The 72089-nt window shown below is 38.7% G+C and overlaps 1 protein-coding gene across 2 annotated transcripts; it reads right to left on the bottom strand.

Moving 5' to 3' along the window:
* Positions 1 to 21645: 21645 nt before the first annotated feature.
* On the bottom strand, positions 21646 to 42766 carry GTPBP10 (GTP binding protein 10). Of its 2 annotated transcripts, XR_013975507.1 has the most exons (11): positions 42679 to 42766; positions 40655 to 40848; positions 39625 to 39716; positions 38788 to 38932; positions 32031 to 32104; positions 30291 to 30343; positions 27917 to 28024; positions 27135 to 27212; positions 26207 to 26330; positions 23099 to 23458; positions 21646 to 21749 (listed from the first exon to the last, which is right to left on the bottom strand). XR_013975507.1 is itself a non-coding variant. In XM_080936188.1 (10 exons), exons 1-10 carry the CDS (start codon positions 42706 to 42708, stop codon positions 23256 to 23258), a joined length of 1101 nt encoding a protein of 366 aa, XP_080792314.1. In that variant the 5' UTR covers positions 42709 to 42766; the 3' UTR covers positions 22802 to 23255. The 2 variants fall into 2 exon arrangements, 1 of the variants encoding a protein (XP_080792314.1); XM_080936188.1 differs by lacking the exon at positions 21646 to 21749 and having other exon boundaries at positions 22802 to 23458.
* Positions 42767 to 72089: the final 29323 nt, after the last annotated feature.

The following is a 72089-nucleotide window of genomic DNA, read 5'->3' as shown; positions in this document are numbered from 1 at the left end:
CGACTCTCTTGGTCTTCCTGTGGAGCTCCCTCCTATCCCATTCAGATCCTGCAATCCTTCCTCCTATTCTTCCATGAGAGTCCCCAAGCTCCAACCAGTTTGGCTGTGGCTGTCTGCATCTGTCTGAGTCAGCTGCTGGGTGGAGCCTCTCAGAGGTCAGCCATGCTAGACTCCTGTCTGCAAGCATAACAAAGTATCATTAATAGTGTCAGGGATTGGTGCTTGTCTATGGAATGGGTCTCAAGTTGGGCTGGTTATTGGTTGGCTATTCCCCCAGCCTCTGCTCCACCTTTGTCCCTGCATTTCTTATAGACGGGATAAATTTTGGGTTTAAAGTTTTGTGGGTGGGTTGATGTCTCTATCACTCCACCAGGGTTCCTGCCTGGCTGTGGGAGGTAAGCTCTTCAGATTCCAAATCCCTAATGCTGTGAGCCACAGCTAAGGTCACTCCCATTGAATGTTAGGTGCCTCTCTTATCTCAGGTCTCTATGTTGACAAGTTTTTCATTACTTTCTATTTTTTATACACATTTTGATTATATCCCCCCTCCCCCAATCCCTTTTAGATTCTTCCCACTTTCCTACCTACCTAACTTCATGTTATTTATCAAAACAAAACAAACAAACAAAACTCAACAAAACAAAAAATCCTGAACTGAATCCAGACAAAAAAGCACACAGAAAGATGTGGAGCTTTGTTTTGCAGCAGTCAACTGCTCCTGTGGTTGATGTCATTTTGGATGATACTGACCTCTTCCCCAGTAAGTGTCAATTGCAAAGAGCTTCTAGGTTGGAGAATAACTTTTGAATCTAAGCAACTACACAATTTTTTGTATATTCTGTTCATTTAAATGCTCTGTAATGTCTCAACTGCAATCTCAAAAAGGATACACAGCTCTCATAGTTAACAGGAACATAAAAGATCTCACCCATTCTTGTTTGACTCTGCCCTGGTGTTACCTTGGGCAAGAAGACCGTGTGTCTTCCAGTCTCCATCTGGAGAACAGTGTGTTTGCACCAGAAAGCTATGAGAATTAATTTAATCTAAACCTTATAAGAAGGAAAACATGGCAAAGTACAATGGTATGTCACACACAACAAGTACTTCGCTATTAATATTTTCCATTTAGTGTTGCTATAGTAACAACTGGACTGTTGCTCAGAAGTGGGGGGTCTATTATCTGTCCACTGCTCTCCTTTTCTCACAATGGCCATATTGCTTCAGATGGCCAATAAGTCTATCCAAGGCCAGAAACAGCCCCTAAGCAAAACTGGAGACAGTGGGTCCCTAGTATGCAGGTCTTGTCCCTCCAGTCCTGTTTCTGACCCCAGCATCACTGCCTCCTTAGTGTGGACAAGGTGTCTCATGGCCCCTCTCCTCCCATGGTGCTACCATGAGCAGCTGTACTCTCAAATATAAGCCAGAATAAGCATTTCCTTCTAAAGTCTTGCTGAGTACTTTGACACAGTGATGAAAAATGCAATGCAGCCCCTTCCTTCCTCTGTTCTTCTTCCACCCTAAGAATCTGTTGACTAGATGGGGACACTCAGACAATACAGCATAGATCTGATTAGCAATTTTAAATTCACCCAAAACCTTACCTCACCCCCTTGCCATGTAACATGACATGTTTAGGTTCAGAAAAGTCTGTGCTTGGCTTTAGAAAATCTCACTCTGCCAATCATATTCCAAGAACCTCTTCCAGGCTGAATCCAAAGATCTAGTTTTTGAGTATTAATTTTCTCCACTTTTTAAAAAAATTTAACCACGTTTCCAAAGTCCCTCTTTTCCTTGGATTTGAAAGTGCTGCCATTTCTATTTCTGAGCTCTCTAGTTAGTTCCATGTGAACCTTTCCTTCCCTTTTCTTCTCCCCAATCTCCAGTGTAATTAGCCGCAGGCTAGGTCCTCCGCTCTCCCCAAAGCCAACATGCTTTCTTAGAGCAGAGCCACCAGTGTTCTCAGATCCACATCTTTGGCCCAGACTTGTTGTTACTTTAGTATATAATTACCAGCCCGTGTACTTTTCTGCTCCCCCTTCAATTCATCCTTTGCTAACACAAATTAACTGCACTCCTGTGGCACTCAACAAGGCCTTTTCATTAGCCATTTTTATAGATGTAGTCTTCTTGTTTGTTTTTAAAGATTTGTTTATTTATTATATATGAGTACACTGTAGCTGTCTTCAGATGCACCAGAAGAGGGCATCAGATCTCATTACACATGGTTGTGAGCCACCATGTGGTTTCTGGGATTTGAACCCAGTACCTCTGGAAGAGCAATCAGTGTTCTTAACCACTGAGCCATTTCTCCAGCCTGGGTGTATTCTTTATACTCTATTTAAATTAGGAACCACATATCGATTCTTCCTGTAATGGACAAAGAAAACAGGGGAGGACTGTTCTAAGTTAAACAGATAATCCTTTACCACCATTAAACACCCAGGTGTGAGGGCTCATGCCTACTGCTGTTTAGCAGAGGCTGGAGGATCATTTCAGTCCGTCTCTCTCTCTCTCTCTCTCTCTCTCTCTCTCTCTCTCTCTCTCTCTCTCTCTCTCTCTCTCTCACACACACACACACACACACACACACACACACACAAGCATGGGGAAAGAGAAAACCTTGCTCTTGATGCATTTTCAAAACCTGTCAGGAATCCATAGCAGTCTGTAGCAGAAGCACAACAGGCCACTTCTTTCTTTTTATGAGTTATGCCATTGGGGAATTGAACCTATGGCTTCACACATACAGAGCAATCTGCCCCTAAGTGATATCCCCAGCCTTCCTGTTTCTTTAGCACGATTGCATCCATTTATTTTTCGGTCAGGATTATATGTAACCCAAGGTGACCTTGATTTATCCTTCCTGCCACTGGGGTTACAGAGCTATACAACCAAACCTGCAGTTAAGTTTCTAATCTTTAATAGTTTCGATCTGCGAGGCGGGGAAGAACAGGAGACGATGCAGAGGGGTTTGTGAGGCCATGAAAGTGATGCCTGCGTCTGGGTAACCATGACAACCACCTCCTGCCCTGGGTTCAGTTTTTAAAGAGAAACTGTGTCTTAAACTTTTGTAGGGCTCCATTACAGATCTGGAAATGTCACATGTCTGGTTCTTTGAAACAGATTAGCTTTCATGGTCTCATGTTTTATAGGAAAATCCATCTGTATATACCGTACAGTTCCTACTATTGTTCTTGATGCCAAATGGTACCACTTCTGGGAAAGATTGTTTTTGAAACTGAGGTTCAATTACTATATAGTATTCTTGTTTTCCCTGTCATGATGCAGCTGACTAGGGGCTTTTGCTATTTTATTTAATCATGTTTCAAACCTAGGCAGAAGCTTTTACTCAACATTTAACCTTGACTTAAAAAAGTCTTTATATCCTGTAATTTCTAGAAAACCATATACAAATAAAAATGAAGGTATATTTTAGCTGTACAATTATGTCCTTTTGCTTAATACAATAAAATTATACTGGTCTTCTTAAGGCTTTTTATATAGAAATAATACCAAAATAATGTTTGATAACCAATAAAAAAATGAAGCATTGGTTAGAAGCTACTAGCAATTTCAGAAAAACACACTGAAATCTGATGTCATGAACAAAGGAAGCTTTTGTCCTTTGCTTTCAACTTTGAACACACTCAGAGTTTAGAAAACAAATAGGAAAAAATTACTTTGTCATATATTGCTCTAAAATTAATTATAATATAAACCACATATCCTGTTCTTCAAATTCCAAGTATTTCAAAGGTCATGTTTCAGACAGTAGCTATGCCTCACATAGCTTGGTATCTGGGCATCCCAAAGACTTAATTTCTACTGCAGACATTTTAATGCAACATACAAAGAGGATAACTTCCTCTACAGTCTTCCAAGCACCTGATAACTATTAATTAATAAACTTGCATGGTGAAAAACATTTAAAAATTATAATTTTCCCCAAATGAGTGGGTGGGTACAGTCAGAAATAGAAGTTAAAATCACCCTGTCCTGATCATAGCCAACAGAGGCAATGACCCTGCTTGCTTCTCTTAAGTATCCACGGGAAATTTGCAATATTCAAAATTATCTTTCTTTCACCCCCTTTCCTTTTAGATTGCCTGCTTTTTATTCACCTTCAACTAGTTAACAACACACATGCAAAGGTAAAAACGAAATCCTGGTGGATATGTTCCCATTGCTTGCCAAGCTCTAATCAGAAAACAAGACACCTCTTTAAGGGAAGAAACCACCACAACAACACTGCTTTTCCTTTCATTGACTTTACAGTAAAAATTATATTGTCTTAACTACCAACATTCCATATCAACTACCATCTCACAGGCTTAATCCAAAGTAATTAAATTTTGTAAAGCAGATTATTGTTTTTTCCCAAATTTCTTTAAAAAATGGCTATTTGAGACTCGTAATACTTTCTTTTCTTACTAATAGTTTTTTTTTTTTTTTTTTATTAGATACTCTGTATTTACATTTGAGATGTTATCCCTTGGCTCCGCCCTGCTCCCATTCCTCCTCCTCCATTTGCCTTCCCAAGGGTGCACTCCCTCCTTTTCACCCTCTCCACCCCATTGCCTTGGCATTCCTCTACATTGGGAAAATGTGCCCTTCCTGGAACAAAAGCCTCTTCTCACATTGATGCCAGACACTGCTATTGTTAGCTACACATGCAACTGGATCAATATGTCTCTCAAAGTGTGCACCAAGGTTGATGTTTTACTCCATGGGAGTTTTGAAGGGTTTGTTTGGTTGATAATGTTGTTCTTCCCATGAGGTCTCTGCTGTGATTCAAGGCATGTGCCACCATGCCCAGCTCTCACAATGTTTTTATAAAGCCTATATGCTCCACCAACATTTAAAAAAATGACCAGGAAAAAATGCACTGAAGTATTTAGATAATACATAACTCTAAGTATACTGACAGTAACATTTTATATGATGTGACAAATATCACTGTCCACATACTCTGCAAAATGTCCAAATTTGTTCCATTTGCTTATTCTATAGGAAAAGTCAGATTGAAATAAAATTTGTGGTACTCAAGAAATAAAAATACACATTAAATTTATTATGCTCTTTAAACAAAAAGTTGACGTATTTTAAAATTAAGGCATGTGCATTTGAATTTTTTTAATTTTTCATTTTTTCAAATTACAGTAAGGATGTTTATGCTATTGCTTTGAAACATTTTCATCACTATAATTAATCATCTGTGATGTTGGGAATCAAACCCAGGGCACTGTACAAGTTATGCAAGTGTTACCACTAACCAGCATTCCCATCTGCTGAAACATTTTTAAATGTATCTTCATTGTAGGAACTGGTATTAGCTCCGGACACTCCAAGGCCAATTCTTAGCACAAAGGAGATTTATTTCCCCCAGTGGGACAAAGGGCAGGAAATGGAGACAAAGACAGGAGACAGAGGACAAGGGAGGAGGGGAAGGGAACAAGGGAGAGGGGAAGGGGTATTTGTCTGCCCCACCTCTGGGTGGGGGGCAGCACACATGGTCAAAATCCGACTCCCTCTGGATAGAGAGGAGTCAGACATGGCATCTAGTTTAATGGTGGTTTATAAAAGCAAAATGGGAAACCCTGTGTTAGCATGAAGCATTCAACTTTAATTGGACATGTTAATTAGGTGAGCCAACAGGAGCTTTTGATTGCTGGATGCTGGACTTTAATACTTTGATAGCTGGACCTTGGTAGTCAGCCTCAGGAAGTGGCAAAATAAGGTAATAGACCTTGGTGGCTAGCTTGTGTTTGTTCACAGCAGTAAAACCCTAACTAAGACACTAAGGGTGCATTTCTCAACCCACATACTCCTGGCAAACAATGCCCAACTGTATACAACAAGAAAAACAAATACAGTTAATTCTGGAATATTTTTACTTAAGGCAAAGTCTGTTAGAATAATCTTTTATTTCCTAATAGTAAATCTGATATGACAAGCTCCGAAAAGACTTCTGGAATTTAATGAAACTTTGCTGTACACAGTAGATTGGTAGATTGGCTATGTGCTGTAAAAGGAATTACTCATTCTAGCTAGCCAGTATAAAAGATACATAATCCAGGTATTTTGTTTATAAAATGTAAGCCTCGAGTGGGCAGATTTTTGAGATATTCTAATTTACATACAGCCATATATCCCCCATTACTTGCTGATTCTCCTAGCCACATGCTTATAGCCCATGACCTCTTCTTTCTCTCTCCTTCTATTTTCTTCTTGCCTCCTATCTCTACCTGTGACCCATAGCCAGGAAACTGAAAACCCCTCTACTTCTATCTACTGCCCAACCACAGGCTTTAGACTTTTATTGACCAATAAACTTGGGAGAAAGATTTACCAAACAAAAGCTGGCATATGTGAGAATTGGTTCCTCTTGTGTTGTGGTTGATATACAGAAAGGGCAGGCACAAGAGAAGACAAGGACAGTGATTGGACAATGAAAAAGATAGGTGGGGCCAGACTTTTAGAAAGGAGGAGAGAAGCCAAGAGTGGGGAGATGACCCATCTCCATGTGGCTCTAAATAGCCACAAGTAGTTATGAATATCTTTAAGGGATGGATTATTGTAGTATTGTAGGATGATTTGTCTTATCTAGGTGGCCAGATTGTATCATATCAATTGGCTCTGAGTTTATTGTGTGGACATTTTGTGGAATGAGAATTGACTGATATAAATCTGACTGATGAATTACAAGCCTCTAGAGTTTTGATTTTTTTAGTCTAGTGGGAACTGTGACAATAACCACAGGGGGCAGTTGCTGGGAATGTGAACAGAGTTCACATCTGAGAGTCACAGGAGGGTGACCAGGACCTGCACCTGGCAATGGAGGAGAGAGACCACTGGGGACAGAGAATAGTTGGGAGTATCATGGCGTGGTGAGTTCGAGAGAGTCACAGAAGGACGGCTGCTGCTGAGATAAAAATACCCCACAGATGCCATTTGGCTCTATGATGCGGCTATAGGGAAGGTTGGTGGTTATCTTTATTGATATTTACCAAAACACTCTTGGGGCAACCAGGTCTTAGGGTACAGAATTTAGCATTTGAATACACAGCAGCATTAGACCAATAAGCAACATTTCCCCCTTTTTGTTTAAATACGAAGGCTCTTTGTCTTACAATGACAAACCACATATCTTAAGAACGATTATGATATCTAATTATATAATCAGTAATTACGTTTACAATGCCCAGGCCACTTATATTTGGCAACTTAGGAGAAAGTATTCTATTATTTATCCTAATTGGTGAGTTTAGAGTTCTGTACCTAAATAATTTTCTCATTACAACCTTAAGCATTTAAATTCTTCAACTTTCATAACTTGGCATTACCAGCCTTAAAGCACCCATTTGCAATCCCCTCCAACCTCCTTAAAACACCTTCTAGATTCTCTAACCTTTATTTGCCAACCTAAAATACCCTCTTACAATTTAAAAATTTCACATCCTCCAACCTTCATAACTTGTATTTACTATCTGGAAAATATCTCCGTAGACCCTAAAACACTTTCTTAGATCTTTTATAACTGTGAAATTATGACTGTCTAGTTTTAAACCCCATCAGAGACTTGAGAAGGAATAAATATTACTTGAGAAGGTAGGAAGCACAGGCAAGCAGCGTCCAAGGCCACACAAGTGACAAAGAATCGGCTGGCTGAACCTGTCACCAGAATTGTCTCCATAACATTGGAACATTCATCTTCAGCCTTCTGGCCAAGTGTATCAGGCTCTTTTGTGAAGCAGGGCTTATGAAGGATTTGTTTACCCTGTCTGGGCAAAACTTGACAGAAGTCTTCTTCTGTTTGTCCTTTCTAGACAGCATTTTGTTTTTACTTGAAGATAGGAAGCTTTCTGCCAGTGGCAACTTGCCACACTGAGGTGAGCTCTATATGGATGTTCTTGATGTTCGTCATCTTCATCAAAGGTGCTGCCAGGTGCTGACACGTTTAACACCAAAAGGGGCTTAAATAAAAACTGTTAATACTTTGTATTAATTTGGCTCCCAAAAACTACAGTTCCAGGTGCTGAGGGTCCCTGCCTCTAGCTGGCTTTGCTTAGTAATAATAAAAAAAAAAATTGCCATACAGACAATACCTGGGCAGGGAGACAGAGGTGGGACTTTTAGATTGTGTGGGCAAGAAACCAAGGGGGAAGAAGAACAGACAGAATCACCATGATGGGAGAGCAGAAAGATCAGACTTAAGATCCTGCCAACATATAAGAATCGGGGTAAGTGGCCACAGGGGCCACTCCCCTGCCTGGGTCTGTGGCTGCAAGAATGAAATATAGATTTAGAAAGTGTTGATTAAGGAATGCTGGAGGGGAGTGTGCTACCTGAGGAGAGGCTCAGGAATGGCTCAGATATTGTGCTAGCAAGGCATATTAAAAATATTGTTCTGGGATGGAGAGATGGCTTAGCTGTTAAAGTCTAGACTCAAAACCAAAAAAATAAAAATATCATTCTCTCCCCCTCTCTTTTTCTCCCTCCCCCTCCTCCTCTCCTCTCTCTCCCTCTTCTCTCTCTGGGTGTGTGTGTGTGTGTGTGTGTGTGTGTGTGTGTGTGTGTGTTTCATTCATGAATCCAGAGCTCTTGGGTGGGTGTAGAATGCACATGACACCTGCCAGAGCTCAGTGTAGATTAACAGTTCACTGCTGCAGATGGCACACAATGTGGTAGGCAAGAACTCATTTTTAAAATTAATTGGAGACTCCTGAATGGAAGACACACAGACACACAGACACACAGACACAGACACACACACACACAGACACACACACACACACACACACACACACACACACACACACACACACACACAGTGAGATAAGATTAGAAGGAGGGAAGAATTGAGTTCTCTGTGAGCCAAGCTGTGTCACATGCTTCTTTCGAAATCCACAAAACTAGAACAAAGGAAGACAGTTGCCGGTGGGGATTTAACCTAGGCCCTTCTAATAGGCTTATTATAGCTGCCTTAGAAAGCTGGGAGCACCTGCTGTGCAAAGAGCCAGGTTACTCAGAGGAAGGCAGAGAGAGGCAGACAATAGAGGATGGTGTCCCCCCAAAAACAGATAATCAAAGAATAGAGATAAATAACATTTGATTTAATTCCTTTTAAGAATTAAACAAAATATAATGGTAATTGTTTAAGTAATTTTAAGTATACATGGAATAAGGAAATTGAGGCCTTTTATCTCAAATGTAGAAAACAGAGGCACAGAGATAGAAGGAAGAATGAATGAGAAAAAATGCATTGAAAGATAGTTTTTTTTTTTTTTTTAAAGACTATGCCAGGGCAGCTCTTGAATCTTTGAGCATGGTGTAAATGGGATTTCTGGGATTGCTTAGCCTGGTATGACAAATTTAGAGACTGGAAATAGGTTTATAGAGTAAGTAGAAGGGGATTTAATTAAAGTTAAATACATAAATGAATAATAAATTGAGGCCTTGGACCTTAAATTATAGGATAAAAAGCAGGGAATAAGTAGAAATACCTTATCTCAGACAGATAATAGAAACATTCATTTGGGTTATATAAGATAAAGGGGACATATTTACCCAGAGATATCACTCTCCATAGACAGGACAATATATACAGATGAATAAATAACTTGGGCCTTGATGTCATGTAGGTTGGAGCAGGAGATAGTGGGGGAACACTATCACAACAGATAATAATATTTGTTTAGATTTTTTAATTGCTTTGAATTGTTTTAATTATCAAAATGAAGATGATTATGTGTTTGGTGACTATATTAAAATTTACCTGGGAGACATGTCAAGCTAGTAAATTAATTCAATTTATGCCTTTAATGATTTCCAGTTACTGAACCAAGGACATACTATTTTCAGAGAGAGGCTTTGTACTTGTGTTGACAAGAATGGAGAAAAGGCTTGGGACACCTTCCAGAGTGATATGGATCAGATATGACAGGGAAGACCTTCTGAAGATCTTGAAATTCAAGAAAATCAAACAGACAGGTAACTAAATCTGCTGATTCCTTGACATGGGAATAGCACAGTAACTGGCTTAGACATAAAAATGTCTCTAGCCAAAATGTCAGCTAAAATTGAATGATACATTTTGGTGATTATGAAATTTTTAAGAGTTTTTGTGCCATCCTTCATATGGCATGAATGAAGAGTTATCACAATTGGTTATTAATTAAATTAACTCATAAAAAAGACAGTTGTCTTTCACCTACTCAAAAAAGGAGCAAAAATTTATCATTAACTAATCTGTGCACATTTCACAATCCATACAAATATATTAATAGTATTAAACTTTTGGCTGTGATATTCATATATCCAGAATGTACAGCCCTGGCAAGATTCAGCCTTGGGGACACTGAAGTGACATGCTGTTCCAGCTTCCTGCCTCCTGAAGCTGTTTCCAGAGATTTGCTTCCAGAATAGCTTCAGGATTGCTGCTGATTCCCGACGGACTTGGTTCATCCAGCCTTTCAGACAGATCCAGTCAAAACTTCAGTCAAGTCCTGAGCCTTTTACACACAGAGACTAAATAACAGAGGCTAAAGTGAGATTTTTATTTATTTATTTATTTTATAAGATATTATTATAGCTCACAAAATTTGTTACATAATAATATATGATGTAAAGCGAGCTTTCTTAAGTCTAACCAAAACTTCTAATTTTCCTATCCTTCCCCACTCCTTTACACGTTATGAAGGGTTATCATCCTGATCCTTTGGGTTTGGGTGTCTGGTTATGGTTATTTTATAAATTATAGATAGGTTGTCATTTTAAGGGTTAATTTGAAAATGGTCATAATTTTGAACAAAGTGGAAACAATTGGGATAGACTACTAAATTGATTCTAAAGCAAAGCATTAAATAACCACAATCTTATATTGATAGAAATCTTTATAATCAATATAAAATTTACATCAATTTATAGATTGTGCAGATTTAAGGTTTTCATTAGTATAAATTTCTTATATGATACAAAATTTGAAATATTGTTACTTTGAGATAGGCATTGTGCCTATGCAATTTATTTAAGAACACAAACAAGTCTTAGACCCAGTCCTTCTACTAACTGCTGTTTCAAAACTGTTCAGGATGATTAAATAAGGCAAGTTAGGTACCAGATAATAACTCATAGCTATATTAGATTTTGGTCTAATTATATTAAGGTGCTTTCTACAATATCCAAATAGAAATAGCTAAGAGTAGTCAAGATTTAACAGTTCAAATACACTTCATATGAATGGATAGTCTACAAAAACGTCACATATCTACAGATTATGACATGTATATTAATTCATTATTAACGATAATTTTACTAGAGACAAGTCTGCTCCTGACAGTACCCCCTTCACAACAGAAAGAAATTGAACATCAAAACCTCCATATGGAGGTTGCTCCAGTTATGGCAAGATTGCCACCAGACAAAACTGCTCTAATTCATCTACAGATAAAATAAAACTGTCCACCAAAGGATACACTGTTGCAGTAAATATTAAAAAATAAAAATCGGTTTATCTCTTTAGTGGCCCTGAGGTCTTACTCCTCAAGCCCAATTTTAGTTTGGAGTCATGTGCTCCTCTGGTGCCTGGTCTGAGCCATCAGCACGACCTAACTTGTCTGTGCAACTCCCTTCCTTTGGCGATTTTCTACCGCCTGTTCTCTGCCTCTGTCCTAGGGTATTTCTGTACTCCAAAATCCCACACAAACACAACTCTACAGCCCAATAGCTTTTCATACAGGTTTATATATTTAACTCTCAATTCACAAATCCTCTATACAAGAAGATTGCATCCAATAGACAAAAATACAAACTGCCCTTCTATATGAGATATTAAGACCTGTAAAATCCTTAATGTTCACAGCTTTTTAACACCAAAAAATCCCCCCTGGGCCCAGCTGGTCCTTGGGAAGCTCCATGTTGCCTTGACCTCTAACCTTCATCCTCTGACCTTCTTGTGACCTCTCAGCCCTCTAATTCCCTCACCCGGCCCAGTCACTGGCTTTCCTTAATTTTGCTAATTAAAATGAGAAGGTTCAGGTGGATTCAAGTGACTAGCCAGCCTCTTCTTGGGGAAGTGAAATTAACAGTAAAATACAAACAGCTTCAGGACAAACTACATTTTCTCTTTTTCATCCAGTTAAAAAGCATTTTCTCTTTTTCATCCAGTTAAAAAGTTATTTTCAACTATAAAATAGTAACTATTACTATTTTACAATTTATAAAGTATAAGACAGCCTTAACATCTAGCCTACCAATTTTGTCTATTAAATAAAGCACTATTTTACAATTTATAAAGTATAAGACAGCCTTAACATCTAGCCTACCAATTTTGTCTATTAAATAAAGCACCGTTTTGTATATCTTGAAAGACTATAGTTTTATATCTGACTTATATCTCTGTTTTAGATTGTATGTCATCTGAAAATCAGCTTTTGAGATTTATATTAACTTTCTTAACGCCTGGAGCAACTCCACTGAAGCTCAATTTCTTCTTAGAAATCTAAGAAGGGGTGCTGTCAGGAGCAGACAGGTCTCTAGTCAAATGATCTTTAAATTAAAATAAGTCTATAAGTATCATATTTTGTGTACTTTTGACATGTTTGAAGATTATTTATCTCCAGAAAGCGTCGCTGAACTGTTAGGCCTTGACTACTCTGGGCTATTTTCAATTGAAATTGTCTTTTGCATTGGCATATGTATGGAATATAAAAGGTAGGTGCACAGATCAGTTAATGAGGATTCCTTGCTCTTTGTTTGAGAAGATTTGAAAGATGTCTTTCTTAAGCTAGTATGGATTGTAACCAAACTGCAATATAAATTTTTGTCTATGCCATTAAAAGAACGGTAGATAAGTCCTGGGGACTCTGAGGCCAAGAAGATTTATCAACTATGTAAGGATATTTAAGACCCAGTCAGTCTTAGAGCTGTTCCCATAAAGAGGGATCAGCTATACATTTACTGTCTTGGTCTTAATTTCCCTCTTCTTGTCTGAAGCTGAGATCTTCAGGACGATTCACTTGTAATATCTGATTTTTGTCAGTTTGGAAAAACTCCAGTTTTCTTTCTTGTGGAAACATATAGATGTAATCTCTCCATCAGCATAACACATTTTCTATTTTCCATTCTGAGGTTAGAACATCTTTATAGTATACCGAATAGTTTATTTAATTCAGCAGTCTTTTTCTATAACCCAATGTCTTTTAGTAGCTGTAGTGTTTTGTTTGCTAGCATTTCAAACATTCAAAGTTAATAAAGCACCATGTAATCTATCTCTGGGAGTCCTTGTCACCACTTTCTGTTTGTTAAGCATCTCTTTTAAAGTACGATTGGATCACTCTACAATTGCTTGTCCTGTAGGATTGTGTGGTATACCTGTAACGTATTTTATATATGTAAAATATATAATTTATATTATATATACACAAATAATTCATATTTATATATCATACCACTCCTGGGCATATACCCAAAAGATGTTCCACCATACCACAATGACATATGCTCCACTATTTTCATAGTAGCTTTACTTGTAATAGCCAGAACCTAGAAATAACCCAGATGTCCCTCAACTGAAGAATGGATACAGAAAATGTGATCCATTTACACAATGGAATAGTGTTCAGCTATTAAAAATGAGGACATCATGAGTTTTGTAGGCAAATGGATGGAACTAGAAAATACCATCCTGAGCAAGGTTGCCCAGACCCAAAAGGACGTGCATGGTATTTACTCCCTGATACGAGAATATTAGCCAAAAATTACAGAATACCCATGATACAACTCACAGACCATTTGAAGCTTAACAAGGAGGAAGGCCCAAGTGTGGACACTTCAATCTACTTAGAAGAGGGAACAAATTAATAACGGGAGGCAGAGAGAGGAAGGGACCTAGGTTGGAAGGAGATGGGAAGAGTAAAGGAAAATGGAGCAGGCTCAGGTACTTGGGAGAGACAGGAGGAAATCCCAGGGGGGCCAGGAGAATGAACAGAAATGTATCAGTGTAGGGTGAGGCAGGGGGAACCTTTAGAAAGTTCCAGAGACCTGGGATTCAGGAGGATCCCAGGATGCAGCTGAGATGACCTTAGCAGAAATACCCAACATTGGAAAGTAGGAGGAACTTGAAGAGACCACCTGCAGTAGATACATATAGCCTATCTCAGGTGAGGTATGGGGCCACCCACCCATCTTCAAAAGTTCTAAACCAGAATTGTTCTTGTCTAAAGGAAATACAGGAATAAAAATGGAGCAGAGACTGAAGAAAACGGCCATCTAGTGACCGACCCAACTTGGAATCTATTTTTTGAGCAGGCGCCAAACCCTGGAACAATTACCGAGTCCATGTTATGCTTGCAAACAGGAGCCTAGCATGGTTGTCCTCTGAGAGGCTCTACTAGCAGCTGACTGAGACAGTTGCAGATACCTACAGCCAACCATTGGACTGAGGCTGATGAACCCAGTAGAAGAGTTAAGGAAAAGATTAAAGGAGCTGAAGGGAATTGTAATCCCATAGGAAGAATAATGGTATCAACTAACCTGGATACCTCAGAGCTCCCAGAGACCGAGCCACCAACCAAAGAGTATACATGGGCCAGTTTGTGCTTCCCCCCTCCCCTCCCCCAGCACAGATGTAGCAGAGGACTGCCTTGTCTGGTCTCAGTGGGAAAGGATGCTCTTAATCCTGTAGAGACTTGATGCCCCAGGGAAGGAAGATGCTGGCCAGGATAAGGTGTAGGTGGGTGGGTGGGTGAGATAGTACCCTCTCAGAAGTAAAGGATGGGGAATAGGGTGAAGAATTTGAGGAGGGGGACTGGGAAGGGGAGCAATATCTGGAATGTAAATAAAATAATTTAATAATATATATTATGTATAAATATATAAACAAGTGCTTGTGTGTGTGTAAAAATCGCATCATTTCACTAGACATGTGCTGGAGTACTGGTAGTCTTAATTTGTACAGGTATCCTTATGATGACCATAGCTTCTAATAAATGCATAATTACAGAATCAGACTTTTCAGAAGGTAAAGCTGGTGCCCATGGAAATTCTGAATATGTCTATGGTATGGTGCACATATTGTCGTTTACTAAACTCTGTGAAATGAAACATAGCCATCTGTCAAATTTAATTTCTTTGGGTACCTTTAGGGTTCTCCCTGCAGGTAATAAAGTTTGGTTACATAAAAAAAAAAAAAAAAAAAAAAAAAAAACGAACTAAGATATTTCTTTAGAACGTCATCAGACTGTTGCTAAGTGATAGACAATTCTTTCTGTAAACCTTTGCTGTTAACATGTCTTTTTATTTTTAATAAAATTCTGAAGCCTCTAGCACAATTCCTATCAGTACCTGGCCAATTTCATCATTACCTTGTGCTAGAGCACCTAGAAGACCCAAACAGGATCTGGTATGTGTTATATACGATACATGATTTCTATTTCTGATCACTTGCTGTAATTAAATAAATGGTAAAATAAATTTGAAGTCATCCCGAGTAAGGTCAGTGGTTTCTATATGCAAAGCAACCCCCTCTTCCTGTGGTTTACATTAGGTTTTTTTTTTTTTTTGACATCTTAAAAATACTTATTAATTCTTCTTTGTTTGCAACGATAGAGCAGCTCTCCTTTTCATTCTGTGCTGACGTTTTGTGGAGTGAAAATGTATTGATATAAATCTGATTGATAAACTACAAGCCTCTAGAGTTTTGATTTTGTTGGGTCACTGAGAACTAAGACAATAACCACGGCGCGGGGGGGGGGGGGGGGGGGGTTGCTGGGAATGTGAGCAGAGTTCATGGCAGAGTCCCAGGACGGCTGCTGCTGAGATGAAAACACCCCGCAGATGCCATATGGTTCTATAATGCTGGCTATAGGAAGGGTTGGTGGTTTCCTTTTAAATATGTACAACTCTCATTTTTGAATTGTCTCATAGGGGTCTGAGCTATTCTATTTTTCTCTGTCTTATAACCTGCCTTTCCTAATTTATTATTGCACCAATAATTATATTCTAAATGTAGATATTTTGAAAATATATTTTGAAAGGTAAAATGAATGGGAAAAAAAACCCTTTAATTTCAGGAGATGTTAAAATATGTACTTCAATGTAAATTAAATAACAATGCTGGAGGTCAAACCCAGGATTTTGAACATGCATTTCTTTAATTTTTTTAAAATAAAGTAGAACATGAATCTGGGGCTGTGGAGATAGTTGCCCATTATATGTTAGGCTTTGAACCAAAAAGTGTTGCTACTTAATCATGAAGATCAAAGTTCAGGTCCCAGCACTCATGTAAACAAGACTGGTATCTTGCAATGTCTGCAAACTGCAGCTTAGGGGGATCCAGCCTAAGGCCTCATTGTTGCACATGTTCACATGTGCACACACACACACTAAATTTTCTATAAATCCAGGCTTTTAGGTTTGTTTAGGAAAATAACAAACAGCATTTAAAAGATGTAAATAAGCTACACCTTCAATAACATTTTAGTAATTACATAATAAATCACAAATTTCTTTAGTAGTAGCCTAGGCATCACCTGCAAACATATTCCTATTCATTTTCAAACCCTGTGGTGGCTTGGTTTTTCTTGGCCCAGGGAATGGCACTATTAGGAGGTGTCGCCTTGTTGGACTAAGTGTGGCTTTGGAGGAAGTGTGTCACTTTGGGGTTGGCCTCTAAGCTCCCAGTGCTTGAGTTCCACCTAGCGCAGAAGGGACCCACCTCCTGGCTGCTTGCAGAAGAGTCTCCCCATCCGGCTGCCTTCAGGTCAAGACGTGGAACTCTCAGCTCCTCCAGTCACGTCTACCTGCACGCTTCCCACCATGATAATAATGGCCTGAACATCTGAAGATGTAACCCAGCCCCAGTTAAAATGTTCTCCTTATTGCCTTGATCATGTTGTCCCTTCACAGCAATGAAATCCTAAGACAGAATTTGGTCCCAAGGACTCAGGCATTGTTGTGACAGGACTGAGCATGGCTTTGTTTGGAGGAATGTAGATTTGGGAACTTTGGAGTTGGAAAGCAATGGAGTTCTTTAAGTGAGGCTTAAGGGACCAGCCCAGTAGGAATTATGAAAGACACTGGTGCCGAGTGTGATTTCAACTGTGGGGGCCTGGCTTAAGAGGTTTCAGGGGAAACTATTAGATGAGAAAGTAGGGAAAACCTTAGAACATATAGGCACAGGAGAAAATTTCCTGAACAAAACACCAATGGCTCAAGCTCTAAGGTCAAAGATTAACAAATGGGACTTAATGAGATTGCAAAGTTTCTGTAAGGCTAAGGACATCGTCAAGAAAACAAAACGGCAACCAACAGAATGGGAAAAGATCTTTACCAACACCACATCAGATAGAGGCCTAATATCCAAGGTGTACAAGGAACTCAAAAAGCTAGACACCAGAGAATCAAATAACCCTATTAAAAAATGGGGTACAGAGCTAAACAAATCATTTTCAGTTGAGGAACACCGAATGGCCGAGAAACATCTGAGGAAGTGCTCGACATCCTTAGCCATCAGGGAAATGCAAATCAAAACAACCCTAAGATTCCACCTCACACCAGTCAGATTGGCCAAGATCCAAAACTCAGATGACAGCAGATGCTGGCGAGGCTGCGGAGAAATAGGAACACTTCTCCACTGTTGGTGGGGTTGCAAGCTAATACAACCACTCTGGAAATCTGTCTGGCGATACCTCAGAAAATTGGATATAGTACTACCTGAAGACCCAGCTATTCCACTTCTGGGCATACACCCCAGAGACACTTTAACACACAACAAAGATATATGCACCACAATGTTCATAGCGGCTCTATTTATAACAGCCAGAAGCTGGAAGGAACCCATATGTCCTTCAGAAGACGAATGGATACAAAAATTGTGGTACATATACACAATGGAATACTACTCAGCCACCAGAAACAATGACTTAACCAAATTCTTAAAAAAATGGCTGCATCTAGAGAAGATCATCCTGAGTGAGATAACCCAGTCACAAAAGAACAGACATAATATGCAGTCACTGATAGTGGGATGCTAACCCCAGAGGCTTGCACTCCCCCCAGAAACAACTCACAGACTGTATGAAGTCCAAGAAATAAAGAAAACAAAAACTATACATATATTCACAAAACAAGAGGACTTTGACTATTTCCATGTTGCGTTTTGTTTTGCATGTACTTTACGCTTATTGCAACTAGTACGTTTTCAATGCATACTGTCAAGCCCTTGAAAAAAATCAAGTACTGACTAAAAAACATATTCACATGGTCTTATGTAAAATTTATTTTAATGTCTGAAAAAACAGTACTGACAAAAATGTATAATTTTAAGCAAAAAATGTTTAAAATCTTTACATTTATCTTTGTTTTGCAAAATAAATTCGTTTAAAAAAAAAGAGGTTTCAGGGGAAAGGATTTTTAGTATGTTGCATGGAGATCATTCTTATGGTATTTTGGTGAAAAATATGGCTGCTTTTCGTTCTGTTCTGGGGGAGTCTGCCTGAGGCTAAGGCAAAGACATTCAGGTTAACTGAACTGACAAAGGGTGTTTCAAATCGACCAAAATTTAGACTGTTCTGTGGTTCACTCTTCCGAGGGGGATTTTCATCAAGCATAGCAAGGTTAGAAAGGAAAAATATAAAATATATGGTTCAAGTATTAAAGGGGCACAAGGAAATGTAAGGGAGCTAAATCCTGTGTTCAGGAATATTAAATGGAATTAAGGGAGTGCTGACCTCAGGGCAAGGTTTCACCCAGCTAGCTTATTGTTTGTGCATTTACAGTAGAACAAGGGACAATTACATCACATTAGGCATTATTATGGCCTGCTTATTGTTTTCATTTGGACACAAGAAGATATTATTATGTGTCAAAATGACAAGGGATGTTTTGTGATGGCTATTCTTGGTTGTCTACCTGACTACCTCTGAATGAACTACAAATACAGAACTTATAAAGAACTTGTAAAAAGATAAAGATGCAGAGTTTGGAGATTACCCAGCTGGTGTTTGGTCTTGCTTTGGTCCAGTGTTTCCTCATAGGAGGCTTGGAAAGCTAATGTATATATTGTGTGATGTTCGAAGTATGGGATCTGCTTTTTTATTTTATAGGGGATTACAGTTAAGAAATTGCCTTAAACTCAGAAGAGACTTTGCATTTTTTAAATACTGCTAAGACTGTGATAACCTATGAGACTTTGGAAGTTGGACTAAATGTACTATGTTATGGCTAGGTATGTCCCCCTTAGCTTTGTCTCATGTGTTTGAACAAGCTTCCTGGGACCAAAAGTGCAATGTGGTGGTTTGGATATGCTTGGCCCAGAGAATGGCACTATTAGGAATTGTAGCCTTGTTGGAAGAATCGTGTCATTGTGGTGGTGGTGGGTTTTGAGTCTCCAGTATTCAAGCTCATGCAGTGCAAAAGAGACAGCCCCTCCCCCCCACCCGAAGAGTCTCTAACTGGCTGCCTTCTGATTAAGATGTAGAACTCTCCCTATTCCAGCACCATATCTTTCTGCACACTGCTTTCCTTCCCACCATGACAATGGACTAAACCTCTGATTTTGTAAGCCAGCTCCAATGAAATGCTGTCTTTCTTAGGAGTTGCCTTGTCATGGTGTCTCTTCACAGCAATGAAACCCTAACTAAGATACCATCTAAAACCACCTAACTAAGGCCAGCACTAAGACACAATCAGATCAAAGTTTGGACACTTGAATTCACCTAATGAAGCTGTTCTCACTGATACTTGTTCATGGGTAGATATATACAAAGAATTCAAGAATCAAATAGCCCTATTAAAAAATGGAGTACAGAGAGCTGAGAAGCACCTAAAGAAATGCTTAACATTCCTAGTCATCAGGGAAATGCAAATCAAAACAACACTAAGATTCCACCTCACACCAGTCAGAATTGCTAAGATCAAAAAACTCAGGTGACAACAGATGTTGGTGAGGATGTGGAGAAAGAGAAACACTCCTCCACTTTTGGTGGGATTGTAAACTGGTACAACTACTCTGAAAATCAGTCTGGTGGTTCCTCAGAAAACTGAACATAGTACTACCTGAGAACCCAGATTTACCACTCCTGTGCATATACTCAAAAGAAGCTCCAACATCTAACAAGGACACATGCTCAACCATGCTCATAGCAGCCTTATTTATAATAGCCAGAAGCTGGAAAGAACCCAGATGTCCTTCAACAGAGAAATGAATTCAGAAATTGTGGTACATATACACAATGGAGTACTAATCAGCTCTTAAAAACAATGACTTTATGAAATTCCTAGGCAAATGGATGGAACTTGAAGCTATCATCCTGAGTGAGGTGACCCAGTCGCAAAAGAACACAAGAGAACATGGTATGTACTCCCTGATAAGTGGATACTAGCCCAAAAAGCTAGGAACACCCAAGAAACCATCCATAGAACTTACGAAGCTCAAAGAAAAGGAAGCCAGAAGGTGGATGCCTCAGTCTTTCTTAGAGGGAAGAACAAAACACTTATGGGAGGAAATAAAGGGACAAATAGAGGAGCAGGGATTGGAGAAAAGATTATCCAGAGACTGCCTCACCTGGCAATATACCCTATATGTGCCCAATAAACCCAAGCACTATTGCTGATACCAAGTAGTGCTTACTGGCAAGAACCAATATGGATGCCTCCTTAGAGGCTCTGCCAGAGCCATATTGATACAGAGGAGAATGCTTGCAGCTAACCATCAAACTGAACACAGGAACCCAAATGAAGGAGCTAGAGAAAGGACTGAAGAAGCTGAAAGGGTCTGCAACCCCATGGGAAGAACAAAATGATCAACTAACCAAACCCACCACAGCTCCCAGGGACTATAATACCAATCAATGAGTTAGCATGGAAAGACCCATAGCTCCATATGCATATGCAGCAGAGGATAGCATTGTCTGGCATCAAAGAGAGAAGAGGCCTTTGGTTCAGAGAAGGCTCATTTTTCTCAATGTAGGGGAATGCCAAAGTGCTGAGGTGGGAGAGGGAGCACCTTCATGGAGGCAATGGGAGGGGGAGGGGGATGGGACTGTGGGAAAGGGAAAACACCTGAAATGTAAATGCAGAGAATATCCAATAAAAAAAGTTGGAAAAAAAGAACGAAAACATCTGAAAAGGGCACTGATGGGATAAAGAATCCAAGGAGCCCAGCTTTAGTCATGGAGGCTTCCTCAGTCTCAGGTCTTTGTTATGAAGTAGGCCATGTCCGCTCCCTGCAGCTTCTGCTATGCAGAAGGAACAGGAAAAGGACTCTGCCTGTTCTTTGTAGCACTGCATGTGCAGCAGCCGCACAGTGCTCAATAAATTCCCCTGCAGCGAAGAAAAGGGACAGAGGAAAAACTAGTCCATGCACTAGAACGAGAGAGGGCTGGGCACTGGGAACAGAAACTAGATTAAAATTAAAATAGCGTTTTATCCAACTACACACATTATCAAGTCAGAAGAAATTGAAGTCCAATCAACATACAATTAAAAAAGAATTTTTAAAAGGGGGGCAATGACCACAACTGTTACTAAACAATAAATAATTTTTAACAAATAAAAAAAGTATTATAAAAGAAAGGGCTGGAGGGACGGCTCAGCAGTTAGGAACACTGTCTGCTCTCGCAGAGGACCTGGGTCTGATTTCCTGGACCCGTATGGTGGCTCCAACTGTAGAGAACTGGAGAGGACATTTGCCACCCTCTTTGGGCTGCCATAGGCACTTCATTCACATGGTCACATGGTCCACAGACTTACTTGAAGACAAAACAACAAAACACATGCAATAATAAAATAAACACGTTTTTGAAACCTGGTCCCATTACAAAATCCAGAGCCGCCCAGAACCTGCTATGTCACCCAGGAGGGGCTTTTTACTCAAATCTTCTGCTTCCCTTCAGTGCTGTGGGCCGAGGCTCACGCTGCCATGCTAGGTTAAGAAATTTTCTTTCTTTCTTTTTTTTTTTTTTTTAAAGCTCACTAACTTGCTGCTACTTTGTAAAAAGAAAAAAAAAAATTAGAGAAAATTACAGTAAACTTATTTGTGGAAAAAAATGTAAAATTTTCCATAAAAACATAAGTTATTGATTGTGACTTTCTCTGGTTAAGAGTGAAGGTCTCAGCAAACAGAATTGTCTTTTGTCTCATACTCTTGTACACTGGTTAAAATTATTTTTTTAAAGTAAGTATGCACATTTCACATAATAAATTTTACCTTAAGAAAAAAATATTTGTTTGTAAGTATTTTTTAAATACTTAAAGCAGGAATTAATAAAACTCATCTTCTTGGACAATAGGCTTCCCCACTGATTATATAATTTATTCTTCCTAGAGACTTTAAATGACCAACATAAGTTGTTGAATTTGAAAAGTAATGTAATAAAGAGGGGATAGTTGTAAGCAACTTGAAAATCAAAGTAGGTTAGCCAGTGAGGACCTTCTGACCCAATTAACTATTAGTCAAGACTAGGTCAAGCTCCCACTAATGGGACGGGACCTAGTCACCACCCACATCAGGAATAAAATACAGGAGCCCTGCTGGTCTCAGTGTGCTTCGTGGCCTGAGACTTCTGTACACTTTATGCAAAAAAGGAACTGCCTTGCTGAGCCAAAATCAGAAGAAGAAAAGGAAAATAAAAATAAAAATGTATCTTCCTGAATTATGACACATATCTAAGGAAACCTACTGATAAATACCATTTTTAAAATGTTGAAAAGCTTTCAAATTAATGTAATTTCAATACTACTTTTAATTGATATAAAACTATACATTTATCTTTATCATACACAGCATGTTTTGAAATACAGAGTTAATTTATTTTAAAAGATGTATTTTTCTCATTTTTTTTTTTTTTGTGGCCAGAACACTTAAAACCTACTTTCTTACAAATTTTCAAAATATGATACATTGTTCTATAAACAACAAGGTACAAGCTTTAAGGTTGGTAAAGCTTAACTAAAACTTTGTATCCTTTGACTAACATCTGTTAATCTTCTAGCTCCTATTTATACTATAAATAATTACCATTTTCAGTATTTCTCAGTTCAGTTTGTCGTTTTAAGGTTCCACATGTGAGATCATTGGCATCTATCTTGCTGTGCTTACCTGGCTTCTTTCAACATAATGCACTGCAGGCTCATCTGTGTTTTAAACATGATTTTCTTACTCCTTAGAGCCAAATAGTATTTCGTCAATACTCTGTACTAGGTTTAAATGCTGCCTTTTCTGGAAACAGTGGCAGCACATGTTGATGTGGCTCAGTCTATGAACTGGAACTCTGCAAACTGAGCAACTGTTTGCTATGATATGCTTCATTTTCCTTATCATCCTGTTCATCCAGTGCTTTTCTTATACAGTTCTTCAGGTCTTCAATCCCTTCACCAGTAACCGCTGAGATGGGAACGATATGCTGGAATTCTACAGCCTTCTCTGGAATCATCTTTTTTTCAAATAAGTGCAGAAAATCTGCAACAAGAACAGGTGCTTTGTCATTGCCTTTTGAAAAATTAATTCAAAACGGACAATTTAGCATCTGAAACTCTCCCTGTTCTGCCCTCTCTTACAAGCTCTTGGGATCTGCACTTTATTACAGACAATGGCGGCTCTTAGCACATGGTAGGTACTTAGCAAATGACTGTTGAACAAATTTATGTTAAACAAAATGAAGAATAAACACTAGTAAATCATGACGATACTTAAAATGAGGTAAAGTTTCTATAAAAGCAATGACATCACCTGGAACATTCTGGCTTACCTTAGAACACATGTAAGTTCTAACTTCTTTCAGGCAAAGGGTTATCACAAATGGAGGCCAGGATTCCACTAAAAATTACAGCATGAGGAGGCCTAAGAGCCCAAGGGCAGATCATTTTATCTGAGTCTAATCAATCACATAGGGACTATCAGATGTTGCATGGTTTTATCCTAATACAATGGCCGTCAGGGAGGAGGACAGCATTCTGAACGGATGGGCCAACTACCATATAATGGGCAGATATAAATCATCCTGACTTCTAAGAGTTATAAACCTCTAAGAAAACCCAGAGAGATAAACTCAAGAACTGTGGTGGTCCAGAATCCACATAAACTCTTGAGCCATCCTCACTTCTAGTGCCACCAACTGCAAGAACAATAAGCAAAGTGAACTACTGACCTGATCAGGCAAATGATATTAATGAATGAAGACTTTTAGAGAATATTTATGACCCAAGACTAACTTACTAATCCAGGGACAGTTCTAACATGTACATTATGTAGGGGAATGACTTTCAAGAAGAGAAAGAGGACCTTGGTGCTGTCTGCTAATCTCAGTGTATTAAAGTCTGTTTCCCCATTATCACTCCAATAACAGAATGAAATGAGAATTCTTCAGAAGCAGATGGCCACTTGCCATTTGTTCACAAGTTTCTTTCTAGACACCAAAAGAACAAATACATCATCACCACAGGATAAAAGTATCCCACAGTTTGCCACACTATGAAGAGTCCCTGTGGTGGTCTGAATAAGAATGGCCCCTGGAGGCTTATGTAGTTGAATCCTTAGTCAGAAGGAAGTCACTATTTGATAGGATTAGAAGGACTAGGAGGTGTTGGAGGAAGTGTGTCACTGGAGGTGGGCTTCAATACTTTGAAAAGTCCATATTGAGCCCAGTGTCTGTCTGTCAGTATGTCTGCCTGCCTGCGGACAGGATCTTGCTCTGATACTGCTTCAGTACCATACATAAGTCTATGTCCCCACCACGGTGACAATGTAAGACTCTGAAACTGTAAGCCCCCAGTTAAATGCTTGCCTTTACAAGAGTTGTTTTTGTTAGGGTATCTCTTCCCAGAAATAGAATAGTGATTAAGTCAGTCTTTATACAGTGGAAATATTTCCACTTACGACATTTCAGACATATCCTTTTAGTCACAGCCATTAGTCATAAACACTACTTTCATACAAATGCAGAACTAAATGTTCTTTTTCAAAGACTAATAATCTTCAGAGTTACCAAGTTAACAGTAGTAAAATAACAACAACAACAAAAATCCCTCTTAAAACTACTAGCTGTGTGGGTTGGAGAGCTGACTCAGCAGTTAAGAGCACTGGCTGCTCTCTGGAGAACAGCAGAATTCCAGCATGGCAGCTAATAGCTGTCTGTTAACTCCAGACCCTGAAAATCTGATGCCTTTCACTGGGCATGCACATGGTACACAGACATACGTGCAAACAAAATACCCATACATATACAAAGTCTCAAAAAACAAAACAAGAACTCTAAAACCTCACTAGGTTTTTGTTAAAATACAGCGTGTACCAGTGAAACAAAGTTCTAGGGCTGACAAAGGTACCGTGACAGAGCCTATGACACTCCATGGGAATTACTGACTTTTGTCCTCTTACATGCATCTTGGGTGATCTGGTTTTATTTTTTTTTAAGATTTATTTTATCTGGTCATCACGGTACACAGCTTTAATGCCAGCACGCAAGAGCAGAAACAGGTGGATTGTTATGATTTCAAAACCATCCTGGTCTACATAATCATTTCCAGATAGCCAGAGCTACATTATGAGACCATCAACGAATAAGAAATAAAACCAAAAAGTCAAGAAACAAAAACTTTTATTTTACCTTTAGTTAAATGTTTGAATGGGTGTCTGGGTACAGAGATGTGTGTGACCACAAGAGGCATCAGAGTCCTTGATGGGTGCTTATGATGAACCTGACATGATGCTGGAAAGTAACTCTGGCCTCACTAGAACAGCATGTGCTCTCAGTGCCCGAGACATCTCTCTAGGCCCTCTCTCACACCCTTTATAGGTCCATATAAACTCTAGTTTTTTAAATGAAACCTGACCGTTTTGGACATAAGTAGTCTCTCTTTTCTTTCTCTAATTAACTTATCAGTTTTGAGACCTGATAATGACTGGTCAGTGCTTGTTTCAGTGCTTTAAACACGACATGATCTTTCTTTAAATAGTTTCTAGAGTAGAAAACACTAGTTTTCTTTCCCACTGATGTTACTATTGGCCATAGCACTACATGCACCTGGGAGGTAAAGGCAGGAATTGAAGGTGGTCCATAGATAAACAACAAACTTGAAGCCGTTCTAGGCTATAGGAAACCCTGTCTCAAGCACTTGACCTCCTCCAGCCCCACCAAAAACAAAAATCCATGAAATTCTCTGGATACAGCTACTACTGCAGAACAAGTGAACAGACCAGACATTTTACCTTCAGGATTCTGGAGTTGCTTCCTCAGTTCCTCAAGTTTAATGTGGGCATCTGGCAAGTCCATCTTATTGACTGCCAAGAGCGCAGGCTTCGTCTGCAGTTCTTCTTTGTACAACTCCAACTCCTTTACAGAAGAACAAGTGACAGCATGAAGGTAACAGCCATCTTTCACAACAACTATAAAACCAGCAATGCTTTTTGCTAAACCAGTGAACAGGACGATAGTTTGCATGACTTCCCAGAAACAGCTGATTTTATGCCTAGAGCCAAATTCAAGTAACTAGAGCTAACAGGGAGAAGACTCACATGCTAGTCATAACAATTTAATATCTGTTGCATTCTTGGAAAAGGCATAAGTATGTTTTAACAATGTTGTGGGGATAACTACAGAATTAAAACCAAAAAGGCTGCAGTTTGTTTCCTCCTTCCTACTTTGGTGGTTAACATGACATTCATTCACACATGCCCAGTAAGTATCTGGCCGAAAGCATAAGCAGGTTGAGCAGTCAAGGGCACTCGGGTTGTAAGCAATGAGGAACAATGACAGTAAGGTAAGACCATTCAGTAACTCTCAGTAATGTTGCTTACATGGTTAAGAAAGGTGATGAGAGTATAGCTCAGTGGTAGAAGGCTTCATAGTTTGATCATTAGTGTCCTCCAAAAGAGAAAAGAATCTCAGGAAAGTTCGTAAGTGGAGAATGTTTCAGGAAAGATGCCAGAGCAGAAGCCAGACAAGATGTGAGAGGATGTGGAGCTGAGGAGGGCATTACCAAGGTAACGGAGGAAAGGGTGAATGTTGAAGATTTGGAAACAGCAACATTGACTTTTCAAATGATATAAAACCTTTAAAAAGGTTGTTATCCTGATTACTATGTGACATGCCTACTTGGTAGACTAGATCCAGAACACGGTGAACCAGAAAACTTACCTTTGTAAGGAGTATTACAGTTTCAAAGGCAGTTCTATATGGAGTTACAGAAGAAAGCTGAAACCCAGAAATATCAACCTAAAGAGAAGAGCAGACACAGAACGTAGAACGGTTATTCAGTTTTGTGCTTAGAAATATTTTCTCTCAATTTCAAAAAGGACCAATTTCTCAATCTATATTTAACCAGTAATTCAGTCAATGAAATAACAAGCTGCGTTGTCATGATAACTACAAGCATTACTATAAAATGTGTCTTTGATGAAAAACTAGTACAGATAAGTAGTACCAATATTGCTACTCTCATGCTTGACTCAAGCATACCAACTAGACTGAAAGAGATACTACAGAAGACTATGCCAAAATCTTAAGGAATTAAAGTCTTGGTAAGTCTGGCCAAATGTACATACAAAACAATAGCAACAGCATTTCCATCCCCATATTATAAACAAGCATTATCTGCTGTACTTGTCCTCCATTGAAACCGACTTACAGGAGTAATATTTACTAATACTGTCATGTTTAATGCCAGGACTACATTCTGAAAACATGTCTAATGATTTTATCACTGCGTGAACTCACAGAGTATGATCACACACATGTCTAAGATGGCTGTGGTGACACCAGCTTATAAGATCTTTTGGTATCACCATAAGATATAGAACAGCATTCATCAATTATGAAAACATGATTTTGTGACAAATTACCTTTAACCTTATTCACAAAGTACCTCTAGGAAAAACAAGTTAATCCATTTGAACATCACAGATGTGCATATGACTTACAACAAAAAGCAGTTGTCTGGTTCTCTCTAAATGCTTGAGGAATTTGTGGCCCATTCCTTTGTTCATATGTGCACCTTCTATCAAACCTGGGAGATCAGCTACTGAAATCTAATTAAAAAAATAAAACCAAGGTTATCTTTTCCCAAATTTTCAAACTTCAAATAGTTTTTTTCCCCCAATCATTCTATGGCACCTTTGAAATAGATATGCTAAAATCTTTTGTTATCAGATCTCTGCGTCCCATTTTAACTCATTAGTATACCAAATTACAGTTTTTTGGGGTTTAGTTTAATACTTAGTTAACAGTTATTAATGTAAGTGTATAAATAATTAATTAGTATGTATGTATGTGTGAATGTGTGCAGGCACACGTGAACTAGAACATGCACGTGGGCAGAGGACAACTGTCAGGAGCCAGTTTTCTCTTCCACCTGTGGAATCCAGGGATTGGACTCAGGTCATCAGGTCGGCATGTAAGCTCCTCTACCTACTGAGCCCTGTTAGCCTTTAATTCTAACCCTGCATTATACTTATGAATCCTTTATAAAACTATAACTTTTATAAGCATAATTCATTAACATTCACACGTAGCAAATACACTCATATGTCTAAGTTTTATATTCCAATTGTAAATGGCACCATTGCTCGTTTTCTGTTCATGACATGCCAGCAGGAAGATTGTCTCTTCTTATACAGTGAGAGAATGCAGCGCCCCACAGTCCTCCTATGGGTGATCATTATTAACAACCACTTTACACTTTGCAAGCCTTGCTGTTCATCAGACACCTGCTGTATCACTGGGATCACCAAGGGGACATCTATTACAAAAAATAGCCAGACAATCCTAAGATTTTAGTTTGAAGTCTCTGGGGACCAGGCATCCTTTGTCACTGGAATCCCTACCCCACCCAGATGATTTGAAATTCTGTAAGGAAGGAGAAGCACTCTCACCCATGTTGATGAGGAATTCTGAGTCTGAGAGGAAGTTATGGCTATATGACAGAGGTGTATGCCAAGCAAAAGTTTCACATCCTAAAATCTCCTTCAGAAGTCTATATTGATTTCCCTTAAATATTAGGTTTAAATAATTTCCTTTTCTTCTAAATATTGGTCATTATGTTCAAAATATACAATAAGTTTATTTAGCATTTAATAATCTGTAATAGTTGACATTTTTTTTTTGTTATATCACTACTGAGATCTTTGTATGGTGTCTGAGAATTTCATTAACACACTTACACACCATTACCATTTAAGATCCATACCTTATACAGGGTTTGTCCCTGATCATGTATATATAGAAGGTTTTGGCAAATGAATGATGCATCAGTAGTGATGGTATCACATGGAACAATTTTTCTATCTAAGAATCATCTGGGCTTCCCCTATGCAGGCCTCCTTCTCTTTATCTTCACAAACTGACCTTTTTTTTTTTTTTTTGCCACAGTTTGCTCTTACCAGAGTATCAATATTTGAAACTGGAAGAAGACAACCTTTTGGCTTCTTCCCTGAGCAATATGTATTCAAGATCTTATATTTTTGTGGCTTCATAATCCATTAATTTTAAAAATTGCCTATTCTGTTCTCTAAATATAACACAGTTAATCTATTCACATACTGAGAAATTTGATTATTTCCAATTTCTAGTAATTATGAATAAAGCTGCCAGAAACACTGACGTACAAGCTTCTGTGCATATAAAACAATTATAGTTCTTCCTTAAGAAGAGTATGAAGCAAACATCAGTGAACTGCCTGCTTTCCCCCTTTTCAGAACTAGAAACTTGGAATTAAACAGTTTTCACAGAAGTACTATAGTTTCTATAGCAAGTCATTTTAAGAACTGGAAATTAACAGTTCACTGGGGTAGTAACAAAGGACATATACTGAGAAGACACAGCCTAGGGAAGTCACAAAGACATAATTCCGTGGAGATGAAGTGAGCATAGCACTTGGAAGGAGAAGAAATTAAATCCTTGTTTTACTATAATAATGTTGGGCAGAATTACTTTGTCCATAGTTTTACTTGTCAAACAATAACAACACCACCATCAACAACAACCCCTCTATTTTTTTTTTTCCTTCAAGACCATACATACATGTACATATAAAAGTCCCACTACCACGTAAGAGATAGCTCAGTGGTTAAGAGCACATATTTTCTTGCAGAGAACTGAAGTTTAATTCCTAGCACACCACTGAATAGCTTGAAACTGCCTGTAACTCCAGCACATCTGATACCCATATGACTTCATACAAAGGCATACATATTTATAAATAAATAGTTTTTAAAGTTCTATCAAAAAAAAAAAAAAAAAAAGAAAGAAAGAAAATCCCAAACAAAACCAACTGTATTTTAATTTAAAACTACCAACCTGCTTGAAATCACTGTACAGAATCTTTCCAAGTTCAGGCCTTAGTGTTGTGACTGAAAGGAGAAATGGAGAAATGGCAGTACATTAAGGAAGGAATAAAAGACTAAATTTTCTAGAAAAATGTCACTAGAACATGTTTAGGTTGAATAATATCTATGTGCTATGTAGTTAATCCCATTGTCATTCGTTGAGATAGGTGCTACAGTTATCTGTCCCTCACGTTGTATTTTGAAAAGCACAGACAACCGTGCTCTGGCCTCAAGTCCTACTGCACAGCCAAGGCAGCTGAAGAATGTCTGGGACTCGGAACTTAGGCTCTGATCACAATCACCGGTTCTTTCTTTTTAGGAATCCATTACCCTTGTGTATGCATTTATTTGGGGGAAAGACTTGTGCATGGGATGGTCTGCATGTGGAGGTCAGAGAATACCCACAGGACATGTAAAACTGAAGTGAGACTTATCAGCAAGTACCTTTACCCACTAAGCCACCACACAGGGCCTGGTAAGGTTCTCATCTGAGATGTTCTGATGCCTTCCATTTCTATACTAACCCTCTCCCAGGGTTTCTGTCTTTCCGTCTATCTAATCTGGTCTGCCAGCTTTACTTCCATTCTGTGGGTTTTATTTAATAATGGAAAATATTGTATCATATTTACTCAATATCTTTTTTCATATTGGAAAAGTATTTATTATGACAAAAATAAAACCGTGGACTGAAAACAGATGGATATCATGCCATAGTGTACCACTGCTGAAGTGCTCACCAAGAAACTGCAAGAGCAGAAACAAACGCACTTCATACCGTTACCCCCACAACGATTCCAGGCTTGTGTGATTATGAGGTTGTTGAAAGAACATGGTTTTTGAATTTTAACATTTTTCACTCAGCATCATTAACCTAACCTTTCACTGCATCTGATCTAGCTACTGCACTAACAGACTAACTTCTCTTTCCAGATTCATTAATGCTTTATACTATCAATTTCTATAGTATAGCTAAGAGAGCTTTGGAAAGTCTATTTTATCCCTTAGATGAAAGACAATCATGTAGTCTATGGAATTTGACCTGATTTAATTTCACTACCCCCTCCATCTCTGACTTCATGTTCTCTAGACAAATTTCCTGTAACTACTGAGCTGTGTATAGGCTCTTCTCATGACTTAAAGACCCTTTACCTCTAGTCTAAAGCCCTGATTAATCCTAATCATCTCTGTCCAAGCACTGTCCCTCAGAAAGGTCTACCTAAAGCACTTACTTTTGCTCTTTAACACTTTCCTTTCCTTATATTTATCAGTGAAACACACACATATCAGCACACATACAAACACACACATTCCTTTCTCCCTACTGAGAATAATCTCACAACATTGCTGGTAAGTTTTGCTTACCAATTTTTCTAGCAGCATAGTCTAATATGGTTCCTAGAAAAAATCCTTATAAAATTAATAAAAATGTTTATCTCTGTCTTCCCAGTATTTATCACAATTTATCATGAGCTGAGTAGCGTTAAGATCCTATAGTAACCAAATAAGTGATGAACAACAGAGAAATAAAGGCAGCGATGTTCCTAACAAGGACAAGAAACTTGTGTGAGGACTGCAGTGGTCTGAAAGATTAAAAAGAAATGCATGGATTCTAACTGCTGGAAGCTTTCAAATTAAAGCTAAACTCAGACTTGTATTAGTCTTATGCAAAGAAAACTTACCTCACACATTAAAATATACCAATTATACTTACATGCATAATCTGCAATCACAGGCTTTGCATGAGAAACCCGACTTAGTAAGGAGGATTTTCCAGCATTGGGGAATCTAAAATACATTATATATGTGCATTAGAACAAACCAGACTTAGCTGCATGTTTCTGAACACTCAACATTTCATGTGTTGACTACTCTAGTTGGTGGTGTGAACCTGGGGGAGCAGGGGCTAAAACTGAGGTGGACTAAAGTCTCAAGCAACAGTCAATTTTATTCAAAGCATCAGGAAATTTATACTTGGGGGCTAAAAGGAACCACATGAGCAAGGTGCTCAATCACAAGACTCAGTCACAGGTGGCAGGCACGTTTTCCATAGAGGTATGTGATTAACAACAGCTGAAGAAAACTCACTCTTATCCGCTACATCTGGAAGGAACAGGGAAATATATTCCAAGAACTGTTTGGTGTTTTCAATTAACTGGGTCATAAGACTCCCGTTTCTTGGAGTTTTCTCACAAGCACTCAAGAATTCTCATTTGACTCCATTCTTGGACTCTGTTCTGACAAGAAGTAGATTTCTTTCCAGGTGGTGATGGCACGCACCTTCAATCCCAGTACTTGGGAGGCAGAAGGAGGTTCAAGGCCAACCCCAGTCTATAGGACCACTAGGCTACATAGAGAATTCCCACCCCACCCCACCCCCCATTTTGTTTCTTGAGACAGGGTTTTCTGTGTAGTCCTGGCTGTCTTGGAACTCTGTAGACCAAACTGACCTCAAACTCAAAGAGACTTGCTTGCCTCTGCCTCCAAGCCCTCCCCCTCCCAAATGTAGATTTCTTAAATATTTCTGGAACTACGATTAGAATACAGAATTACACCTCAATAGTAGAATGTGTACTCTATATTCAAGAAGCTTAGGAGTCAATTTCTCAGTCTCTCGCCACAAGATTGTAAGTCTAAAATAATTTTGGGATACTTGAGAAAAATATACTTATGAATAAAGTAAACGTATAAATTTAAGAATTAAGATAGTAAAGTACCTTTTTTAACTTAGGAAAACAAATAAAAGTTCAGGGCTGAGAGGATGGCTGAAGGCTTAAGTCTGCACTGCTTCTGCAGAGGCACAGTCCGTTCTCAGCATCCATGCTGGGCAGCCCACTAGTGCCTGTAACTCCAGAAGGATCTGACAGGTCAAGCCTCCACACACACTGGACTCACCCCCATACAGACACATGTGCATACAAGCAATTACAAATAATTCCTAAAGCTCCAGACCTTGTAATTCTCTCTCTCTTTTCTCTTAACTTGTTTTTCTGTGTATGGGTGTTTTGCTTGTATGCCTATGTAGCACATGTGTATCTGGTGCCTGCTGAGGCAGAAGAGAGATCTGGAGACAGTGGTGGGTAATCCTCTGGAAGAACAGTCAGTGCTCCTCACTGATGAGCTAGCCCTTTAGTCCTGTAATTCACTATCTTTAGCCAAACCCTGACAAAATATCATGTAATGTTTTTTGGATTGTGAACATTAAAAACAGACAAAAATAGAGACATAATTAATGTGGAAAGCTTCTAGCTTCAATTATTATTAATACGCTATCAATACCATTTTTACTTAATTTTTACTTTTTCATTTTTTGAGATTATAATAAAACTGGGACCTCACCTCCTTGCCGTTGATCCCTCCACTTTGTTCCACATACTCCCCCTACTCTCTTTCAACTTCATAGCCTCTTATTTCATTGTTATCGTATGCATGTGTATATACTCACACATACATATTACCAAGAATAATCCGCTCAATCCGTATAATATTCCTTGTATGTATGTTTTTATACATACAGTAGTTAGCTAGGTTTCTAGTACTAGACTTGGCATCTCTCTTTTATTTTTCCCGAGACAGGGTCTCACTGTGTAGCTATGGCTGTCCTGGAACTCACCATGTAGACTAGGTTGATCTGGAACTCAAAGGGATCCACCCGCCTCTGCGATATGTTGGATAGGTCATAAGTCCAATTAAAGGCTTTTGATTATTGCCAATGTGTGCGTGCAACTACTGCACCCTTAGGGTCATGATGCCATGCTGGTTATTGATAGGTTCATAAGTGCCATGGTTGGATAAGACTGGGTTGCCTTCCTCCTTTGGAAGCTTACACTGTGCTTTCCGTTTCCACAAAAGCTAGCCCTCAGGGAGGAAGCATTCTGGCCAGTTTCAGCTCAGGAGTCTCTGGTTTTTAAAATCTGGTTGTTTGATACAAATTGAAATAGAGCTCTGGAATTATAACAGGCTGGAGTGTCTCTGAACTCTCGTTATCACATACACTTACCTTCCACTTGGCTTTTGCAATTTATTTTTAGAGAAACTGGGTCATTTGTCCCACAGAGCTTCTTCTCTGCAGTTTAGAATGTTCTGCTGCCATGCACACAGAGAGCATCAGTTATCACAGTCCTCTGCCCTGCATTTTATAAGTTTTGTTCCTCTAGAGAACCTGGACTAAAAAGTATGCCTCGATTTTTTTTTTGAAAAATATTTCATAATTTACTGACTGCTTTTAACCTGTATGACATTAAAAACAACTTTTCAATGGTTAATACACAATTTATCTGGCCAGCTTTCTAATGACATTCACACATTTGTTGCAATTATAAGTAACTTTGCAAAACTGTGTCTATAAAAGCCATGGAGAGGCCACTGAATGGCCCCGTGAATAAAGCCTTACAACTTGTGTCTGATCCCTGGGATCTACATGGTGAAGGAAAAAACCAATTCCTGAAAATTACTGATTCTACACATGTGCTGTGGCAATTGCATGCCCACACACATAAACATAAACACAAGTAAATGTGATAAAAATATGTACATGACTGGAGAGACATACTTTTCACTGATATTTGGAGTGGTAACATAGCTAAAATATTCTTTTATTTTCTTTTTGCAAAAAGAAGTAATAATAAATAGACATTTATTTCTTTATTATGTATACTCCCTCTCCCAGGGGATCTGATGCCTTCTTCTGGTTTCTGAGGATTTCAAGCATAGAAGTGGTAAACAGATATACCTGAAGGAGAAACACCCACAGGTAGCCTGGGTCACACATTCAGGCTAGTCTTGTCTCCTCTGCAGTCATCTTACACACCACCCCAAACGACAACTTCCCATGACATCTCCAACTTTCTCATCTAGTCCTATCAACTCCCCCCACCCCATCCAGACACCAAAAGGCACATTTTGTATACTGCCCCAGTCCACTCCATGATCTGACTGACTCTTTACTTGAGCCATTTCCAGCCTCCAGGCCCAGCCTGTTCATACATCCTCTTTCCTACACTAACCTGCTCTGTCTAGCTCACACTTAGAGCCAGTGAAGTCCATGCCCAAACCAACAAAAGTCCATATAACATAGATTTCATTACAAAAATATCAGCAATATGAAATGATCAAGCCAGTATCTTCATTCCAAGACCTACTAGTCCTTTAGAAATGTTTGCCAATGAGAATCATGTAGATGAATTCCAGGATACAGAATTTAAATGAAACCATAAGTTTCATCAAAGAAGTCATTGAGTTTAAAGAAAATACAGACAGCTCAATGAGATTAAGGAGAAAGAACTTAAGGGCAATAAACATCCAAGTGATGCCCAAGGCAACACAAACATAAAGCTGATGGAACTAACAAGACAACCCAGGACTCAGGAAGAGGATCAAACTGAAGTGACCACGGGACTGAAAAACCCAGCAATTTAACTAACAGGAAATCCTTCACAGGTAGAATGGATTAAACAGAGGGAAGAATCAGGAATGAAAGACAAAGTTAAGGAACTAAACAAATCAGGCAAGAAATATAAAAAATAAAAACACACACATATATGGGGGGGGGGGGGAGCAAACACAGGAAATGTGGGACACCATAAAAAAGACCAAACTTTTGAACACTAGGTATTGATGAGGGAGGAGAATTCCAAATCAATGGCATAGGTTAGAGCTACAATAAGATAATAGAAGAATATTTTGCCAAACTAAGACACAGCCATAGAAATACAAGAAACACACAGAACACAAATAAACAAGACCAGAAAAGAAAATCCCCACGGCACATTACATCATAGTTACAACATAAAACACTAAGTATACAGAACAAAGAAAGCATATTGGAAACTTTAAGAGAAAAAAACACAAGCCACAAGTTTAAAAAAAAAAAAAAACTCATCAGAATAATTGCTAGTTTCTCAACAGAAACTCTGAAGGCCAGAACAGCCTGGAGCAATTGCATTCCAAGTACTAAAGACTGTGATGGCCAGGCTAGACTATAACATTCCCAGCAAAACTATGCGTCATAACTGAAGGATAAAGAAACACTCTCCACGGTAAAAACAGCCTTAAAAATTATATCCAAGAAACCAAGCTCAAAGAGAACACAGGAAGTAATACTTGAGGCTGGTGAGAGGGAAGAGCACAACAGAGAGACTGTGGGAGGAAATGTGAACCCATAAAACATCACTGAGAACACAAACAACTCCAAAACCACCACAGTGACTGCCTAACACACATTTCAGTAATAACTTTTAGTATCACTGCCCTCAGTTGTTCATCAAAACACACAGGCTGACTGACTGAATGGAGCAAGAAACAGTATCCATCTGTAGCTCACAAGAAACACGCCTTATCTTTAAAAATATGCACCACGCAGGCTGAAAGGAGGGACAAAAGTACCCCAATCAATAGGACCAGCAGGCTAGCAGGAGTCACTATCCTAGTATCTGACAAAATACACTTCAAACTAAAACTAGTCAAGAGATAAAAAAAGGGGCACTTCATTCTGATCAGGGGAAGAACTAACTAAGACACGTCTCTATCCTAAACATGCATGTACTAGATGCTGAGGAACACAATTTCATAGTATGTACTTCTTTGTCTAAAGACACGGATTAACATCAACCCATTAATAGTAGAGGATCTCAAAACCCCATTTTCTTTACTAGACTGGTCATCTGGACAAAAATTAAATAGAGACATAAGAATTCATTCACATCATTCATCAAACAGACTTAACAGATATTTACTGAATGTTTCACTCAAGCACCAAAGAATGTACAGTCTACTCAGCAGCACACAGCTTCTCTAAACCATCCCATATCCCTTGACACACAACAAATATTAACTAATCCAAAGGAATGGAAATGACTCCTTGTATCCTATGTGATCATAGAGCAGTAACATTTAAAATTTGGCCAGACATAGTAGGGCAAGCCTTTTATCCCAGCACTAGGGAAACAGGCAGGAAGATCACTGTAAGATTGAGGCTAGCCTGGTCTATAAAGTGAGTTCAGGACAGCCAAGGCTGTTACACAGAGAAAGACCCTGTCTCAAAAAACCAAATAGCAAATGAATGAATGACTAAATAAATAAACTTAAAATGCGCAGCAAACAAATCTCCAGTAAATATATAAACTCATAAAGATTAAACAACTCATCACTGCATAGTGCGTGGGCCAAATAAATAAGGAAAAATAATTTTCTGCAACTAAATGAAAATGAATTGAACAACTATAAGGGATTCTAACTAACAACTAACCCAGGTCCTCTGTAAGAACATCAAATGCTTTTACTCACCAATCCAGCTCTCCAGTACACAAACACACACACACACACACACACACACACACACACACACACACACACACACAAATTATAACACACAGTGAATATATGCAATTTTTACCACATGTAGTACATATAACATGTAACATGCATACAACACAAAATAAGAAACCAAAGGTCAATAACAGGCTGTTAAGTTTTCTGAGAATACAGCTACATATAGACCCTGGCATAGTGACTGTGACTGTCAACCTGACACAATCTAGAGTCAGCTAAGAAGAGCCTCAGTGAGGGATTATCTAGGTTGGCCTGTAGGTAAGTCTGTGACGGACTGTCTTGATTGAGCTGGCTGATGCGGAAAGACTATGCTGGAAGTGGGTGGCACCATTCCTTGGGTTTCGTTCCTAGACCATACAAAGTGGGAGAGGTCCAGGTGAGTGCGTGCGTGCATCTCCTGCTGTTGTCTTAGTTACTTTTCTATTGCCATGACAAAACAAAATAAAATCATGACCAAGGCAATTCATTAAAACATAAAGTTTAATTTGGGGCTCCAGAAGATTACCGTTTATGGCCAGCTTGGCAGCAGACAGCCCATTGGAGTAGCTGAGAGTTTATATGAAGCAAAGAGAACCTACTAGGAATAGTGGAGATTTTCAAATCTTAAAAACTGGTCCCCAAATGATACACTTCCTCCAACAAGGCAATATCTCCTAGTCCTTCTTGACCAGTTCTACCAACTGAGGATCAAGCATTCAAATATATGCACCTATGAGAACTGTTGTTTTTAAAACCACCGTATAAGCACCTGAGAGGCTAACGCAGTAGGTTCATAAGTTTGAGGCTGGCCAGCATTGTATGGTAAGTTCCAAACCAACATGTGCAACACAGTGACCCAAAAAGTAAGCAAACAAGCAAGCAAGGAAGGAAGTAGAGATAGGGAGAAAAGGAGCAAGGAAAGAAGAACAGAAGAAAGAAAAGAGGAAAAGAAATTATATGCAGACCTTCCATTGCAGGAATAAAGTGATGACATTTGCGCCTCAGCTCTTACATTTTAAAAGGTCAGCTGTATTTTAGTACAAAGTATTAATATAGAAATGACATAAGCTAGGAATGTATACTGCCCAGAATTACTCTTTACATTTACTTTTTAGTCTTGAACTGTCTGATGGACATATTATAGGAATATAAATGATACTCACCCTACTAGACCTACATCAGCTATAACTTTTAGGTCAAGGTGAATTATCCGCTTCTGGCCTTTCAAAGGTAAGAAATTTGTATGTAATTTACCACCAAGGCCACCTTTAGCAACCAGAATTCTGTCTTCTTCTTTATTGAGTTCTCCTTTAAGAGGAAAGACAACAAACATTAATAAATAAAACCAGTATTTTGTTTTGTTGCATAAATATGTCAAGAAATTTCAATTTAAAACCTAAAGGGCTAAACTATAAGATTAAATTTCTTATTAGACACACACACACACACACACACACACACACACACACACTCACACACACTTCTAAAAGCAACTCCCTTAGGCTGACTCAGAGATAATACCATAGACACAGGCAAATAAATGCTGACCCCAGAAAAACACTTTTGTACACAGCTAAAAGGAAGCTGATTATATATTTTAAAATCAAGTAAATATTCTTACCTCTTTTTAAAGTCATCTTAAATCTAGTAGTAAGTTGTTGAATATATTTTATACACATTAAAAATATTTTTAATAAGCTAGCAGCTAAGGTTATAGATGTTACAGACCTTTCTTCTGTGACACAGCTGTGTGTGGAGCCATTTGTCACCAACCTTGCTGACCTGAGTTTTATCCCTAGACTCCACAGGATGGGAGGATAGAACTGATTCTTGTAAATTGTCCTCCGACCTCCATGTGTGTGGTCTCTCAATGCACAAAATAACAATGTGATTTTAACATTAAAGAACATTTTCCTCACAAGGGGAGCTCTTATGCTGTCTCCTGGATTAACTTGGGAAAATGCGTTCATCTCTCACAAGCGTAGAAGCCGGAGCCTCACCTAGCACTTCACCGTTTTCATCAGTGACTGAGATTCCAACAGGAGCAGGCACTTCACAGTCCTTCCCCTTGGAGCCCTTCAGTGCACTAACTCTACAAAACAAAGCAAAACACCACTAAATGAAATGATTTACAATGGTAACTAACAATCAGCCCTTCTCACTAAAACAGATATTAAATGGTTAAATTCTAAACAGAAAAAAAAGATCATCTTTATTTTTTTTTTATATTATATGCTGACATAACCTATAAGAATGGAAATAAGTTGTTACTGAGTCAACCACTAAGTCATTTCAACCTGAAATGAACTGATATATATATCTGAAATCCAAAGATGGTTTCTACAATACAAATCAAGTTCAAAGACCCAGCAAATCTAATGAACATCACTTTTCTAAAAAGCTGACCATAACTGGAGTATTGGGAGAGACGAAGGTTACATTAATATTGATTACATGAAAATAGTAATTTATCAAAAAAAATTAAACATGTAAAGAAAAGAGTGTCTACACAGGATACCATTAAAACATGGCTATGGCAATATAAAAAGGAAAATATTAAGTAAAAAGAGGGCACTATATATATATATATATGTATATGTGAATATATATATATACATACATACACATACTGTGCTCTGTTGTTTTATTTATTTATGCTGGACTTTATACACAAACACATAACTACCTTTGTAAAACCATGGGAATGTATTAGAAATGTCAAGTCGAAGCAAACAGTGGTTATATCCAAGTGGAAGAACTATGAATGAAAGGCTTTCAGCTGCTGAGGCATTACTGAAATTTTGCCCAAGGTAAGTCTGGGACAAAGTACGGGTTCATATTGTCTGTTCCCGGACAATAGAAAAGAGATACTGGGAGACTAAATGGGCAAAGGTCAAACCCACCAAAATAGTCAGGTTAGACTTTTCTTGATGAGAATATGGTGGTAATTTGGGTTATTAGTAAAGGTCTATATTCTGGTTTCCCCAGAAGAGTTTGACTTTCCATAAGCACTGTCCCATAAGCACTTACCGACTGTTGGCTCCTTCTCCAGCCACAAACCGTTTCTGAGGATATTTGTTTTTAAGTTGTTTTAAGGTCATTTTTTTATGGGCCACAACCCAGACGTCACCACCTTTTCCACCTTCTCCACCTAAACGAGGGTAGCCCATTCCACCGCTTCCTCCCTTGGTGAAGATTCTTAGGTTGTCAATGAAATTTCCATACTTAAGAAAGAGAGAGGACATTTATACATCAGATATTCTACTAACTTAAAAGATTCTAGTATCATTCTACTGAGGCTTCTTTCAGGAAAGAATCAAAGCTGTCCGAATAGCACTTGTACTGCCCTTTTTTACATCACCTCCTCTCCCACTCTCTCTCCTTGGTGATCAAATGCTTCACCTAGCCTCAAGGTATCTGCCCTTTCTCCGGCTTTCATTCTAAACCTTCTCTCCAGGGTGATCTCAGTAGGTACTAGTAATGCTCCCCTGAGAAAAAGTGAAGCTTTTAACAGTTTAAAACAACTGACAGCAGAACTGTCTTTCACTTATATTTGAAACCCTTTAAATAAGTAACCTGTTGGTGGTATCTATTGGATGGATCCCTCCAAAACAGAGTCAAAGCAGCAGCAGCAGCAGCAGCAACAACAACAATAACAAACAGCTGTTCCCTCCGTTAATTACCAAAGCTTATCTGCTCACCAAGACTGAACAAATGGCCTTTTACTCTAAGTTTTGCTTTCCAAGAAGCCTGACTCCCTTTCAGGACCACTGTTCCTTAGAACCTTGACTGTTAATTCTAAATGGTCTTTCAGGGTCTCATCATTCCTTCATGCACCCACCACCAGGAGCCAAGAGCATAGTTTTTCCCCTTAAATGAACCTGATGTCTATGTTTCTCTTTACTCAGAAACGATCATGGCTTTGGGGTTTTACTGCTTAGGAAATAGTAAAGTTCGCAGTGCTGTATTCAAAGCCCTCACCAGATCTCCCCAGGATGGCTGTCATTTGTTGGAGCTCTACTGTTCTTTCCTATCCCTGACACTCCGGTCATGTTTCCTCCTCTCTGTGGATTACCATTTGTTCTTTCTATCAGAAACCCATTTTCCGGTGTCAGAGTTTCAGTGTGCTCTCAGATACAACTAAAATGTGGTTTATGGTCGGAGGCATCCTTGGAATGTCACTCTCACCGATGCTTTCTGACTTGGCAGGCTTCCTCAGATATTGTACTGTATCTTCTGGTACTTTACATTTACTTTCCCTCACTAAATAAGTAACTTCTTAGAAAGCTCTTGGGTCTCAATACCTGGCTTTCGATTTATAGAGTAATTGTTTCAATTCATATTCATATTTTTGGTAATCTGCAATATTTTGGGGAGTCAAAAATATCTGTGGGTTAAAAACAAAAAACCTCAAGATTGACCAGCCTGAGAGATTCTTGGTAAGGGCTCTTAAAGCTTGTGTTCAATATGTGACTTTTCCTTTATTTTCTAGATTTGTCGTATTTATTAGGGAATTTCATTTATAAGGGGCTATCATACATGCCTGTCAATAATAGTTTACGTACATAAGATGATTTCTAACTTTAACAAACCGTTGCTAGTTAGCTCACTGTAATTTTTTTTTTAAATCGAAGCAGTTGGTTGCAGATTGTTATAAAAATGGATCGATTCTAAGACAGACACTACATAAAAACTGACATGAACTCAGAAAAAGTCTTCAGAAAGATATTAAAAGCAGTGCTAAGGAGGAGAAATGTATAAAAGCAGGTTATGGGAACTCTTTTAAACAACGAGAATCAAAACTAACAAAGACACACACACCGCTGTACGGCTCGCACACCGTAATGCCGCGTCTAAACCACAGGCAGGTACCCCAACTCTCCTCCCACGTGCTTTGGAAAGTATTATAGGAATTCCCTAAAGCTGGACCTGGAATAGGCATAGGAACGTCAGAGACACAGTCTTCTCCCAGGACAGCGGGAACTGAGGAGCGGCAACCCAGGAGGAGAGTGGCGAGAGATATCAAAGCTGGGGGACGACCCCCTGACACGGACCTTTCTCAACAACGCGCAACCGCAGCGCATTATGAGCTCCAAGGGGCAGGGACTCCCGCATGCAGACTCCGGACAAATTTCGGTCAGGCGCGCCTTTTGACGTCACTACTGGTCGCCGAGGTGACGTCTCAGCGGATCCGCGCGTGCGCGTGCGTAGTTCCGCGCACAGGTGGGCGTGTTTTTTGGAAGTTCTCCGGAGTCTCCAGGTGCAGGACGGAGAGTGCAAAGCCATGATTCTTTTAAGTTGTGTGCAAGGGACAGGAGAGCTCAGGGTAGGAGTTAACGTTTTAAACGCTGTGTGCAGGAGACTGGCCTGCCTCACAAACATTGTTATGGTAGCTGAAGAATCTAAGGTGCCAGGATTTTCTCGAGGTGAAAACCCTCCAACAGAAGTAACACAAAACGTGCACAAGACAGAGAGAGCCCTAAAAGACTGCTGGATGATGGCCTGAGTAATACTTTTAACCAAGGTTTTAACTTCAAGGGACCAATCACTTAAAACGTGTAGCACAGACGTATAGAAAGACGTGCAACGATGTAGATCTGCACAAAGAATCTTACGTGCAGGCAAACAAAACCCCCAACCTGGTCTCAGCCAAGAGTTTTCACCTATCATTTGAAGGCTGTCCTTATGAGAACACGAAATAATACATTCCAGCTTGTGGAGGAAGTATCAGAAAAAGGTCATCGAATAAATAGTAAAGGAATCTAGACAGATCAGTACTTTCCACCCTGTGTACTTCCAAACAGCTGTCTTTAGTGAGAGGTGAAAAAGCTGTCCTGTTAAGGTGTGAAAATGTAGGGAGTAAGATAACAGAGTTAAGAAACTAGTGAAGAAGAAGGAAGAAGAAGAAGAGGAGGAGGAGAAAGAAGAAATGTTTAATATACCATTTTGTGGAAAGGAACACCAACATAGAAAAGGAGAAAAATTGGCTAACTTGGTGATTTGGCTCAAGAAGATGGTTTTGTAAAATCCTCCTTGGTCTGGTGAAATTCCTTCCTCTCTTCTAATATGCTAGGACTCGCCCCTTTCCCAAATTCTTCATTCTGTTGTTTAGGATACAGAACCTTATCTTAATGAACAAATTGGAGCCCTGTTTTCTAGTCTACTCAGGCATGTAGCAGACTGTAAGTTAACTTGGTTTTTCAGAGTTCCAAAACTAGTTTTTCCCAGGTTCCAGCTAGGGAAAAGGCCTGAATCAATATATACTTATCTTTTGAAAAACCAGAATATTAAGTTGCTGTTATTGTACTTTTCCTGTTAAATCTAGAAAATCTGGTGCAATTTGAATTATGTCATAATGTTTAGCATAATGAATACACTTTCTAATGTTTATTTCTGATTATTGAATGCAAGCTCATTTTCTTTACCATAACATACAAAGGAAATAATAACAATAAAAATATAAATGAGAAATTGATATCTAAAAATGATAGGATTGTGGATGATGTATACAAAAGAAAAATACATATACTGTAAAAATGTTAGAACAAGAATACTTTATTATAGTTCTGATAACAAGAAAGTACAAGAAACTATTAAATCTCTAAAATTCACTCTCCTAAGACACATGCTGTTAAAATTGACATGAGATGGGGCTGGAGAGATGATTCATTGGTTAAGAGCACTTTCTACTCTTTTAGAAGACCAGAAGCCACAGAGTTCCCAGGTTATTTGTCTCAATGGCTCATGTAATTACAGCTCCAGGGCATCTGACATCCTCCTTTGGCTGCTGAAAGCATCTGCACTCATATGCACAACATATCCTCACATAGATGTGTGTGTGTGTGTGTGTGTGTGTGTGTGTGTGTGCGCGCGCGCGCACGCGTGCATGTGTTCTCATGCATGTATACTACCTCGCCCCCCATAACCCTGCACATATAATTTAAATTCTTTTAAAACTGGCATTAGGTGACCCAGGGGGTCAACCAGATCTCAGGCTGGGGTCAGTATTGCATGAAAATATTGGCATTGCTGTTAGAAGAGCTACTTTCCCAGGAATGTGCCCTCTCAGAAGATGAAAGTAAGAAAACCACTAAGCACCACTAGAAAACTGATCATGTTATTCATCAAAGTCACACACGACTCACTTGATAACTCATAATTTGATTTAAAAATATTTCAGAGCACAGTTGTTTTAACCAGAATTTTAAGCATTTCCTCTTGAATTTTTTTTGTTTTATTTGATTTGTTTTTATGTTTTTGGAAAATTCATACATTTACAAAGCACATTTTGATTACTGTAACCTTTCATTTTCTCTTATCTATTTCCTACCCTAGTTTCCCCTCTTCCCCACAAATCTCTTTTCCACAGTCATATCTCTTTCTCCTCCTCCTTTGAGACCCATTGAGTTTAATCAGAATTGTCTGTGACAATGGCTTTGACACTATACATTGAGGCTGATAGATGCCTCAGTTGACATATGATTGAAGACAATGACAGAATTTATCATCAATAGCCACAGTAGTTCAAGGAGGCATGGAGCCATGAAAACGCCCCTTTCTGACCCATGATGGCCTGCTCATAGGTCCCATCTTGTACAGGTCATTGCAAACACTCACCACAGCTTGAGGTCGTTTGAAATAGTTCTGCCATATCCAGAAGACAGCATCTCACAGTGCTTTCCATAGCTTCCAGCTCTTACATTCTTTCTGCTCCCTCTTCTGCTATGATTCCTGAGCCTTGGTGGTATATAGATTCTATTTCTAGCTCAGCATTCAAAAAACCACTGATTCTCAGCACCTTGTGTGAGCATGAACCTCTTCATTCACTGCAGTTCACTGCAAAGAGAAAACTCTCTGGTTAATCCTGGGTGTAGTATTTAACAGTATAACTTAAATATTTAGAAGGCAGCTAGATTTCATAACAGTTCAGCTAAAGAACAGCAGCAAGGTTGCCCCTAAGACCTCCACATCTATGGATTTTGACCAACGTTACAGGACCACTTTGTGGCATTTTCACCATTCACAAGAAAATTGAAAAGAAAATATATTTGCCCAGCACATCCTAATGTAGACATATTTGGTTACCATCAAAATGGGAAAAAATTAGGCTGGACACAGTAGTGCTTCTCTGTAACCCCAGCACTTGAGAGACTTAAAGCTGGAGGACTGGGCTACATAGGAAACCCAAGGCTTTTCTAAACTGTACAATGCAACCCTGTCTTAAGAAACAAAACACAAGGGGCAGAAGAAATGGCTCAGCAGGTAAGAGCACTTGGTGCTTTTCAATACTCAAGCACATGTAACTCTAATGGACCTAACTCCCTCTCCTGGCCTGTCTAGGCACTGAGGACATGTGGTGCATAGACATCAGGCAAAACATTCATACACATTGAATAAAAAAAAGCAAATCTTTAAAAAATTACTCTGGGCACAATATTATTAAACTAGCAACTTTTGTTAGTTCGTTTGCTGAGGACCAGTGTCCTGAACCTGCTAGATAAGCACATTAATATTCAGCTACATCCTAGCTATAAGCATAAACTTTATTTGCTCGGACTTGTATCAGTTCAGATTCAATTACTGTACAGGTTGCATTTAACGGAAATAACAGTTTAGTGTGGATTAATTTTATTTTAATTTATTTTATTACTTTTTAAAAATTGAACAATTTTATTTAAAAAAGATAAATGTACAGATTTTAAGCATTTATGCATAGAAGTGTGTGAATACATTTTTGTCGGTACTTGATTTTTTTAAAGGTTTGATAGTATGTATTAAAATCTTACTAGAAACAATGAGCATAAAGTACATGTAAAACAAGATGTAACCTGGAAATAGTCAAAGTTTCCTTGGTGTGTAAATATTAAGCATAATGATTTTTTTTATTTTTATTTTTTTTATTTTTATATGCCCAAATCACACAGGTTCTTCAGAGCAATTTTATTTTTTAACAACAAAGACAGAAAAACAACCTACATTTTTCCTATGGGAGTAGACAATACTGTGGGTGGTTATTTATATTTAAACTGACATCAAGTAACACATCTTATTCTTTTACTAAAAGTTCCTATAATCTCCTTTTAATTACCACACACTAAAATGTAGTTACAGTGAATTACTTAGTCATTCTTATACATAATAATGTTTGATAAAATATAATTACAAAAAGAAAATGTGGCTTATCAAAAATATAAAGTTTTCTTCTTAAAATTAATTACAAAGTTGATTTTATAAGAAAAGGTGGTGGAATATTTCCATGATCTCATTTTCAATTTCATTGTACTTTCCATTATAAAATTAGATTAATTTTATTCTTCTGTAACACCTCATTCAAACTATGTACTACTAAATAGTACACTCAATTTCTCACATTTTTGTTAAATTGTGTAGTATTTGCTAATTGAATTAAAGTAAGGTTCAAAAGTCTGTGCTACTATAACAAGCATGCAATTTGTTCTGTGATTCTTGAAAATGAAGGTTTTTGTTTTGTTTTATTTTGTTATCCTATTTTGTCAAGTAAAAAATATTATTTCCATTAGACTTTCAAGATCTACCTATGGTCATTATAATAACTGGTAGCTCATATATATGTTTAAAGAAAAGCAATTTGCATGTAAAATGAAATACTATTTTCTAAGCCAGTGGAGCATGACATTTAAAGAAAGTTAGAAATGTCCTCTAATAGACTATTCAACTAGATTTGCTTTTTTCACTCTTTTAAAGCAACTTTTTATTATAAATTTATGTACTATTCATTCTCCCATTTTGAAAGTACAAATAATTTATGTTTACCACATGTATGGAGACATTTGAATATTTAAAAGTTTGATGTTATATACTACTATAAAAAATAGAAGCATTATGCTACAGAAAGGGATAAACATTAAAACAGAACTTAAAGCAAAATAGCTTTTCCCAAGTAAGCGAAAGTTAAGTGTCACCTGAAAATTATGTGTGTCAGTACCTGGAAGTTTAATTTCAACTTGTTATACAAACTTATTTTTTATAAATTAAAAAGAAATAGATCCAAGTTTCATTTAACAATAAAAATTAATAATTAAAACAAGGTATCTTATTGTAATCTATAGCTAGGTACCAGATCTTGCCTCAGATGCTTCTAGATCATGCTGATTCAGATTTGAGAAAACTGGTTGTGCCAATGAATTTGCTCTATCTACTCTGTTATGGAAATCATCTATTATATGCTTTCTTAAAGAACTCCACAACTTAGGGCTTGCATACTTGCCATTTACCAAACAAAAAAATGTACATAAATATTTGAAGTCACATTTTATACAATTAGATAAATTTTATATAAGAAAGATAAAATTTAAATCTATTTATAAAAGACAGAATTTATTTATGGGACAGTGATTTTTGAATTTTCACTTTAAAATAGAGAAAAATAAATGTCCCTGATGAAAAATTACCAAACCGATTCTGGTTGCAATGAGACAGACACTGGATAATGCTAAATTAAATGCTATTCACACAGTGGAGAGTTTGTGCACATGGCAAAACTGTAAAACACAATTTAATTGTAAGAATTATATATACGATATATACATATTCGAACAATAGATATTAAATTAGCTGAAATTAATCTTTTCTCCTGCTCAAATTTTCTGCTTGCCAGTTATTCCTTTATAAGAAATAAAATCAAATGAACATGACTTGACCGATAAGTTTATATACTTCTGTCAATATGTATGATGAAGTATTTATACTTATTCCTTTTCTTTTTTTTTGAACAATTTTTACTTTAGAAAACAAAGATAAATGAACAAATTTTAAGCATTTTGGCATAAAAGTATACGAATACATTTTTGTCAGTGCTTGGATTTTTTTCCTCAAAGGTTTAATAGTGTGCATTAAGGTCTTACTAGTTAAAATGAGCATAAAGTACATGTAAAACAAGTTGTAACCTGGAATTAGTCAAAGTTTTCTTGGTGTATAAGGATTGAGAATAATGGTTTTTTCTTTTGTTTTCTTTTCTTTCTTTTTTTCTTGAACTTCACACAGTCTGTGAGTTGTTTCTGGGGTGTTCAGACCTTTCTGGGGTTATTATCCAATTATCAGTGACTGCATATTATGTCTGTTCTTTTGTGACTGGGTTATCTCACTCAGGATGATATTCTGTAGATGCATCCGATTTCTTGAGAATTTCTTTAGGCCATTGTTTCTGATAGCTAAGAAGTACTCCATTGTGTAAATGTACCATAATTTTGTATCCATTCATCTCCTGAAGGACATCTGGGTTCTTTCCAGCTTCTGGCTATTATAAATATAGCTGCTATGAACATTGTGGTGCATGCGTCTTTGTTATATATTGAAGTGTCTCTAGGGTATATGTATGCCCAGAAGTGGAATAGCTGGATCTTCAGGTACTATTATGTCAGATTTTGTGAGGAATCGCTAGACTGATTTTCAGAGTGGTTGTATCAGTTTATAACCCCATCAGCAGTGGAGGAGTGTTCCTCTTTCTCCAAATCCTTGCCAGCATCTGCTGTCATCTGAATTTTGGATCTTGGCCAATCTGACTGGTGTGAGGTGAAATCTCAGGGTTGTTTGATTTGCATTTCCAGGATGGCTAAGGATGTCAAGCAATTCCTTAGATGTTTCTCAGCCATTCGATATTACTCAATTGAGAACTTTTTGTTTAGCTCTGTACCCTGTTTTTTAATAGGGTTGTTTGATTCTCTGGTGTCTAGCTTTTTGAGTTCTTTGTATACCTTGGATATTAGGATATCTATCTGATGTGGGGTTGGTAAAAATCTTTTCCCACTCTGTTGGTTGCTGTTTTGTTTTCTTGACAGTGTCCTTAGCCTTACAGAAACTTTGCAATCTCATTAAGTCCCATTTGTCAATAATTGACCTTAGAGCATGAGCCATTGGTGTTTTGTTCAGGAAATTTTCTTCTCTGCCTATGTGTTCTAAAGTTTTCCCTACTTTCTCATCTAATAGTTTCAGTGTACCTGGTCTAATGTGGAGATCTTTGATCCACTTACACTTGAGCTTTGTACTAGGAGATAAGAAAGGGTCCATTTTCATTCTTCTGCATGTTGAGTGCCAGTTGGACTAACACTAATTGTTGAAGAGGCTGTACTTTTTCCATTGAATGTTTACAGATCTTTTTTGAAAAATCAGGTGACCATATATGTGAGGGTTCATTTCTGGATCTTCTATTCTATTCCATTGATCCATGTGCCTATTTCTGTACCAGTACCATGCAGTTTTAGCACAATTGCCTTGTAACATAGCTTGAGGTCAGAGATGGTGATTCCCAAATATGTTTTCTTGTTGTTGAGGATGGATTCTGCTATTCTAGGTCTTTTGTTATTCCAGATGAAATTCCACATTGCACTTTCCAACTCAGTGAAGAACTGGGTTGGAGTTTTGATGTGAATTGCACTGAATCTGTAGATTGCTTTTGGTAAGATGGCCATTTTTAAAATGTTGATCCTTACAAACCATGAGCTCGAGAGATCTTACTATTTTCTGAGATCTTCCTTGATTTCCTTCTTTGTAGATTTAAAGTTCTTGTCATACAGGTCTTTCACTTGCTTTGTTAGAGTCCTTTCTTATCTTTTTTTCGATAACTTTTAGTTGTAAATCTACTTTATTAGATGTTAGAATGGCAACTCCAGCTTGCTTTTTGGGGCCATTTGCTTGGAATGTTTTTTTTTTTTTTTCCAAAATTTTACTCTGAGATACTGTCTATCTTTGACTCTGATATGAGTTCCTTGTATGCAGCAAAATGTGTGTTCTATTTCTATATCCAGACTGATAGCCTATATTTTTTTGTTGGGGAATTGAATCTATTTATGTTTACAGATATTAAGGAAGAGTGGTTGCTGTTTTCTGCTATTTTTGCTTTTAGAGGTAGAATTGTGCCTGTGTGTCTTTCTTCTTTAGGTTTTGTTGCTCAGGTCTTTTCTTGTTTTATCTAGGATGTAGTTTTCTCCTTGTCTTGGGTTTTCCACCTATAATTTCTTGTATTGCTGGTGTAAATTTACTTTTGTCCTGGAATAGCTTTTTTTCTCCATCTATGGTGATTGAGTGTTTTTCTGGGTATAGCAGCTTGGGCTGACACTTATGTTCTCTTAGGGTCTGCATGATGTCTGTCCAGGAACATCTAGCATTGATAGTCTCTATTGAGAATTTAAGTGATCTGATAGGATACATGGGATTATTTTCATGTTCTTGTATCAGTTGAGGACTGTTATGTGACCAACTAGTTGGTCATTTTTGAAGATTATGTCCTGGGATACTGATATGAAGGTATATTCATTTGTTTTAGGATAAAATACTCTGTAGATGTCTGTTAAATCTATTTGATTCAAAACTTCTTTTAGTTTTACTATGTCTCTGTTCAGTTTCTGCTTCCATGATCTTTCCATTGATGAGACTAAGGTGTTGAAGTCTCCCACTATTGTTGTGAATTCTGCCACACATGCTTTGATCTTTAGTAAGGTTTCTTTTATGAATGTGGGTGCCCTTGTATTTGGAGCATAGATGTTCAGGATTGGGAGTCTTCTGTAGATTTTCCTGAAGTTGTTTGTAATTTAACATTAATTCCACATCCCCAAGAAGGGCTGGCTAGTCACATGACTCCAACTGAGTATTCCCATTTTAATTAGTAAAATAAAGGAATGAAGGTGATTAGGCAGGATGAGGGAATAAGAGAGAGGTGAGAGGTCTGAAGAAGGAAAGAGCTGGAAGCAACATGGAGCTACCCAAGACCAGCTGAACCCAGGTGAGATTTATTGGTGTTAAGAAGCTATGAACATTGTACAGGCTGGTTCTGTGTCAACGTGACACAAGATGGAGTTATCACAGAGAAAGGAGCCTCAGTTGAGGAAATGCCTCCATGAGGTCCAGCTGTAAGGCATTTTTTCAACTAATGATCAAGGGGACCTTAAATACAGCCACTAAACTCAGACAATATTGCTGATGCCAAGAAGTGCATGCTGACAGGAGTCTGGTATAGTTTGCCTCCTGAGATAATCTTCCAGATCATGCCAAATACAGAGGCAGATGCTTACAGACAACTACTGAACTGAGAACAGGGTTCCCAATGGAGGCATCAGAGAAAGGATTGAAAAACCTGGGCAGAGCAGAGCCTGGCCCAACCACCAGCCGGAAAGGCGGCTCGTACAGGCTGAGCAACTGTGACTGGGAACAGATCTTAGGAACTTTTGTTCCCACCCGGAGAGGACTTCAGGACGCAGAGCAGAGCCTGGCCCAACCACCAGCCGGAAAGACGGCTTGTACAGGCTGAGCAACTGGTGAGTGGGAGACCTAGGCTGCGGGGGAGCAGAGGGATCTCTGCGGAGTGCACACGGAAAGGGCACCCCCTGCCCTGACCTGCCCTGTCCTCCCCGATCCAGTGACCGGGAACAGATCTTAGGAACTTCTGTTCCCACCCGGAGACGACTTCAGGACACAGAGCAGGGCCTGGCCCAACAGCTAGCCGGAAAGGTGGCTCGGAGAGGCTGAGCATCTGTGACCAGGAACAGATCTTAGGAACGTCTGTTCCCACCCGGGGGCGACTTCAGGACACAGAGCAGAGCCTGTCCCAGCTGCCACCCGGAACCTGGGCTGCTTGGGAGTAGAGAGATCTCTGAGGAGTGCACATGGAAAGTGTACCAGGGACACAGACCAGATACAAGGGAAAGGCAAGAACATATCACTGACAACAAAATGGCAAGAGGAAAGAGAAAGAGTATATCCCAAGGAAACCAAGACAATCTAGCAACACCAGAACCCAGCTCTCCGATAGTAGCAAACATAGGAATTCCAAACACTCCAGAGAAAGAAGACACAGACCTGAAAACATGCCTCAAGACGCTGATAGAGTTACTTAAACAAGAAAGGGAGGAAAAGCAAAAAGATTCAGAAGCTATTAAAGAAGAAACAAGAAAAACACTCAAAGAACTCAAAGAACGAGACGAAAACAGAACCAAAGAAATAAAGGAATGGAAGAGGGAAATTAAAACAGAAATTGACACAATAAAGAAAGCGCTAAAAGAGATAACCCTAGAGTCAGAACACCAAAAAAAAAAAAAAGAAATCAGGAGTCACAGAAGCAAGCATTTCCAACAGATTACAAGAGATCGAGGAGAGAATCTCGGGGGCAGAAGACAACATTGCAAACATAGACAAAACAGCCAGAGAAGATGCAAAAAACAAAAAGCTCCTAACCCAAAATGTCCAGGAAATACAAGACACAATGAGAAGACCGAACCTAAGGATAATAGGAATAGAAGAGGGAGAAGAGTATCAACTAAGAGGCCCAGTAAATATCTTCAACAAAATCATAGAAGAAAACTTCGCTACCCTCAAGAATGAGATGACCACGAGCATAAAAGAAGCCTTCAGAACTCCAAATAGGTTGGACCAGAAAAGAAATACCTCCCGACACATAATAGTAAAAACATCAAATGCCCAAAGTAAAGAAAGAATACTAAAAGCAGTAAGGGAAAAAGGTCAGGTAACATATAAAGGCAGACCAATCAGACTCACACCCGATTTCTCAACAGAGACTATGAAAGCTAGAAGAGCCTGGACAGACATCATGCACTCCTTAAGAGAGGACAAGTGCCAGGCCAAGCTGCTATACCCAGCAAAACTACCAATCACCATCGATGGAGAGACAAAGATATTTCAAGACAAATCAAAATTCACACAATATCTGACCACAAACCCAGCACTACAACGAATTATAGGTGGAAAACCCAATACAAGGAGGGAAAATACAGCCTAGTAAAAACAAGAAAACTCCTAAACAAGAAAACTAAAGAAAAAAACACAGACACAACTCAACCCAAAAAAGCAAAAATGGCAGGAAACAGAAACAATTATTCCTTGATATCTATTAACATAAATGGTCTCAACTCCCCAATAAAGAGACATAGACTATCAGACTGAATACATAAACAAAATCCAGCCTTTTGCTGCGTACAGGAAACTCATCTCAGAGACAGAGACAGACACTATCTCAGAGTTAAAGGGTGGGAAAAAAACTTCCAAGCAAACAGCTCCAAGAAGCAAGCTGGAGTGGCTATTCTAATATCGAATAAAGTAAATTTCCAACCAAAAGTTATCAAAAAAGATAAAGAAGGACACTTTTTACTCATTACCGGGGAAATCTGTCAGGAGGAACTCTCAATCCTTAACATATATGCTCCAAATAAAAAATCACCCACATTCATAAAAGAAACTCTACTAAAGCTCAAAAAATACATTTCTCCCCACACAATAATAGTGGGAGACTTTAACACCCCACTCTCACCAATGGACAGATCAGGGAAACAGAAACTGAACAAGGACACTGCAAAACTAGCAGAGACTTTGAACCAACTAGAATTAATAGATATATACAGAACATACTATCCTAAAGTAAAAGAATACACATTCTTCTCACCACCCCATGGCACCTTCTCGAAAATTGACCACATAATTGGACACAGAACGAGCCTTCATCAATATAAGAAGATTGAAATACTCCCATGCATCCTCTCAGATCACCATGGTCTACGGCTGGTCTTTAACAACAACAAAGACAACAAAATGCCCACTTACACATGGAAACTAAACAACACTCTGTTAAAGGATAGCAGGGTCAAAGAAGAAATAAAGAAAGAAATTAAGGATTTTCTAGAATTCAACGAAAACAAAAACACAACATACCCAAACCTATGGGATGCAATGAAAGCAGTATTGAGAGGAAAACTCATTGCCCTAAGTGCTTCCAAGAAGAAACTGGAGAGAGCTCACATCAGCAACCTGACAGCACAGCTAAAAGCACTAGAACAAAAGGAAGCAGATATACCCAAAAAGAGTAGACGGCAAGAAATAATCAAAATTAGGGCAGAAATAGACCAAATAGAAACAAAAAAAAAACCATTGAAAAAATCAAAAAAACCAAGAGTTGGTTCTTTGAGAAAATCAACAAGATTGATAAACCCCTAGCCAGACTAACTAAAGGGCAAAGAGAGAGTATCCAAATTAACAAAATCAGAAAGGAAAGTGGTGACATAACAACTGAAACTAAGGAAATTCAAAAAATCATCAGATCCTACTACAAAAACTTATACTCCACAAAATTGGAAAATCTGGAGGAAATGGACGAATTCCTAGAAAGATACAAGGTCCCAAAGTTGAACCAGTCCAAGTAAACCATCTAAATAACCCTATAACACCTAAAGAAATAGAAGAAGTCATCAAAAGCCTCCCAACCAAAAAAAGCCCAGGTCCAGACGGGTTCAGTGCAGAATTTTATCAGACATTTATTGGGGATATAACATCAATGTTCGCCAAGCTATTCCAAAAGATAGAATCAGATGGAATATTACCCAACTCATTTTTTGAGGCTACAATAACCCTCGTACCTAAGCCACACAAAGACCCTACAAGGAAAGAGAACTTCAGACCAATCTCACTTATGAACATTGATGCAAAAATACTCAACAAAATCCTTGCAAACCGAATCCAAGAACACATTGAAACCATCACTCATCATGACCAAGTAGGCTTCATCCCTGGGATGCAGGGATGGTTTAACATAAGGAAATCCATCAATGTAATCCACCATATAAACAAACTTAAAGACCAAAATCACATGGTCATCTCACTAGATGCTGAGAAAGCATTCGACAAAATCCAACACCTCTTCATGTTAAAAGTCCTGGAAAGAACAGGAATCCAAGGCCCATATTTAAACATAGTAAAAGCAATATACAGCAAACCAACAGCCAACATCAAACTTAATGGCGAGAAACTTGAAGCAATCCCACTAAAATCAGGGACTCGACAAAGCTGCCCACTCTCTTCCTACCTATTCAACATAGTACTGGAAGTCCTGGCTGGAGCAATTAGACAGCAAAAGGAAATCAAGGGGATACAAATCGGAAAGGAAGAGATAAAAACATCACTCTTTGCCGATGACATGATAGTGTACTTGAGTGACCCCAAAAATTCCACCAGAGAACTCCTACAGCTGATAAACAAGTTCAGCAAAGTGGCCGGATACAAAATTAACTCAAACAAATCAGTAGCCTTCCTATACTCAAAGGACAAACATGTGGAGAAAGAAATTAGGGAAAAGGTACCCTTCACAATAGTTACAAAAACTATGAAATACCTTGGTGTGACTCTAACTAAGGAAGTAAAGGACCTGTATGACAAGAACTTCAAACCTCTAAAGAAAGAAATTGAGGAGGATCTCAGAAAATGGAAAGATCTCCCATGCTCATGGATTGGAAAGATCAACATCTTAAAAATGGCCATCCTACCAAAAGCAATCTACAGATTCAATGCAATCCCCATCAAAATTCCAACCCAGTTCTTCATGGAATTGGAAAGATCAATGTGCAATTTCATATGGAATAACAAAAGACCTAGAATAGCGAAATCCATCCTCAACAACAAAAAAACATCTGCGGGAATCACTATCCCTGACCTCAAGCTATATTACAAGGCAATTGTGCTGAAAACTGCATGGTACTGGTACAGAAATAGGCAAGTGGATCAATGGAATAGAATAGAAGATCCAGAAATGAGCCCTCATGTATATGGTCACCTGATTTTTGACAAAGGAGCAGTAAACATTCAATGGAAAAAGGACAGCCTATTCAACAAATGGTGCTGGTCCAACTGGCACTCAACATGCAAAAGAATGAAAATAGACCCGTTCTTATCTCCTTGTACAAAGCTCAAGTGTAAGTGGATTAAAGATCTCCACATTAAACCAGATACACTGGAACTATTAGATGAGAAAGTAGGGAAAACCTTAGAACACATAGGCACAGGAGAAAATTTCCTGAACAAAACACCAAAGGCTCAAGCTCTAAGGTCAAAGATTAACAAATGGGACTTAATGAGATTGCAAAGTTTCTGTAAGGCTAAGGACACTGTCAAGAAAACAAAACGGCAACCAACAGAATGGGAAAAGATCTTTACCAACACCACATCAGATAGAGGCCTAATATCCAAGGTGTACAAGGAACTCAAAAAGCTAGACACCAGAGAATCAAATAACCCTATTAAAAAATGGGGTACAGAGCTAAACAAATCCTTTTCAGTTGAGGAACACCGAATGGCCGAGAAAAATCTGAGGAAGTGCTCGACATCCTTAGCCATCTGGGAAATGAAAATCAAAACAACCCTAAGATTCCACCTCACACCAGTCAGATTGGCCAAGATCCAAAACTCAGATGACAGCAGATGCTGGCGAGGCTGCGGAGAAATAGGAACACTTCTTTACTCTTGGTGGGGTTGCAAGCTAATACAACCACTCTGGAAATCTGTCTGGCGATACCTCAGAAAATTGGATATAGTACTACCTGAAGACCCAGCTATTCCACTTCTGGGCATATACCCCAGAGACACTTTAATACACAACAAAGATATATGCACCACAATGTTCATAGCGGCTCTATTTATAATAGCCAGAAGCTGGAAGGAACCCAGATGTCCTTCAGAAGACGAATGGATACAAAAATTGTGGTACATATACACAATGGAATACTACTCAGCCACCAGAAACAATGACTTAACCAAATTCTTAAGAAAATGGCTGCATCTAGAGAAGATCATCCTGAGTGAGATAACCCAGTCACAAAAGAACAGACATAATATGCAGTCACTGATAGTGGGATGCTAACCCCAGAGGCTTGCACTCCCCCAGAAACAACTCACAGACTGTATGAAGTCCAAGAAATAAAGAAAACAAAAACTATACATATATTCACAAAACAAGAAGACTTTGACTATTTCCATGTTGCGTTTTGTTTTGCATGTACTTTACGCTTATTGCAACTAGTACGTTTTCAATGCATACTGTCAAGCCCTTGAAAAAAATCAAGTACTGACTAAAAAACATATTCACATGGTTTTATGTAAAATTTATTTTAATGTCTGAAAAAACAGTACTGACAAAAATGTATAATTTTAAGCAAAAAATGTTTAAAATCTTTAAAAAAAATAAGAAGCTGTTAGTCTTTTGTGTAGATGGAAATATCTCAAGAAACACTTCTTGTTATGATTAATAATTTGAGTCTTATTTGTAACAGATAAGAGACCAATGTATTTTCCATGTATTTTCATGTTAAAAAAAAATAAATCTTGTTTTGAAGACAAAAAAAAAAAAAAAAAAAAAAAAAAAAAAAAAAAAAAAGAAATTCCATTGATTGGATCAGAGCAAATATGTTGCTGGATCAAATTTCCTCTGTAATCTGGGAAGAAGAGTGGGAAGGCTTTTCTTTTTCCAGATACATGGATTCTTGACCAAAGCTATTGTATGTCGATGATACATAGAAATCAAATACAGTACAATTAAATCAACTCAAAATATATAAATACTAGAGGAGAAATAGAGAATGTGATTTGAGATCTACCATACCACCGGTGGCTATGGGGAAAGAAAATATCCTTCCCTCAACCCATGGGATAGGCAAGATATAGACACACATGCCTATGGCATAAAACTGTTGTTGGATATTGGATGTTACTGTGAACCCACACATTGTGTTTTTATTGGAAAAAGAATTGTAGGTGTGGTATGCCTCATTCTTAACACGAACCTGTCATTTCACAGTCTAGAAAAATGCATGCTCTTAATGTGTACATTTAATTCAAAAGATTGAAGGTTAGTTTGTAGAAGGTAGCACCAGGGTTTAAAAACGATGTCTAGATCTGCCACCCAGATCAGCAGCTCCTAAAGCTTAAAGACTGGTGAGTAGGAGATCTGAGCAGCCAGGGAGTAGAGAGATCTCTGAGGATCTCTCATCCTATAGCACCTACCCGCTGTCCATTTCCACGGAAATGTCCCAAAGAAAAACCCCAAGTCACCAGTCAAGCAACAGTCTCTGGGCCCTCAAGTCTCCCTAGGGTTAAATGCATGATCTGAACGTGTCCAGACCAGTCAGTCCACTTGTGGATATGTCCAGGGCCACACATCAGGAAGCATTTGCTGTCTGTTTGGTTGTTCAGTTTCTAAGAGATCTTGTGGTCTAATAGTTGAGACTAGTGCTCTTCCTATGAGGTTTCCATGCCTCTCAGCTTCTTCCACCTTTCCCTGATTCAACCACATGGGTCCCCGACTTCTGTACATCGTTTGGGTGAAAGGTAACTGCATGCAACACTTCAAGCTCTTAGTTGGGCATCTCAGAGGGTAGCCGTGCATCCTGTCTGTAAGCACAACAAATGCTTCCACAGAGCAACTTCTGTGTGGGCTGTCTAGTAACCGAAAGTTGAGTTTCCAGGAAAGCACTGCAACCCAATTCACTAGCAAACCCTCCATGCATCCACCAGCAGTTCATTTCTGTAAGAGTTGGGAAAGCAAAGAGACATCAGGGGTTGTGGGACTTCCTAGAAGAGACAGCCAGAGACAGCCAGGCCTCAGACTGGGCAAGTCTCATCAGGAAGAAACAAGAGGAGCACCTGGAATCGTTCTCAAGGTGCTCCTCTCAGATAATGGAAGATCAGAACAGAAGCCTCAAGACCCAGGAGCATTGCACACCTAACACGTGCATATGGAAGCCTAGTTCCTCTAGTATCACGGTTCCTTAACTTCTCTTTATAGCCCTCAATGCATCACCTGTGGTCTACAGGTCTAAACTTGGCCAATGTCTCAGCTGACACTACTCTGCCTATCAGCCCAAACCCAGAAGCTGTAAGAATCCGCATCCTACCATCGGCACCTTTTGGTGCACTTCCGTTTATGGAGTCCACTAAATGCAGCTCAAAAGAGCAATGTAAGTCAGAATAATACATGCCTGTCACAAGCAAAGAATCTTTGATCACTATTGCTTGTTCTTTTGTTTGCCTGCCTTTAGGTGCGCCATACTCTCTGATGTGTTCCTTAGCCTATCTGTGCCAGCAAAAACACCATCCAAACGATTTTCCATAGAAACCTCAAGTTTCTACTTCAGCTAGTCAGCATCCTTCAGTCTCTTTCAGGGAGTACTTCCCTCACAATTTTATCAGACCTTCATAAAGGACCTAATATCAATACTCTCCAAACTACTCCATAAAATAGAAAGAGAGGGAACTCATTCTTTGAAGCCACAATGACACTTACTCCTAAACTACACAAAGACTCTACAATAAAAGAAAACTTTACACCAATTTCTGTCATGAACACTGATGCAAAACTAATCCATAAAATTCTTGCAAAATGAATCCAAGAACACATCAAAGTGATCATTCACAGGGATCATGTGGGTTTCATCCCAGGGATGCAAGGATGGTTAAATATACGGAAATCCATCAATGTCATCCACTATATAAACAAACTCAAAGACAAAATATCACATGACTATCTCTCAAGATGCTGAGAAAGCACTGGACAAAAATCAACACCCCTTCATGTTAAAATTCTTCAAAAGGTCAGGTAATCAAGCCTCATACTTAAATATAGTAAAAGCAATACACAGCAAACCAGTAACCAGCATCAAAGTAAATGGTGAGAAACTTAAAGCAATCCCACTAAAATCAGGGATTAAATAAGGCTGTCCACTCTCTCCCTTCCTATATAAGATAGTACCTAAATTAATATGCAGAGCAATAAGACAACAAAAAGAGGTCAAAGGGATACAAATTGAAAAGGAAGAAGTCAAAATATCACTCTTTGTAGATGATAGGAGAGTATAATTAAGTGACCATAAAAATTCAACCAGGGAACTTTAACTGCTAATAAACACCTACAGCAAATTGGCTGGATATAAAATTAACTCAAATGGACACTGTTAATATGTTGGTTTCAGTGTGGATTGAAGCTTTAGTGGTGTTTCTTTTAAGAATCAGTGTGTCCTTGTGTTTGCCGCAGAGAAGTGAAGAGTCATGATGTCTTCTTGTACATTTTTCCTTTGATGAACATGAAATCTCTCACATACCTATTGATTAAATGTGGCTAAAAATCTTTTATATACTTTTCATTCTACTCCAGTTTACTAAATGGGTTAATTAAAAACAATTTAGCAGACATTTAATTTGAAGCTGTACTATCTTTATTGATGAGATATGGTTCTTGAATGTAATAGATTGATGGAAATTGTTTTTGTATGCAATCTCTTAACTGGTGCTTTTTCTTGCTCAACCTAGTCTGATGATATTGAAAGATATTAATGACAAATAACTGTCAAATCCTCTTATTTTGTAAGGTTTGCTGTAGTGTTGATGGTGTATAGAGCTGTGTGTGTGTGTGTGTGTGTGTGTGTGTGTGTGTATGATTGTGTGTGTGTGTATGTGTGTGTGTCTGTGTTTCATTTCTTTTTTTACTCCTGTATTGATATTATTACTTGTCTTTTCTTGAATATAGTAAACCACGATCAGTTAGATATTTGCACTTAATATATTTGTAGGTCTGGGTTTAGGGATAGAAAGTTAAATTTGAGTTTGGCAAGGAAATTTCTTTTCTTCATCAATAGTGATTGATGGTTTTTCTTTGTAAACCAGTGTCAGTTGGCATCTGAGTTTTCTTGATAAGTTTAAGATATCTGTATGAGATCTTTTGTCTTTTAGATTCTCTGTTTAGAAGTCAGATGTAATTCTAAGTCAGGAAGAGTGAGGTAACACAGACATGAGACCTATTCCCTCTAAGTGGGTAATTTCAGTAAATTAGACATAAAGAAGTGAGTCTTTCTACAGGTCATTCTGTCTTACCCCTGTCTTGCTTTTTCTCCCTTCAACATGTCTCTAGAAATTGCTCTTCAAATAAGGGGTGTCTGCTCTCCTTTTTATTTCTTTGTAGTCATTTTATTTAATCAGTTTACCTCTTTTATCTGTTCTCCTGCGCTTTGGGCAATTGTTCTCCTGTCAGAGGTTTCATTGAAACATCACAAGGTGTGCTTCTCAATGAGACGTCATTTTAAAACCTGGTGCTAACTTCTACAAACTAACCTTCAATGTTTTGAATTAAATGCATGTATTAAGAACATTCTTTCTTTCTAGACAGAGAAATGAAAGGTTTGTGTTAAGAAGGAGGCATACCACAGCTACACTATATTTTATCAATAACAACACAATGTGTGAGTTCACAGTAACAGCCAGTATCAAGCAACAGTTCTGTGCAATAGGAATGTGTGTCTGTGTATTGCCTGTCCCATGGGGTTGAGGGACATATATTTTCATCTTTCCTCATAGTCACTTGTGGCATGGTAGACATCAAATCTCCTTCTTTCTTTCTCATCTAGTACTTATGTGTTTTGAGTTGATTTATTTGTATTGTATTTGATTTCTATGTGTCATAGACATACAAGAGCTTTGGTCTCTAATCCATGTACCTGGATAAAGAGACGACTGACAAATCTTCTACTCAGATTATAGAGGAAATTTGATCAAGGAACACAGCTCTCCAGAACACATCAAGGGAACTTCAAGGTCAGCGTGACCCTGGGGGATTCCAGACACACCCTTAGCACACACCTGTAATCCCAAAGGAGATCATCTAATTAGGAGACATGGAAAATTGACCAATCAGATCTCACAGGGTGTGTGAGAAACAGGAATCACACCCCTCTCTTTAGAAACACTATATAAGCACCTCAAAGAAGGAAAAACTATGTTTTGTCTGGACAGTTGTGAGTACATTTGATGAGTGTACTGGAGTGCACTTGAGCTCCTTTGTGAGTCTGTGCGGAGAGAGTTGGACAGAGAATAAGAAGGAGTAAGCAGATAAGAAGAACTGACTACTTTAATTTGAGCAATTGCCTGAAGATTTTGGAGAGGCTTGATTGAATCTGTCATCGTGGAGAGGTAGAGTTGACACAGTCTTCCAGAATTCTGGAGGAACCAGAACCTCACCAAAAGTCAACCTCAGAAAAATTTCTTCTGGCAAAGAAAGGATACTTCTGGTGTATTTGGTTGGCTGACGTCTGGTGCCAAGAAAGCCTGGTGGGATACCAAGATCCCCAACATTAAGAGTAGCAGGGTAGAGGGGTCCTCTAACAGAACCATCAAGAAGAGAAATTCAGCAGGGCTGTCTCCACAGGAAGAATCTGTTCTTCACATTGGGCACGGTGCCCAGAGACATTCCTGAACTCTTGACCCACAACCCTCACACCCACAGCAAGGAACAAAGCCTGTAAGAAGGTGAGACAGAGGAAACCAAGAGGAAAGAACATTTCAGTTGTATAGGTGGACTCTGACTGCAGACCACCACAAATGGCAGACCCCAGGCCGGATCCCTCACCAACAAGGGTAAGGGTTGAAGACCTACCCATGATACTGAAGGAGTTCTTCAACTTGGTGATGGAGTTTGTGGTTGCTGGGGTATACGTCTCGCAATTCTCATTTGGAATCTTCCTAAATTTCCTCTCAAAAGAACTCGAAAAAAGAAGTGTACAACTCGAAACGGTGTCCAAAAAGGTTGAACAGCTAGCTGTGCAACAAGAAGAAATTGGAGTCCTTCGAGAACAAGTAGCCCTGATATTAAAAAGGCTAGAGGGGCAGACAGCAGAGGCAGTAAGAGAAGTGGAAGTCCATATTTGCGAACCTGTGGTGACTGATAAAACGGAGGATCACCACAGACAGCCCATTGGAAATGCTGCACTTCCTCCTAAGGACACAGAGGCAAGTCCATGGTCCACACTATCTTTGCCAGGGAGCCCGGAACAGACGGCGGAGAATGATTTTCAACAGCAAGCAGAAACTTCACGTCCAAATAGTAGGAAGCCTGAGTGTGAACAACCTTCTGGCTGTTGCAGCTCTCCTCAACTCAAGCCAAAGGATCCCCACTTCTACCCACCGCTGCGGCCCTACGGATTGGCAGGATCCTCTTATCACACCTATTCCTCAGTTACTGTGGAGCAAAGATTTCGAGATATCCTGAAAAGACCGTTCCAGCTGGACTTAAGAAATGCACCAGCGAGAGGAGATTTGAAGCCTATTGTTATAGATGGCAGTAATGTTGCAATGGCCCACGGCCTGAGAAAGTACTTTAGTTGCCGTGGCATAGCGATCGCAGTTGAATATTTTTGGAAGCTCGGCATCAGAGACATCACTGTGTTTGTCCCACAGTGGAGAACAAGCCGGAATGCTAAGGCCACAGAACAGCACTTCTTAAGCCAGCTCCATGAGGTTGGGATATTAGCTTTAACACCTTCTCGGAATGTCTTTCAACGAAGAATTGCTTCTCATGATGACAGGTTCCTGCTAGAGTTAGCAGAGACGAATGGGGGTATCATTGTGACTAATGATAACTTGAGAGAGTTTGTGACAGAGTCAGTGTCCTGGAGAGAAATTATTACAACGAGACTGCTTCAGTACACTTTTGTGGGGGACATATTTATGGTTCCTCAAGACCCTCTGGGAAGAAATGGACCCCGGCTAGACAAATTTCTTCAAAAGGAAGACTTTCTTCGAGACAGGCAGCCAAGACCCAATGCTCAGCCTGGTATGGGCATATTTGACCTTGCATTCCGGAGCAACAAAACCGATGGAGCCAAAGAAAGCCCCGAGGCTCCATCCCGGATCCATGGAGCCACTGTGAACCCTAGTCTTCCTCGGCATCCCTCCTCTGCATCCCTGGACACGCTTCCCACACTTCCAACATTGCAGCAGAACGTTCCAGTGCCGGCAAAGAGAACTTTTGCCGAGACAATCAAGCTGAGAGACAGGTTGCTGAACATCTTCCATGGCTCTGAGCAGAAACTTAAGATCGACGAGATTCTGGAAGCTCATCCCGATGTGAGAGACCTGAATGTCCTCGCTGCCCTGGTGTTGGAGTGCATGCTGGGATGAGGACCCAGTGACTGGATGCTCTGAGTGTGAGGTAGATACTGGGCACTGGGGGAGGTGCGGTAATGTTAAGAATTGACGAATGAAAACTGTTCTGTTATCAAAGAAGTATGAAGGAGATGTGTCGTTTTTAAAAGGTGAGATGCTCAGTCAAAAGAAGGGGGAGAAGAGTCCTCCCTGAAAGAGACTGAAGTATGCTGACTAGCTGCGGTACATACTTGAGGTTTCTATGGAAATTCGTTTGGATGGTGTTCTGCTGGCACAAATAGGCTAAGGAACACATCAGAGAGTATGGTGTGCTAAAAGGCAGGCAAACAAAAGGACAAGTGATAGTGATCAAAGATTCTTTGCTTGTGACAGGCATGTATTGTTCTGATTTACATTGCTCTGTTGAGCTGCACTTTTGTGGACTCCATAAACGGAAGTGCACCAAAACGTGCAGATGGTGGGATGTGGATTCTTACAGCTTCTGTTTTTGGACTGATAGGCAGAGTAGTGTCACCTGAAACACTATTTGTTTTTCTGGTTATTGAAGATATCCACTATTTGCTGTGGTGGGAGAACTGGGTACCCATGTCGCCAGGTTGTCTGGATATTTGTTTCTTAGAGTCTTGTGCTTGCCTCTTGCCATCTTGTTATTCATGATGCTAGGTGATCTTGTTGTCTCTTACTGGAGCTTGTCTCTCTTGTGGGTCAGAGGGCACATGATATTTATAGGAAGATTGATTCTGGGTATTCCTCTCTCTGGGTAGGTTGTGAATTCCTATGGCAGAGCCCAGTCTTGATGTACTTGGGCTGGGTCTGACCTTGGCTTGAAAGTGTGTTCTCCCGGGTAGTCTCTGCCTGTGCCTGGAGAGTTCTGGGTGGCCTCTCCCGGGATAGAATGTGGGTAGAAGAAGTTAACTCACTCTTCTACTTAGGATGGAAAGCACACCTGCAGCACTTCCAAGCTCCCAGTTACCTGTGGGAGGTGAAGAATCTGGGATGGGCCTGGCCTTGGGCAGGAAGTGTGCCTAGTAACACCATTTTACATATATCTCAGCCTATGTTTTTGTTTTCCACGATTGAGGCTATTTCCAGAAGTCAGGTGATCTCTGATTCTGAGTAGGTAGTTCTCCCAGGTGACACACCCTGCTCTGCAGAACATTCTCTTCTACACATGAGTAGTCCCCATCCCCATGTTATTCTCCACAAAGCAGACTCTGAAAAGTCCTGTAACAGGAAAGATCCTTAGTCATATGTTTTATTTCCTTCATCAACCTGTATAAAACTCGTGTATGAAAAATAAAATTTGTCACCTTGATCAGACCTCCTGTCTTGCTGTCTGTTCTTTTTATCTCTTGTCTTTCATTCTCTTTTTGGTGATCCTGGGTTCCCCTTGACTATCCTGCAGGTCAGGGCAGGCAGACAAAGATTCAAAATCAACATAGTTCTGAATGTCATGTGTTCCTGAAAGTTCATAACTTTGTTGCCTCGTTTGAGACATGAAAGGGAGAAAGGAGAGAGAGAGAGAGTGAGGAGAGTCTTAGTTAGGTGTTGTGGATTGACTGAAGAGATCTATGGAGAGAGTGGAGGAAGAGAAACAGAGAGTGGGGATCCAACCAAACTCACCTTTCTAATAACCTGCCATGATGATAATATAGTTACTGCTAACTATTATTATGGCAGAAACTCAAAGGATAATTTAGTATTACATCCTCAATTCTGCTGCATTACTTATTAAGCTTCTATACTCGAACACAGGTAAACATTGAACCCAAACCCAGGTCTCAAGAAATATCTATTACTATTACTCCTCCTTCCTGTTGATACAGTTCAAACTAGTAAAATAGAAATGAAAGTACTTACTGGCAGGAACCAGACAAAGATGCCCCCTAAGGGAACATGCTAGAGTCATGAAGAAACAGCTAATCATGCTTGCTGGTAACCATTCATCTGAATTCAGGGATCCTAATGAGGTTGTTAAAGAAAGAACCTAAGGAGCTGAAAGGGGTTGCAACCTCATGTGAAGGACAACATTACCATCCAACCAAACCCTCCAAAATTTTCATGGAGTAAACACCAATCTCTGTCCATTCTTTGAGTGACTTATTAATCCAGTTGGGTATATAACTGAAGCAACAGTGTATTTCATCAAAGTGAGAAGAGGCTCTTGTTCCAGAGAGGGTAGGTTGACCCAATACAGAGGAATGACAAGGCAATGAGGTGGAGATGGGGATCAGAAGAGATTGCACTTTTGAAGGCAACTGCATGTGGAGGGGAATGGGAGCAGGGCAGGGGAAAATGTACATACAGAGTATCCAATTTTAAAAAACTGCAGATATGTAATTTATTCACAAAATAAAGATAATAAAAAATTAGAAATGGTGATGAATGACCTACTTATCTCAGAATAGACAAAAGAGGAACACCAGTGCAACTGCAGGAGAATCAGGCTTGTATGCAGTGAACAAGGCAAATATCTACTATTTCTTAACCATCTACTATTACTAAGTAAAAATACAGATACAATCATATTTACCTTATGTAAGAAGACAGACAGAGAGAGGGGAGAGAGGGAGACATAGATACATAGAGAGACAGAGAGAAAGAGAATTGAGTAATATTTTGTAAATAAACACGATTTCATTGCAATCTTTGAGAAAGTTAGTAAAATTTGAATACCATTTCCCCAAATATCTAAGAAGTAATTTCAAATAAAGTCTTCTTTTACTGATTTTAGGTGGTAGTAGTAGTGGGCTCACTTGGCTATGTTCAGGTGTTAAAAATTGTTTCAAGAATTTGATTTGTCTAAGCACTGAGTAGGAAAACAAAATCCTGGAGTGTGAAACAAAGACAGTGTTGTGTTTTCAATAGGTATGGCCCCCATAGTTTCATGAGTTTAAATGCTAAGTATACTGGAAGTGAAAATATTTGGATATGTGGCCTTGATGATTTAGATTTGCCTTTATTTGAGGAAGTGCATCACTGTCCTTCAAGGTTTGAGGTCTCTGATGTTTAGGCTACTCAGAGTGTGGCACACAGTTCCTCTCTGCTGCCTGTGGTGAAGAAATAGAAACCACTCTCAGCTTTTTCTCGAGCATCATGTCTACCTGGATGCAGCCATGTTTCCCACCATAATGATAACAGACTGAATCTCTGAAAATATAAGGCAGCCCTAACTCCTTTAAATGGTTTCCTTCCTAAGAATTGTCTAAGACGTTGGGTTTATTCACAATAATAAAACTCTAAGACACAATATTTTTTCAACTTGTATCAGGATGTGAATACTAAAAGCACAAGGCTGTTCTTCTAGAGGTTACTGATGAATACCTTACCATGAGTCATGGAGCTGACATATATTTCTTAACCTTCAGTCTCCATTTCAATTGCTGCTTCTTCGGAATGAAGGTACTATTCTATCAAAGTCTAAAACTCCCTCATTAGTGAGTTTATCAGAAACCATTTCTGCTCACTACTCATTTTAACTCTTATGGCTAACACATCAAAGTTGTTTTTTGTTCTAATCATGACCTTGTTCAACTGTGCAACTTTACCTTTCAGCAAAGCCCTTAAGGAAACCACTCCCACTCCTCAGCATCTTTTCTGAGATCTCAGTCAACTGCTCTTGCCTACAGATGTTTGTCCAAGCTTGGGTAAAGTTTTGATGCAGTCATGGACGTTATACTAAATTAAAATTGTGCATTTGTGTCCTCTGGGTCTTTCTTAGTTACTGTCTGATCAAAGGTCTCCATCAAGTAACAGGCCTTAAAAGCATTTTAACAACTCATTGAATGGGAAAGGTAATGGTTAGATGGAAAGCATCACATTATCATTTTGGGATAAAGAGCAAGATCAATAGGAATATATGAGTAAAGATTAGCAGCTCTTAGCTGGGCCATGGAAGAAAGTAATGTTTATAAGCAGAATCATTAGCACTATTCTTGGTTTAAATTACTTTTCTATTACCTTGAATTATACTATGCCAAGGAAACTTAACAGGAGAGAGGGTTTATTGGGGACTTGCTTATAGTTTCAGAGAGTGAGAGTCCATGGCTGTCACAGGGGGAAGCAGGACAGCAGGCAGACAGACATGATGTCTGAAGCAGTAGGTAAGAGCTTTCTAGCTCTCCACAAGTATGAAGCAGAGATTGGAGGAGGTAGGGAAAGGAGAGACAGACAGACAGACAGACAGACAGACAGACAGACAATGAGTAAAAGAACAAGAGAACTAGATTAGCATACATGGGTTTCTGAAACCTCAATTTCACACCATCATCAAATATCCTTCAGTAATGGCATGCCTCTTAATATTTCCCAAACAGTAACACTAGAATCAAACATTCAAATCTCTTAGTCCATGGCGCCATTCTCATTAAAACTACTAGGTTCTGCTCCCAACCTACATTGCAAAGTGTATTTATCCCAACTTCAATACAAGATATACAGGTTAAAATGTCAAAGTTTCTTATTAGAGTTAAGACAATCTCTTAGTTGTACCCTGCTGTAAAATAAAAAAGCAAAGTAAGTACTTCAAAAATTGCAAATAATGAAACCCCTATATAATATGTTAATTATATGTAATAAATAATTGATTATAATTATTAATATAATGGTTCTGCTGTTGCCTTGGGATAAAATTTACCCCATCTTTTAAGTTTTCGAACTTTATTTTGTTGTTGATTTATAGGATCACATAATTCTTTAGTTCTTCTTTCTCACAGGTTCATGGTTATTTGCACTGGGGCCTGTTCCCAAGGAACCACTTCTTGTCTACAATTTTTCTTTTCCTTTTTTTCACAAGTTGTGGCTCTACCATTAACTTCCTTGTGTTCCAGTGTCCCACTTTTTTCAATCAGACTACAATTCCTAAATCTTCCCTAACAGTTCCATGTACCGTGTCTTGATTTCAAACAAATATTACACAGCCTTATATTTCATTTTTTTTCTCTAAAAGGAGTGAGTTCTGTAAAGAGAAATTAAATTCTTTATAGAAATAAGTGTGCTAAAACCAGTTTATTCATCATCAGCATCTTCTTCATTTTCCTTATCCTCTTTCTCCTCCTCGTAGTCACCCTCATCATTCTCCTCCTCATCTTTCTCTTCCTTCTTTTATTGCTCTTATCACCCTTGACCACCCCTGTTTTTGAAGCATCGGGTTTTCCTTCAGCTCTTGTACTTATCCTTCAGCTTGGGGGAGCGTCTTCTCATAGGGTTGCTTGTCATCTGCAGCAGTGTTGTTCCACATCTCTACTAGTTTCTTTGCGATATCACCAATGGATAAGCCAGGATGGTCAGTTTTGACTTTTGGGTAGGACTCCGAAAAGAACCAGAAGAAGGCCAAAGTAGGCCTCTTTGGTTTGTTGGGATCCTTGAACTTCTTCTTGATCTCCATTTTAAGAGGGATGTTTGCATTTCTCCATCATAATGAGGCTTGGGAGCCTTTGCCATATCTTCACATTTCCCTTTTCTTTAGCAGACATGGTCTTCAAACTCTGAGCACTTCTTGGAGAGCTCTGAGATGTTGACAGAAGTATCTTCTTGTGCTCCTCCTGGCAGGTTTGCACAAAGAATGCATACTAGGACATTTTGCTTCTTGACTTCTTAGAATCTCCTTTGCCCATGTTTAGTTGATTTTCCTCTGAAGGCAGAGCGACCCAGTGTATTTCAGATCTCACTTACAATGGTGCTCTCTCTGTGGAGCTCAATGTACTACAATGTGTCTGAAAGCTGGAGCCAGACAACCAATTTATATTTTTACAATACTTGTATTATGCTGTGTTCTGATGTCCCTCCCCACTTCTAGTTCTGTCTGTTCCAGGTTCCTTTCCTCTTTTAAAAAGGTTTTTTGTAGAGTTGGTACTTTGCCTATAGTTATCTTCCAGATATTATCCCACTTCCTTTTCTTTGATTTTTATATTCTTCAATCTGTTGGGATATCTCAAGGTATACATGTGCCCCTATAAAAATTTCTTTCCTCTCACTTCTGCTGAGTACTCTTATCTCTTAAAACCTACAGTGATTTTAATTTGTTAAAAAATTCTTATCGAGCAACATGGCTGCTCTGACAAGAGATCTCAATCAAAATCCTCCTAGTCGTTGTTTCATCTTTCCTGACTGTAGACATGCCATGGGTTACAGAATGATTTAGGTAGAACAGAAAATCCCTTAGTACAAATATTTAATTTCTAAAGTAAAAGGCAGTTCAGCCTAGGTAAGGTAAGTGGAATTCATTTCAGTGCCCTGACACTCAGATGAGTTCTGTGAGTGCAATGGAGTTGATATTATTTTCAAGTTCATGTAAAAGCAGTTGATACGAGATAATAAGAAAGACCTTGTCAGATATTAGAACATGTTGCCAAAAGTTGTTTTGGCCAAACAGACAAATTCAGTCAGAATTCAAGAGAATATAGTTTGAATGATTTTGTTTGGAGAAGAATTAAGGATAGAACAACTTATTTGATGAAGTCTCCTAGAGATAAGAAAGAGTAAGAGTGACCTTATCCAGCAACAAACCTCTGAGAAAACAATTAAATCTAGTGAGTAATAGTTAAATTAGAGTAGACAATATTGCTACAAAAACAATTACAGATAATTGAATTTGTTTTGTTATTTGTAATCTAAGGAAAGTTTGCTGGTAAAAGACTGAATGAAAATTCACCTTTCAAACTGTTATGGTTTGCAGATCATTGCAGAAACCACTCAGAGACCAGTCTTACTCATCTGGGATGATTGACCCTAAGATAGATTGATCAAGACAATATGAGAGACTTGACAGCTGGCTGTCATCACCAATTAGAATTACATACCAATTTTTAGCCAGGGATCCACAATTATCATTGGGTAGGTATCTGGCCAATTAATGTTTTGTGACACGGGATTTCCTTAGGAACCTGTCCTTGATGTACATGTATTCAACTTCAATTTCGGAGTCAATTTAAGTATGGCAGCACACTTGTCTCCCCTAACACTTATGTCTTAACATGTTAACCAAGATATTAGTTACCCATGTACATATGATTCTCCCAAGCAGAATGTCAGTTCACAGGTAAGTGTTGGAAATTTAAACCTCCCTCAATCCTACTCAAAATGGAAGTCTTGCTTCAAATAGCTTCTTACATTGGTAGAGGTGTCTGTCCTGTGTTGGCGTACATGCTAGGGGCAGCTTATTAAAGGAAAAGCATAAAAGTTCATAGAGAGGCATAGGAAATGTCGCTTCATGTTTGGGTAGGGTCCAAGCTTATCATGGCTACTATACATGCTTTACTTTATATTTTTACTTTTTATTTTCTTACTTTACTTTTGTTGTTATGGGTTTACAAGAACACCAAACCACCAAAAATAACAGAATTTTCTATTCCTTAGGGCATGAGAGGGTGCATATATATATTTATACAATTATAGATAATTGAATTTGTTTTGTTATTAGTAATCCAAGGAACATTTGCTGGTCAAAACTGAATGAATAAAGATTATATTTATATATATCTTTACACCATTTGTAACATTCCTAAATGAAAAGAAAAACAGACAATTTTCATGTAAGCACTAACTTCTCATCTAGGCCTTAACATTCTCCTTCTTTTGGAACAGTTTCTAGAAGTCAAATCTTAGATTCTTATTATCTGAAGGCAGGAGATAAGTCGATTTCTAAATATCGTAAGATTATTACTGCAATACACTGCTTCAAAAGAAACTAGATGATTAATTTTGTAACATTCAGAGAGAGTTGCAGCAACAGTCA

Source organism: Micromys minutus, assembly GCF_963924665.1.
Source record: "Micromys minutus genome assembly, chromosome: 23".
NCBI classification, from domain to species: domain Eukaryota; kingdom Metazoa; phylum Chordata; class Mammalia; order Rodentia; family Muridae; genus Micromys; species Micromys minutus.
Note: the sequence above shows the minus strand (reverse complement) of the source record. Positions and strands in the feature narration are given on the sequence as shown.

Coding starts and splice junctions, on each gene's coding strand:
- GTPBP10 (XM_080936188.1), bottom strand. CDS start 42,708: ATGCGCTGCGGTTGCGCGTTGTTGAGAAAG. Junction 28,025..30,290: donor TGTACAGTGATTTCAAGCAG/GTTGGTAGTTTT, acceptor TTTTTTAATTAG/ATTTCAGTAGCTGATCTCCC. Junction 23,459..26,206: donor GCAACTCCAGAATCCTGAAG/GTAAAATGTCTG, acceptor TTCTTGTTGCAG/ATTTTCTGCACTTATTTGAA.